A 62,629-nucleotide genomic window follows, 5' to 3' on the forward strand; every position below is an offset into this window, starting at 1 on the left:
TAACATTAATTAGCAACTGTACAGCTGATCTGAAGAATTCGATCAAATTGATGGACACAACTATGAAATCAATCTATTGCTTTTTTCATCCATACAATAAACTGCACTGCCATCAGGTCCTAGGTCTATGATTGGATCACATGTATAATCATAATTGTCTTTTACATCCTTATAAGGCATTACAAATACAATGTGTAATCCTTGCATAAAAGATCTTAACCAATATCTTACTGTTTACCTTGTATTGTTTATTAGCTTTTCCTATACAGTATGGGCTCTATCATAAAACTGATTATTTACAACTTTAAGACAGAAAAACATACACGTGAGTAGTTTCAAATGGTCTGTTAATCAAATGTTGCCACCACAAAAGACGAAGCATGGTGGGTACGGACTATACAATGTATTCTTCACTCTACAAGAACTACAGCTTGCATTTTTGATATAGAGAATTTCAAGGAGGCAAAATGGTATTGATGTATTTCTTGCAGATTGGTCAGAACACCGTCTAAAAATAGACACCAAAATATCAAACAAACATTTGCAAGGAATTAGCCAAAATGTAACCTTTGCCTCAATGAAAGTTCCACTAAACCAGATGAAGCTTAAAATGCCCATACCATGCATCCTCCAAAGTGGTGATGTACAACGGAAGCAAAGCTGGGAACACAGTATTTTGTACACTTTAGGCAGTAAATAACTGCAGTCATGTTTCTTGTTTCCAGCAATGGCGTTTTTTTCTTAAAAGTAAGCCCCAGTCATTTATTTAAAACATTTTTATAAAGTCTATTCTACATTAATTAGTTTTCTCATCCTGTGGCATCCATAACACGGCATGTTTACTTTGGCAAATAGGTTCTATTGAAAATAATGACAGTAACCACCAAGTGTACAGTTTTCAAATCTGGAATCGGTACAAGATACAGCCACAGATACTAATTAGTATTATACATGTATATTTTATGGATTACAAAATGTGCTGTGTATAAGTCCTTTAAAAATTTGATATTCCTGGCTAGATGCTTGCACCTTGGTGACACAAAAATATATATCGTAACATATTTGCAATGGAAAACACATTGCCACCTTAACGATACAAATATCTTTATGGTATGGTAATCAACGAAGTCACACATTTGTTGTTGTTCAATGAAACCAAATGAAAATTGTACACTTGTTGATCTGTAGAGCTATGTAATGGATGCCACATTGTTGTTTTGCAATTATTACTGTACACAATTTCACAACCCTGCACATGTTATATATGTACATGATACAGATATACATGTACATGTAGCATAAAACTTGGGGCCTACTATTATACACCTTTGTCTTCTTTGTAACTCTGCATTATTATATCAATGCCTCACCCACTTGCTCCCTCAAACAAAATGTCTACTGCTTTGCCAACGGAATGTTATATTTTCACTAAAAATTTGGACAAAAACAGTTTTTTAATGCTGGCATTGGCAACCAGTTGGCTTGTTTCATCCATACAAATTTGGTATCAATACAATTTTACAACACATAATTTTGTTCATGTTTTGTATTGTTTTTGCCTGTATTAAGGATCAACCATTTCACCGAGGAATGAGCTGGATGCAACCATTTATCAATAGAGGGAGGAGCAAGTAGGTGAAGCTACTTGGACACATCAAACACAGCATTAAGCTTTCAAACAGTCATGCCTTGGGCATCCTTGGACATAACACAAATATTTCAGAAAAAAAAGTACAAAAAAGTTCTTTGTCACTCTGACAATACTGTTAGCTAACATTGTGATTCAAAGCAAAAGACAGTAGCTTTACAATGCAGCATAGTGAAGCTACATCCCTTGTCTTTGAAAATACAGGATCACAAAAAAGTGAACGTTTACACGTATACATCACTGTCCCTTTAAGTCACTTTCGCATAATAATGGTTAGGTCATCTCTACATCACGTGCCCGCACAGGTTCTTTTTGAGCAATAGCAATTGCAAACATACAGACTCACTGTATTTATACACTTTACACAAGGAAACCTTCAGCTCTTTTAACCATTATTGCTAAATAAATATCTTCACTGGAAGAAAACAAAAATAAGAATCACTAAAAAGTAGACTTAATACCATCCACTGAGCAATTGATCTTGATTTTGTTTTTTCAAAATATTTTCCTTAAAAATAGTTGTACAGACTGTATTAAACTATAAAAATTAATTAAGTTCTAAAATCTGTGTACTGTTTCTTGAATGATGGTAAGACACAGTTGTTGCATTATATTATTTGAACAATAATAGAGCCTTTTGTTATATAAACATTAACACATCTATCCAGAACTTAAGGGAGAACATCTACGTCTGCATACTGTGGGACATATTTACAGTCAATAAATTTTGCAAACAATATTTAAATGTTACTATTAATTCCTTATTATTGTTATTGCTTAATGTTGTCATAATTTGGGTTTTTTGTGTGTAAAATTCCTTTCAATGCATTATTGACGTAATATTATTAAAAACTAAACAAACATTTAGCATGTATACCCTGTCAGTTCTTTGGTCCAAGAAATTGCTGATAAGAAACTTACAGCAATAACAAAACATAGCAAGTACCACAATTTGCTAATTATAGCTGAGCTGTATTAAAGAATTCAAAGAGTATGGTATCAGAGTTGTATTTGTACATTTAAATACACTGATTGAGTCAATTTGTTGTAATTTTTAAGTTGATCATACACCATCCTTTCAATTTCTGGTATTTCACTCCTATTTATTCATTTTAATGTTTGGTAGTATTGAATAACTACTAATTGTGATGTGGATATTCCTTTTCTTTTCACCTTTTAAGCATCACAAACTAATAAAAAATAAATAAATAAAACTAAAGCTACGTGTACAGACCTGTTAACAAAAATTAAAAAAATACCAGTTCAGTAGTGAATTTTACGATAAAAGCAAAACTTTCCAAATAAAAATGGATCTAACAAGTAACAACAAATATGATAAATTGTGAGATGGCAGCTGAGCATCAGAAATGTCACAACATGGTTATTTAAATCATATGCATGAACACAGGTGTTATAATAAAGGCCTGCTTAAGAACTCTTTAAACCACCTTATCAGCCAAACTACAAATCATCGGCTCAACATTGCTTTTACCGCAATCATTGACTTAAAATTGGTACCTGCAAGACTGGTGGGTACTTCAAAACCATATTTGCCTGATAGTGAAGTTGTTCTCTGACTGGTGTGCAGGTGGGTGTTTAGGAGCGACCCTTGTAAATAGGCAGAAGTGAAACAAAACCTGTCATGTAGAGCAGTTACATTCGAATGCTAAATATTGTAGAGCTAAAATGAAGATTATTTGTCCGGATAACTGAAATATCCGTTTAACAGAGGTCCAGATATGTGAGGTTGGTCTGTATATGAATACCAGTTTAAAGTCGCCCATTCCAAACAGAAAACAAAAAAATCTTAACTTGTTGCTTCGGCATATAAAAGGACAGCACCTTTACTTGTTGCAAACATTAGACTGCATGTGGTCTACTAAATAAATAAATAAATAATACAAACTTGAATACCGACAGCTTACTTATACAAACCTTGATTAAGACGTTTTAAATATGAAGCACAGAATCGGTTATTATTATGACAGAATGTTGAATTCTTCAAGATATAATTCCTATATGTGTGTGATTGTCTTACTGAATATATCAATTTACAAAGCTATATAATAGGAATTAATGGATGAACTTGATTGACACATGGAAAGCTTTATGCAAAACTTATATCAAATTGTGAGCATTAAACAGTCTCTAATAAATGCTGCCTAAACTGTAGCTTCTGCAATACATACCATTTCTCAGTAGCTAATTGCTAAGTTATACCATGATTAGAGTGAGTTGTTAGAAAACAAAAAGACAGCACTTGATATTGAACTGTAATTCAGAAGTCTATTTAGAGCTCTTACTGAAATGTCATTACACAGGAAAGTGTCAGGAATTTACCAGCGAAGTGTTACAAGTAACCATTTATCAGTGTCAATCAGATCACGCTTTTCATCCCTGAACCATTGTCAAAATGTACGCTGCAAAAGTCTACTGCATGTACCATCTTTCCAAAGAGTGTGTGATCCAGTTACCATGGAGTTACGTAACCACTTTGCTGGCATTGACAATTTTGTTTTTCATGGCATGCATTAATCCTTGGTGATTACCCAATCCATAGTTAACACACAGGCAGGTGTCCTTGCAGGAGCATTCCTGGCTCTGTTCTGTGTCCAGAATTTCAGTAAGAACCCTTTATCATTCGCACTGCTTCTAACAAATTGAGTACATTAATTCCATCTGATAAGATGACTCTTACATTCAAAGCTTTGAGCTTGGTTTGGCCTATCACTTTCTTGGTTCAATACATACAACAACCTCCAGCAAATGCCCTCCCAGCAAACACATAACGTTTTACAGAAAACGTTTAAATTTCAGGTTATTATAAAGGGCATAAAATGTTTAATAACATTCAAAACCATGGTTGAAAACTTGCTGCAAAACATACTAACATAATGTAATTAAAGAGTAGACAAAATATTTTGAAAAAAATGTTTGCCAAAAAATGTTTTGACATCATTTTAAAAATGTTCTTGTTGTGTTTTTTCATATAAAATGTTTCATGACCTTTATATAACCTCACATTTAATGTTACTAAAACGTTTTGACCAAAGCAAAACATGTTTATAACGTTTTAAAAACATTTTTGTGTTTACTGGGGACTTACATTCAAAGCTTTGAGCTTGGCTTGGCCTGTCACTTTCTTGGTTTAATACATACAACTACTTCCAGCAAATAATGCCCTCTTACACACAAAAGCATGAAATCAATACATCTCCATTCCCGATTTAGCTTTGCTCAATAAAAGTTTATCAAAAATAACTCGTGTAAAATCTTTAAGCAAAATTCTTTGTTAAAAAACAACCACAGTGCTTTCTTTACAACTATTATAGAAGATCATTACCATGGTAGAGCCACAAGGCTTCCAAGTTTTCACAACAATAAACAACACTTCAGTTATTGTTTAGGTCATCTTTAGATATAATCCTTTCGTTTTAACAGAATGTAAAAAGTTGAAGTGAGAAAATGGCGTTCAAAGACACAGGTTATTATTACGCATTCATTCTAAATCATGATTTTTTTGTTTGGATACAGGGTAAACACAAAAACTACTGTTAAAAGTAGGATTAATTAAATATGTTCTACTTTGTCATTTAGAACTTCTTGTGGTTGGTATTAAATTACACTATACACTCGCCTGTGCACATAACACCAAAATATTGGGGAACTTACGCATACTTGTTCTGGCCTCGACATGCATACCATGAAAGATATTCTACCTCTTTTTTTTTTTTGGAAAAAAACCCAAAACAACAACAACAACACTCATTTATATCTCACATACACATTTTTTATGTCACAATTTTTTTCCATTTTTTTTTTCATAGTTTTGGCATTTATGTATAAATTGTGTTGTTATTGTGTGTAAATGTGTGTATGTGGTGATTGTTAATTTTTTTTAAAATTGTTTGTGTTATTTTAAAACCAGAAGCGATGCTTTGCTTACGGTTCGTAGTTTATTCTCTCTATTCTGGATTTACAAGCTAGGTACATTACTTTAATTTTTTTTCTCCTCTCTCAGCCTACACTTTTTGCCAACCTTGGTGCTGGCTGAGCCGGAAACAGTTTTGCTAACACACACCAGCCTGTTAGCTAGCTCTCTTTCTCTCATTGATCACCTACTATACATACAGATAACAGATATTGGATGTCTGCTTTTACACAGACACTATGGGATTGATTGCAAGATGATCAACATCAAATGCATTGCTTTTTTCCTTCATTCTTTTAGTTAAAAAAACAAACAAAGACTCATTTGGTACTGGAGTCACTCTACCGTTGCTTAATGTCAGATTATCATCATGAGATAGATATTGGATGGCTTGGACACCTTCAAATGAAAGAAATACTAATAGAAAATACCTTGATTTTTTGCTATCTAGGCGAATGGTTGTCGAAGCATCACCAATATCAAACCATGAGACTACTATTCTACTGATTATAAGAAAATACAACTGTAATATGTTTATTATATGAGAATGCAAAATTCTGCTGATTCAGCATACTGAATGTATAAGACAGTTGTATTTTCAAAAAATATGTGTGTTCTCTCACAGTTACCATAGTCATTGCAAATACATGTTTAGACATAAAATGATGTCCGTCTAGAGTTTCATCCCATTTACAAACATATCGAATATCAGCTATCAGAGGTAAATTTTCATCAGCAGCACAGACCTTACCAGTGAGGAGCGTAGGGATTTGGGTTATAGGATCTGTGCGGTTGTTGGGCTGCTGCTGCTTGCTGTTGCTGTTGTGCTACTACTGCTGCTTGTTGTTGCTGCCACCCGGGCTGCTGGTAGTATGCAGCTTGGGCTGCTGCTGCTGCTGCAGCTGCATGAGGAGATGTACTCATGAGACCGGCTGATGTAGAGATTGTGGGCTGAAAGGCAAATCAACAATTTTTAATTCAGTACAACCTGGGCATCTTGATTTGTCACAAAACATTTGAGTCAACATGGTGAACATGACACAAATGAATGCGACTCAGTGTTGCACTTTGTGTGCATATGTGTATTTGTTAGAGGGGACATGTCATGCCGTATTTCGGAAGTGATGCTACTTATTATTAAATGTTGCATCACTTCCGATGCCCTCTGATACCACATGCTATGTGTGCTTACATTATTGCACGATAACTGTTAGAATATTCAATGTGTAAGATTTTAATGTAAGAATTATTTTGTTTATAACCACTTATGAATATGATAGCATAAGAGGAACACCAGTTAATTCATTAATCCCATCGATCATGTTGTAAAACGGATAGACGCTAATGAAGGAATCTAGGAATTAATTACAAAGGAAATGTAACTGAGCAGTGTGACAGCAGTATTAACTAGTGTCTGACCGACCAGATTGGTAGTTTCCAAATCGGGCCGATTATTAGCTTATCGGTGGTGATCGGCATCAGCCGATTTTTCTTTCATCTGCCGATGTAATGCACCAATCACCCAGTATCATGAAAGTAATTGTTGAAGCTTTATTCATTTATTGGTAAATGAAAACTAGACTAGTTCAATCAAGAGAAATTTAGGGAAAGAACATGCTTTGTAGGCTATAAACCTATTATCATACCGTGATTCAACTTACACAGCGAGTCAACATTTTTCATTGTGTGATTTGTGTCATGGGCAAAGTATAAAACATGTGCTTTTGCGAGCTACGTGCCGTGTGCAAAACTCATGGATGGGGTGATCGATTGATTCGATGGACTTGGACATCAGGGGGAAAAGGAAAACTGAACTTAAAATAATCTTGGTCAAATTAAGTATTTTAAATGAATACAGGAGTTTTTAATCAGGCCTCAAAATAAGCCAGAATTTCTGAGGGCCATTTGGGCCCTTGACCTTAAATGTTTGAGGGCCCTAACAAATTTTTATGGGCCCGAATTTGGGTCACTGATACTGCAGTAAGCTTACTACCGTAAGTGATAAAAATTGCCACAAATTTTGCGGGCCATTTGGGCCCACCGGAAGTATCTTTTGCGGGCCCTCACTGATTTTTGGGGGCCGAGGGCCCTTGGGCTCCCCTTATTTCGAGGCCTGTTTTTAATGCTCAATGGTGATACTTATTTGCGTACTAGTACCCTTCCAACATACGGGTGAAATTTAGTAACTGTCCATTCAGCCATTGTTTACAATTGGGGAATTGGTAATTGCTGATCGGATTTGCCGATCAAAGAGGGAATTAATCGGCTTGACCTGATCAGTCAGACACTAGTATTAACTGAAGATTCCAGAGCATCTTTGGGTATTATGTGCAAACTTGAGACAAGACTCTTAGCTATCAACCAGCGTAAGAGTCTTATCTGGACAGTTTATGTACTTGTATGGGTATTTATGACTGTGTATTCAATGCACACTCATAAAAGCATTGTATTTGTCCTTGAATATCATCACCTGCTGCAATAATTGCCCAAGTCAGTTTTTGTAATTTTGAGAAATAAGTACAAAATATGGTTCAAACATGCATCAGTTACATTGTATGTAACCACTAAATTGATTCTGATTAATCTCTGTTTTTTGTCTTATTACATTATTTGTTCTTGAGCAAAGATTGGTGAATAAATATGTTTAAATGCATGCTTGAATCATATTTTGTACTTTGTTCTCAAAATTACAAAAAATGATGTATGCAATTATTGTAGCGGGCTGATGATATGTCATTGACCTTAAAGGTGGGTATGACTGATGTTGTATGCTTGTGTCATGTTGACACCTGATGTGTATAGAATGGGCAATTCAAATTATTGATAAAACAGTAAACAAATGTGACAGGCATTGAAGCTGAATGTCCAGATGATTTTCCTGTGAGAAGTTGACATGTTGTACTAATTAGAGAAGATGATGATTTAGGTGGAATGCATGAAGTAGCCAGATGTCTGATGAAGTGAGAAGAAGAAATAAAGAAAACTGTAACAGCAGTCACAATGTCAGTCATCCGATTTGTGAAAGTTTAATCATGTATGTGATCAACATCAGAGTTTCTGCAGTTAAAATGCCTGATGGAAACAAGTTTTAAAACTGGGGATGCAAATCAGATATTCTCACAAGTATTCAATAACTCTTAATGACCTTTGACCTGAAAACATGTATTTATTATACTGTTTTTACAATACCATTTATTACAATACTATTTACTATGCATCCCTGTTGATAAAGTGTCAACTTTCTTCCCCTGAAATACTCTACACACAATGACCCAAGTGACCCTGAATGACCTTTGACCTCTATTCTGGTTAAAACCAAGTGCACAAGGATGTAAGAAGCTGTTGAAATAAAAAAAAAAAACTGAAAAGGTGTGAGTGAAGTGAGCACATCAAACTCTAGCCTTGGGCCCTTTTTTTTAAACAGATGTGACGGATCGTGGAATAGGCTGTTGACACATACGATACTGTCACCGCGATCCACTATGAAATAGAATGAAAATGTCCTGACTGATTTGCTACAAAATGGATTGTACCACCAGGGGCGTAGCCAGCTTTAGTCGGGGAGGGGAGACAAAATAAAAATTTTGGGGAGCAAAGACAAAAATTTTTTTTGTTGCATCATTTTGACACGGCATTATCGTTGAGCTATAATACATATACCATTTTTTGGCGACTGCACATGTAAGTCTTTGAGTTCCCAAAAAAGGGCTTTATTAGGCAATGATTGGGGTGGATTCTGTTGTTAAGAAACAGCCTCTTTTCCCCTTTTCTTTTTCTTCCCAATTTTCTTTTTCATTTGTTGTCAGAGGGGCACTTTTCTTTTTTTATCAGGGAGGCACCCATGATTTGATTGATGGACAGATGCAATTCGCCAATGGTGAATCCAAAGATTGGTGGGAGGGGGCACCAGCCCTGGCAAGTCTTGCAAAATCAGCCTATTCAGCCCCGATAAGTCAAATCCTGGATCCACCCCTGTTCAGAGATAGATGGACATACAGACTATGATACCATAAGGTCTCAACAATTAAAATCGGAGACCTAAATATTAGTATGAATCAATCAAGTTGAGCGGTTGCCATCTGTAGTAGATATCACCTGCCCAGGTCTTGTAGCTATTGAGGTAGCTCCTTACTTACCTTTCGTATACCTTGTGCTTGTGGGTGTCCATGCAATGCTGGACTTACCCTTGTATCTGTGACATAGACAGTCCTTGGAACCCCTTGCATCATCATGGGTGTCATCATACCTGCTTGTTGTGCTTGCTGCACTGCAGCAGCCTGTTGGTAACTTAAAGAAGTAGGAACAGCAGTCTGCAATGATCAAACAAAAACGATTATTGACATTTAAAGTATGCAAAATATGACCAGGAAAGCCCCAAAATTGACAGTTGATGTGTCTATAGTGGGGGAAAATGATACCTTTGGCCACAGAAATACTACTCCTGTCATCAGTAACATAATCCTCACATTTGGGGTTTGTGGTCAACATTTCACACATTGTTAACAGCTTCACCAGAGGAAGCTATCATGAGAGAATTGAATGCCCTTTTTCATTAAGAAATTGCACTATACAGTAAACAAATACAATCATTTGTACCACAAAACATTAGTGTCGGCATCATCATGGTTTCCAATTGAGCACTAACTAGGCAGAAGTGCGGAGAGGCTACTTTTTCTCCACGCATAGTAACTTCCTGGCAGCCTGTCAAAATCACCATGAATCAGGCTTTACCTGATGCCATAGTCAGGGATTGGCAGCCAGAGATCTACTTTGTCTGGGGTTCTTATGACCTAAAACATTACATGAATTTTGTACCCATCCCAATTAGGCCTAATTTACATAGCCTGTGCTAATTAGTTTTGTGATTTGATTCCTTTGATGTTCCAAATAGTCACACATTTAAACTGATGGGACAAAACATTTGCAGACTTCTAAATTTGCTGTTTTGAAGTTTACCATGAAAAGCATGACATTAAACACTTAACGTTGAGAGTACTGGATAATGACGATTACTTACCTGACTGTACCCGGTATAGGGAGACTGTGAACTGGCACTAGACAACGCTGCAGAATATGGGTAACTAGAACTCGAGTGGTATGTTGCTGTAAACAATGACAAAGTAAATGCAACAGTTGTAAGAATGTAGCTTTGACAAACACCAAATGTAATAGATAAAAAAGAGTCAAATGAGACAAATGGACTACTCTTGTGATGTTATATAACAAAATGTCTTATAACAAAAGACAAGCAGGTTGATTATTAAAGGTGGGTGTTCAGATATTTATTTATTTATAACATTCGGCCTAAGCCAGGCTAAACCCAATAGTGCTCAGAGGCTACTAAATTCAAGGGATGCCTCCAGATATGATGGGACAGTGATATGGGAAGAGGTCCGAGGAGGAGGAAAACCGGAGCACCCGGAGAAAAACCTGCGAGGACGAGCATGGATCGGCAACCAAACTCACATGTGGCACCGCGGGGAATTGAACCCGGGCCACAGTGGTGAGAAGCGAGTGAGAAGACCAATACACTAACCCGCCCTCCCAGATTTATTCATATTTGGTGTTGAGGCCTGTATGAAAGAAAAAATCTTCAGGCTTAACATTTCACTGGGATATAGAAAAATATGAGCTTTCTTCTAATGCCCAAATCATCAATTTAATATGATAAGTGTTGGAGGGGGGGGGGGATAAGCTGTTGATCTGGTTACACATCTTAAAATCCCCAACAGACATAAATAGGATTTGTATGATTGAACTTACGTGCTCCATATCCATAAGCTGCTGCTGCTGCTGCATTTTGTTGATACACGCTTGGGCTGAAGCCAATGGTAGGAGGTGTCCCTCTTGGACTGGTAGCATTGCTAGCATAGGCTGCCGCTAAATTTACAATAGGATTGAATAATAATAATAATAATAATAATGAGAGATTTAATATAGCGCCCAACGCAAATAGCCTCTGGGCGCTTTACAAAACATAAAACCTATGGAACAAAAAATTTAAAAACAATATATAGCCTAACTTAAACATACTATTACACATACACAATATTGCAAGAAAATGACCGGGAAAATGAATATAATGTAACTGGTTATTCACTTTATCTATCTTATCAATACATCAACTTCTTAGAGCACAAAAAGTCGAACTTGGAAGTAGCAGACCATTTTTAGGTAGGTGAACCCTTTTCTGTATTAAAAATAGCGAACATTTTATTCCCATTAGATTTACATGTTAGTGATAGTGAACCTTAGAGATAGCAAAACCTTAGAGATAGCGGTCCTCAGGCATAGCGGACCGTCGCTACCCGAGTACATTTGTACTGTGTTACATACCTTGACTCGCCGTCATTGCACTAGAATAGCCCTGCTCCCCTGTTGGAGCTGTTCCGGCTGGATAACCTGGAAGTGAGTTTGTTGGGTAGGATGGATTCATTGGGCCGCCTGAAAAGAGACAAGGCAGAACATGTACATAAAAAGGAGGAACTACATGTATGTATCACATGACTAACATGACCGCCCGCTGTAGTAGCTACAACCCTGGAATCACACCAAACACATCCCTCTTTCTCACTGTCTCTTGATTTGAGTGGAGGGCTGAAATGACTGTTTAGTGTGGTATTCTCAAAAGCGAGTGGTGGGATGTAGCTACAACCCTGGAATCACACCAAACACATTCACTCCGGATCCCTCTCACTCACTGTCTCTTGAATCTCTTCCCGTTTCCCCTCTCGTTCACCAAACATAAAGTACTTGTGCACTGTTGCCAGTTACTGATAATAAGCACCAATTTGGAAGGAAGATTTTTACATTTCTTTATCAGTACCGTACAACCAAATGATACTGAACGAAATTCATACTATAGTATTCAGCAAGGTCCCTCAGCACTGACCTTCCGACCTTCCACCCTTCCCGATTATGGTGTAAAAAGAACTGAGCTACACAGTTTGTGCAGCGAATGAGGTGCTGATGATGTGATTGAATTAGCCAATCCGAACCCCACTTCTGTGTTGATGCTATACACAAAACCAAATCAGAAGACTGCAGAAGGACCTTGCTGAATACCATAGCCTCATTTAATTTGAACACAGGGACAACTTAACATGCCAGACACTCCACAGCTTCCAAAGATCAGTTGCATGCATGGCAATCTCTCCTTTCTTCATCAAAAACAGAGTATTTTTTTGAATTCTCTAAATCTAAACAAACGTAACTTTTTTAGCATCCAGGGAAATCATTTTCAGAATATTTAATTAAACACAGGTTTGTTATTGTCACATCATATGTAAAAAGGGAAATATACATAGAGTCATTAGTAGCAATCAAACACTACTGTATTTGCTATTTTGCACTTCTAAAATTGCCATCACAATTGCAGCCATTAACAATATGGTCCTAGTGCATTAAAAACCAAATTTGGCATACAGTATGTTTTGCTACATTTGCTAATCATTTTGTTTGTCATTTAAGATCTGAATCAACCAATAACCAACAAAATTTACTTCACTTCAACACTGGCACAGTACTCTAATGAAATGAGTTCTGCTGTTCAATGAGATAGCATTTTCCTTTTATATTCAATGAACTACATTATATATGCAGTTGACTACCAGTACCATGGTACTAGGAATTGCTATTATATTTGCCACAATCAGCTCTATGTAAATTTCCCTAGCATTCTAACACCATGTTAGTGAGACAATAAAATACTTGCACATAATTCAATGATCATCAACATGTACATGTACAATCATCTACATGTACTAATTTCACATTGCTGAAACAGGGCATGTTTTTCGAGGACAATCCCTGATTGGTGAATTCTCTACCAAGATGTCATGTGGAATGTAAAATGGCAAATTTGAAAATTATATAAAATGTATATTTTAAGCTAGTGACCAGAGATACCACTTGGTGTTGTCAAAATGTCCTGAAAAATATGGAAAAATCCTGAAAATGCACCTTTTCTTATTCTTTTGCACAGGAAGGGTAGAGCAAAAATTTCCTGAAACCGGTAAATTGTCTTTAAATTTCCTGAAATCAGGAAATTTCCTGAAAAGTGGCTTCTCTGAGCTACAATGTAGAAGTCTAATACTACTAGTAATTGAAAAAGGCCAGCATTACAGTCCAGCTGGACCCTGGGTTGAACTTAAGCTGTTATATATGGTGAGGAAGAGGTGTTCAAACATGCATTCATAAGACTACAAGACTATAGCCAAAATAACAAATTCTCGATCATGAGAGGGTGTACCTTCTGCGTCAGCGTCCTGCTTGACCTTGCCTAGCAGCGACCGTGTGATTGGTCAATTCTCAAAAGCTGTGTTTGCGCCCGTAGCGCGCCGGTCTTTGCGTAAAATACGCTCGGCGCAACTAACTGTGCGTACCCAAGTTGGCTCTCATGATCGAGAATTAAATATTTTGGCTATAGTACTAGTGGATCATGGAAGTGCCCTCGGTGTAGCTGCTGTCAAGTTTGGGCTTGGATTATTACGATGTATACTTTTGGATGATCAGCAAAAAGACATTGTATGTTGCTTCATACTTTCATATGATCTGCTGCTGGGGTTGAAACAATCATGAAGAACTTTCAAGGTTACCTGCCTGTGGAGACTACCAGTGGATTTAATGAAGTCAAGGGCACCCACGGCTATCTGATGAGTACCAAGTTTGGGGCTTGAGACTACTAAGACCAAATGATGAGTAATTAGTGAGTATGGGACATTCACACTTAGATTGGGCCCTGGCACTTACAGGCTGGTCAGGAGGGCCCACGAAAAACTAAGCTTTTGTAAAACACCTATCTTACAAAACAAGATATCTGTGTGCAGATACATTTATGAACCTGAGTTTCATATGAATTTGGCATGTTTTTAAAACATTAGGGTCTAGAGGTGCATGTATTTTCATTCAATGGTTCACTAATCAGGGTTCCTCTCTTTACAAAATGCCCTAGGAAACAACTATAATACTAAAGGTGTTTATATACCGGTAAATGACACCACCAGGTTGGTATGCTATGCATGCCTAGGCCTATTAAAGTCTACCTCGTGTCACCGGCACTAGCTTTGAAGTTCAGCGTGTTCTGCGTTAGCTTAGAGTTTACTTAGTGCATGTACATACTTTTACACACGCGATCAACTTGCCGCATATGTACACGCAAGAAACCACGCTAAGCCAACGCAGCACATGCTGAACTTAAAAGCTAGTGCTGGTGACTCTGGGTAGATGTACAGACTATAGATTTGAATTTTTATAACAACTTTTTGGGAAGATCTTTACAAATTTGGGACATGAAATTTTGAAAAATTATGTTTTCTCATTATCTAACAAAAGAATATAGTACTGCATGATTGTACATATTAATATACTAGTAGTAAGCTAAATTTCTTAATTGATCACAGTTTTGTGTTGTGTATTGAGCGTATACAAGTGTGAATGCACAATTGATAAACAATCATGGTGATTGGTTATCATTATATCAACAATTATGACAAGATGTTCGACCCATTGGTCATCAATCAAGCACAGAGAAGGGACCTGTAGAGACTTTGCCTCTTCCAGTACTCGATGATCACCACCGTGTACCCGGAAGTCTATTACGAATTAGGAAATTTATTTTATGTATACTGTACGTTGATGATCAGTGAATTAATGAAGCCCACAAAATAAAATGTTTTTGTTGATGAAGAGGATGATAGATGTATGACCATGATTACCTGGTACAGCTGCTGGATGGGGTATGGGCAGCATGGGAGGGGATTGTCCCAGGCCATACATTTTATTACCTGTTACAAAAGAAAAACAAGAATAATACACACAAAACATGTCTAATGAAACTTTCATGAATTGTGAAAAGTTTTATGTCTGATCCAATATTTTCAAACATTCAATCTGTGTGTGGTCTAATGATTTTCCAATGTTGTATTATACATTGTATACCTCTGAAGTTGTGTATATTTTTTAACATCTACAGCCTATTTTAATGACTTACAATGTAGCCAGCCATCAGTGTAGACTGTGATTTACATGGCCACATTTTTTTCTATTGTATTTCTATTTCAACTCGACTTGAGTACTCGACCCACAAGTCTCACAAAAAAAAAAAAAGACAAAATGTTGCTTTGACATCATCAACTGATATGCATACAATGTAATTTGATTTGCACAGTCAAACAGATCCATTCAAGAACTTGACGATCATTATGAACATTATGATAGTCCAGAGATCACTTGGAAGTACTGCTACATATGTATAATGAAAGACCACCTTAGCTATGGTTAAAATTGCTATTTTATCAAACTTTCTCAACAAGGTTAAACTTGTTTTCAAACAAGCTTTAGGCCAATGGAACTCGATTATTAGTTTCCGATTAGATGTTTGAAAAAAAGGACGAGGTCGCTATTTCATTATTCATTATTCGGTCTCTTTTCATATCCATTATGTCAACAAAATCAGTGATTTTATGAACAGCTTTCTCCAAATTTAGGTACCCCACCAGTACCAAAGTATATATTGTTGATGAAAGACCATTTCAAAACAGGTATTAATGCTTAAATCATCATTACAGACATTTTGAATTTGTTTTTATTAAAATGAAAAGAAATTTGCAATTTTTGTAATCACTAGAAACATGATGAGGTAATCCGTAAATTTCCATTATTTACCACATCCTCTGCCCCTGCAACAAAGAAAAACTGCTGATTATGATCAGCAGGGGATGTCAGACATTTTGAGAGTTTCAATTTTGTTTATTTCCATCTCAATTTTCAGATAATTGACTTTTTTATAAAAATAATGAAAGTTTTAGTCAAATTGAAAAGGTGATGCGAGGCGGTCAATAGGAAACTAACAATCAAGTTCCATTAGCCTTATTTTGTTCCAAAATTCATGTTTTTATAGCTTTTTTTGACATAAAAGAGCTTGGTGCAAAACCGGTGATACCAACTCCAAACATTTACGGCAGCAAATGCATTTGCAAGTGCGTTTGACATCTTTTTACTGCGTGGTGCAATTCTGCATTTATTCAAGATGGCGAATTTTTCAAAAAACCCGATGTACCGTACCGTAATGTATTTTTCTGAGAAAATTTCTATATTTCTCAAAATTTCTGCAATTTTTCACTCATATGATCATCTTTTCATGCGACGAAAGTGATGCTAATTTGAAGGTATGTTTCTTTGCTTTTACGATTATTTTAAAATTATTTTTCCAGACAAAAACTCCCTAGAAAAAAAATGGTCATTCAAAAAGTTGTTTTGATCTTGTTTTTTTACAAAGTATTGCCTCCAACGGACGAGGTTCAAAACACACCAAGGATCAAAGGATGATACAAGAGGATACCTAGAATATATAAAAATAGAAATATTCGAGCCAGGTATACAACTTGGTGTGGGGAACAAGACAAAGACAAGATAAAAACTAATGCAATATGTAAACCAGAATGGTGTATACTGTTACTGCACAAGTAAAAATCCAAAACCACAGGGATAGTATACAAAGTTAAGGTGGTACTACACCCCTGGCCAATTTTGTGCCTATTTTTGGATTTTTCTCAAAAATTATAGCGCATTGGTGACCAGTGTTCGAATTTAGGAAAAATAAATGGTTGTCCCACGGACAACCAGATTACAATTTCTGGTTGTCTGTCGAAGTTTTTGGTTGTCCGTAGGCCTACAAATGTGACTTTTGGCTAGATTTATGGTTGTCCGGCGGACAACCGAATCAATATTTTTGGTTGTCCGGCGACTTTTTAGTTGTCCCGGACGGCGGACAACCAAAATTTCGAGCGCTGTTGGTGACAAGTAAGATATGTATATTATAGGGGCAAGGACTACAACTACTGCACTGAAAATTTTATTTCAGCACAGACAACAAATGTGGAGTTACAGTCAAAAATGAGGGAAAACCAATATTTGATCAATAAATCAATAACTACTTGTCTTGAGTCACTGAAATTCCAGTGCAGTAACTGGATTCCTTGCCCCTATAATATACATAACTTTTATTACCAGTGTTTCATTATTTTTTGAGAAAAATGCAAAAATAGTCACAAATTTATCAAGGGGTGTAGTTCCACCTTAACAAAAATACAACCTGTTTGTTTTTTACCCCATAATTTCCCTCATTTATAGTAGCCCTGTCAGGGTTCCCGTTAAGGGTTTTAAAATGTGCGTCATGTGTGACGCAAGTTTGCTGACAAGATTGAAAAAACTTGGGTCCAGACAGATTTTGTGCGTCCATCTGAAATTCCCGATCAATCATAGCGGGAACGCAACGGCAACCCCTCGTTGCTAACACACGTACCCCGGGTCTACCTCATCAAATGTTGATTGTTAAAATAAAATTTTCGCCGTGATATTCCACCTCCAGTCGCAATGATAATTTTCTCAGTTCTGCATCAGTTTTTGTCCGAAACATGGTCAGAAACAGCTGCAAAAACATCATAAAGTCTGTCAATCTTTAGCAAATTTTGTACTTTTACTTCCGGGTTTTACTTTTACTTGATCCATGTGTTGTTGATGCTATAAAAGCTAAAACACGCGCTGCCACAAATAATACAAAAAAAGGGTATCATTTGGATTTTGTCTTTAAAATTGCTTTTATTCATCGTAACAATAATACTAATAAATGAAACGTAGATTATTTATGAAAAAATAAACTTAAAATATTAAAAACTGAATATTGTCAGGTTGTGATAAATAACTAAATAAACATTAACCATGCGTCGTCAGTTCAGCATGCTTTGTAAACAAACAATTGCATCAATTGGGACTTTCCTCATCAAACAGCGATCGCATGACGGAAAGCATGCAAAAAGTGCACGAGTTCCTGACGTTGCATTTACAAATATTGCAGAATTTACTTCAATTCTTAGCAGGTTGGTCAAAATTTTGGGGCTTTTATTACCGTAAAAATAAAACAATTTGTTATTTTTATCATCAATTAATGATTAAATTTCGAAGTTTTGTCTGCGTCCACATGCATGTGACATGGACGCAAAATACTTGATTAGCCATGTGAACTTGCGTCCAAATTTGTAAAATACGCGTCTGGACGCAATGACGCACACTAACGGGAAGCCTGAGCCCTGCCCTCCTTGAATGCTCCTTCCAATACATTTATGCATTAAACCTTGACTCCAAAGTGTTTGGCAACTTTTTAACCATGATGTAAAACCTTGAATGATGCAAAAGTAAAAATTTAGTCCATATAGGCCTATAGCGAGGGTGGTCAAACTCAAAAGTCAGGATCGCCATAAAAAAGACTATAAGGCCCTTCACAATTGATTCTTAGTTTCCCGTTTCATAGTTGAAAACAAGGGATGAGGCGACTTTTAATTATTAATTATTAATTATCTATTATTTTCTTTATTTTAAAACAAGTGGTGCAACCTACATCAACCTGTTTTGACAAGGAACATGCATTTAATTATTTTACAATTACAACTTTGTTTGATTTTATATAAGTAATGGTACAGTTATGTTCTTTGTTTATTCATCATTATAGTTGATATGATCAAAGTCAGAAAGTAGCAATATGCAAGTCATTAAAAGTAACTTTAAAAGAGAAAATCCAAAATATAAATAAAATAATTAAATATTTTGCAATTCTCTACTTTGGGCCGCAGGCGGAAACAGTGTTAGAAATATGCCTCAAAAGTTACAGGCCAGCGGGCTTGATCTTAAAAAGTTACCCGGCCAGCCGGGCCGGCAACTAGATGCCAGTCAGAAAAGTTACCGGCCAGGCCAAAAAGTTACAGGCCAATGGCGGCTGACCGGCCCTATTTCGAACGCTGGCGGGAAACAGGAAACTAAGAATCAATTGTAAAGGGCCTAAATAATCAAATTAAGTAATTCTTGGCCAAACTGAAACATGCGCGTTGCGTCCATGTAGTGTACTACGACTAAGCGTGTACGCAGTGTAAAGGGCGTGTATACTTTCTTCTGTACCGCGCTATATTCGTGTGTGTGTTTATCGCGGAGCCACTAAGCGTTCACAGTGTTCCAGTTTGGCCAAGAATTACTTAATTATTTTGATTTTGAGTCCGAAATTCTGACAACTTTAAAGTAGAAAATACTGCACAGGTCGGCAACCAATCACGACTCGAACTAGTCTTTTTTAACATCTGTCTTTCATATTATATGCCATCATCGCATCACCGGCTCATACCAACTGGAACTACCAGCCCAGCCCCACTTGCGACTTGTCATGCTTGTCTTGTGACTTGTTCAGTTGTGTACCTCTGCTGGCTCTGTATTTTCAATTTGGACTTTGTAAAATAAAAACGTGTCTCGATTCTTATCTGTGTAGTTTTTAAAATCTTTAACATGTATACTTTAAAGCAAAATAACCACTTGAATCACAAAGTTATCCCCTCAAAACCAGAACAGTTCACATTTCCCTTGTATGTCGTCAATTAAATATCTTTTGTTGACACCGACATCCTATACACATGAATGCTGAATTCATCTACTCCCAAATCCAAGGAATAGCCCTTCCATTGTAATCAATTTGTGATCAAACTCGAACAGCAATCAAGCCCATATTGGACCTGCTATGACATGGATAACTAAACCTTACGATGCTAAAGGTGATTTACTTACCCAATTGACAAAACCAATTATATAATAAATTTATTAAATCTTCGGTTCTGTCAAAATCCGCAGTGTCTCCCTGATTAGTACATAACCTCGTTCGAGATATTTTAACGTCGTATTATTTGAAAATATACAATTATCTTAAATAAAGGCAATAAATTGATACAAAACGAAATTTTTTTATGCTTTTGGTTTTTTTATCATTCATAATATTGTTTTTAAATTACAAAAAAGTATACATTAATCGCAAATTTAATCAAAATTACGTCAGATCCATGCGCAAACAACGATGCGCAGAAGAAAGTAAATAAACTTCGTCGTCACTCGTAAGTTGTGCCCTGAAATAACAGGAAAATAGGTTCTGAAATAATTTTCACTTTTTTACAAGTTTTGTGCAAATGTTATTTGAATATAGTTAAAGCATGTTGTGTATTCTTATTGGTATGATATTGAAGTATAGATACGATACATCGATTAAATTACCGTAAATTTTGTTTTCGGGTGCCAAATTATGCACCCCAACACATGATTATGATGATAGACAGTCACAAAACTAACATGACATGACAAGGGATAAACAAAGCCGGTTACGCAATTGGATCTAAACTGTCATGGTTCTAACTTAGCTTAATAAAAGTACGATGTAGGTATGCAGTGGCTTACCGTGGCCGCCCCTTCCCCGGGCCCGGGGGCTGAAGAAAATCCAATTTTGCTGCCCCTTCCTCAAGTCACACAACAGCCTGAAAAGGTTGCCCCAATTTTTTACGGTCGTTTAAAAAAGTAAAGCCGCCCCTCTTTTTGCCGCCCCTTCGTCTTCCCGCCGCCCCTTGATTTGGCGCCCCTGCTTTGACCCGGGGCTGGCGCCCCTAAAGCCCCCAAAAAAAATACATGTACACGCATGGCCATGGTATGCAGCCCAGGCCCAGGTGAATTCAAATTTGCCATCAAACTCTATCATTTTATAATTATATATCAAATTAAGGCCCTTGTGTAAAGAAAGATAAAACTGAAAACCTTTTTGTCATAGCACTTTCCGTAGCAAAGTTACATCTTGTCAAAGATTGACTTTCATCAAAAAAGATTCTGTTGGCAAAATCCCCAAAACTGCATTTCGGGGTGTTTCTAGATCTTAGTCTTATTATGATAGCAGCTTTTTTTAATGGAACTGCTATCAAAATCCCTCTAAAATTCCATGTGCGATTGTCTCATCACCATAAAAAAATCATATATTTGGGTCAAGTGAAGTATAGAAAACATATTTATGTAGGTTTCCTTGACCTACTTGTTCTTTTAAATTTCTATGTAAAATATATATTGTGTTCTAGGCGAATATGGTTGATTAACAAATGTGTTAATTAAGGTTTGCCTGGCATTACCTATGATGCTATGCCTTACTTGAGAGAATTCTAGCTTCGAATTTGCACACGATAGTTTTACGCATTCGATGCTAGAGTGCGTTGCTATCATTTTTCGGTCGGACAGCGGTGCAATGTTTTGCACCAAGGAGGTTATTTATTCTGTTAATGTTGAAATTGAAGTTTTTTCGATGAGTCAACTGTATCTTTTGAGCAAGATTTGCCTACTTTGGAAAGTCTAAAATTTTGCCGAAGTATAATTTTAGCAACATTTTTGATGCGATCGCCTGTCATGATCGGCTGTGTTTACTTCTGAACTTCCATTGCTTTACACAGTGTCATGCTTCAGCGAATCAGACTAGATTTTGAATGATAACAAAGCACTCTAGCATCGAAGGTGTAATCGTGTGCAAATTCAAAGACTAGAGTTCTTGAGTAATTCTAAAGTAAATGAAAGCATTCAAATTTTCGATGCTAGACTACAAAAAATGTACATGTTGCTATCATTTTTCGGTCGGACATCATTGACATTTTTTGCAACGGATGTTGTTTATTCTGTTAATGTTGAAATTTGGATGAAAGTTATTTTGATGAGTCAACTGTATCTTTTTGAGTAAAAAGTATTTGAGTATTTTGAGTAAACAGTCTAAAATTTTGTTGAAGTGCAATTTTAGCACTGATCACGATCACCGTTCGTGATCAGCTGTGTTTAATTTCCGTTGCTTTACATGGTGTCATGCTTCAGCGAATCGGACTAGATTTTGAATGCAAAGGTCTCTAGCCTCGAATGTGAAGCTATCGGTGAGCAAATTTGTGGCTGAACTTCTCAAGCAAGTCAGTGGGAATTAAATTTTGGATTTATGGGCTCCCTGCAGGGTCGTATGCATGGGTAACACTGATTTGCTCTGGCGATTTACCAGGAGAATCTAGGTTCTTTTAAGAAATTAAAATTCATCCTGAATCTGAACCCCTGGCACAAACCAAATGATGAGTTGATGATTAATGAAGCAAGCCCTCTACATGTAAATTATGTATTTATAAAATTAGTACTAGGGGTGTGCACCGGGCAGGGTATTTCCTGACCGGGTAATGTAATCTCGGGCAGGTACCTGTGAGCCAGTCCGAAAATCCCTGGCTTAATTAGTACAGGGGTCAAAAAAGGGTGATGTTTCGGATTCCTTTTTTCGTTTGACCGTGGCAACTTTTTTCTTAATTTCAGGAATCAAATGTTCATTTGCTTAAGGGGTACTACACCCCTGGCCAATTTTGTGCCTATTTTTGCATTTTTCTCAAAAATTATAGCGCATTGGTGACAAGTAAGATATATGATAGGGGCAAGGACTACAACTACTGCACTGAAAATTCAGCAACTCAAGGCAAGTAGTTATTGATTTATTGATCAAATATTGGTTTTCCCTCATTTTTGACTGTACATTGTAACTCCACAACTGTTGTCTGTGCTGAAATACAATTTCCAGTGCAGTAGTGGTAGTCTTTGTCCCTATATTATACATATCTTACTTGTCACCAATGCTCTATAATTTTTTGAGAAAAATGCAAAAATAGGCACAAAATTGGGCAGGGGTGTAGTACCCCCTTAATGAAAGATGAGGAATAGCTTGTGCTGCTGGCTACAGATAAGTTTAGTGCCCACTTTCCGCCCCCAGATGCTAGCATGTTACTGTCTTGTGGGAAAGCTCTCTCACAACCATCACAACAGTATAGTATTCGTACAACTAAAATTGTGCCGATATTGGATTTGTATTTCAGATTTGATTTTGTACATGAACAAGTGAGAACAATTATAAGGAGTGCCTTCAACATCATGACTACGAGTGCTGAAAGCGGTTGGAGTGTATGGGGTCATGAAATCAGGATGGCTTCACAGACAAAGTAAGTACCGGTATCAAGAATTACTAGGCACTAGCGGGACACCGGGCTTCACGCATGTCCCGCTAGATGAGTAAATGGAAGCGTTCACTAAAACAGTAATTACCGGTACTGAACAGGTAGAATCATTGAAAAGGTAAATTTTATTTATCTAAACCTGCCCCTCCTTAGGCCTATATTTCCTTTTTAGCTTACCTTATTTTTGCTTCCTTCCTTCCTCCCGTACCCTTACGATATTTATAGTCCCGTTATCCCATATCCCGTATTATATACCTCATACAGTGTTCGAAATAAGCACTTATCCTCTTGTCCTCTTGTCCAAAAATCACTGGGGACAACCATATTGAGTTATGTACTTATTCCCTGGACAACCACTATATTGTACCTCCAAAAGTATGACACATTTTGGGGACAACCTAGAATGTATTGAGGACAAGCAGAATTTATGCTTTAGTTATCCTCGGGATAACCTCCATATTTTCCTTATTTCGGACACTGACCTCATAGATTCCTGTCATTTGATTGGTTAAAATTAAATGAGAAACATGCGGTTGTGGACTTAACACAGTTTGGAAATAAGCTCTTCATTTTATACTGTTAAATTTGCCAAAATGATATATCTCCTTTAGAAAACATTAAAATATGTTATTAAAACATAAGTTGTGTGTGTATACTTTGTTCTTTTGGTTTTCCTTAAAAAATAGATGGTAGTCAACTGACCAACCTTTTCTTTTCAAGCCAAGTGAGGCCAAACATATATTTTTTTAGCCTTAAACTATGATGATGATGGTGATGATGATGACAATGATTGGAACAACAATGTCCTTGTAATATTGTGCTACTGGATCAGATGCTCTTAATTCAAAGCTTGCAGAAGAAAAAAGTAACATATATTGTATCTTGTGTATGTTTCTTTTCTTGTTTATCACAGGTGATTTCCTGCGTCGCTGGAAGCGTAGTTTCTGTGTACTACACAATGATGGCAGATTTATTTATTACACCAATGAGTCACAAAGAGAAGTTGAGGGAACTCTTAATTTATTCAATTTATATTCAATAAAGGTAAAGAAATGCCTGTTCTTTGTTTTGTTTAATGTTATTGATATAATTACATATAAATAAGAACCAATTGGATTTGATGAGACTTAACATGATATGGAAAGCTATTTTGTCATTTTTTGATGTTTTTTATAATAAAAAGATCCAGTCAAATATTCATGTTTCCCAGATTTTGACATTTTTTGACATTCTGAACGATAGACACACTTGCCCTTGAATAAATGTTGAATAAATACTGTTTTACATGGTTTTTACACGAGCATATCTAGCTGATAATTTTGTTTTGTCTCTGGGTTCCCTCAGGAAGCCCTTATTTGTAAGACTAATCTTCTCAATAAATTTCATTATTATGTCTTCAGAATCTTGCATTCTATACCTTTGTACATAACCTGGCTGTCCGATAAATTTGTGTATCGGTGTCCGATAAATTTGTGTATCGGTCTGTAACCTCTTCATAGAGTGCATAGTTCATATACTTTATATGCAAAAGTCACCATGTATGACAGCGTTCAAGCTTTGACTTGCGTTTGGCGGACAGAATGGTGGAAACTTAAAGTGAAAGATATCCTACTTAAAGGAACATTTTCTAGGGTGAAATTTTGTGTAGAAACTGAATCTGACATAAAAAATGCATAATTATCAACTTGAAAAATTTCCCCATAGCACTGTACAGCCAAATATTTCTTCCTGAAGTCCCCAAATTGGAGAAAAAAAAAAAAAAAAAAAAATAAGTCCTTCAAAATGGGGATACTCAGGGCTAAACAAAAACATGTTGCTCTAGAGGGAGGCATTGGTAAGGGCAACATGTCTTTTGTTTAGCCTCAAACCTCCCAATTTTGAAGGAATTTTTTTTGCAAAATCTGTGACTTTTTTCACGCCCTCAAAATCCTTAGGGGTGGGGGTAGCATTTTGCAAGTTATTTTATATTCTGTAGATCTAGCTTACTTGTTTGTTATATCACCATTTCGCTAATGAAATACTGAGCAAATAAACACTTAAAGCATCCCTATAGCTCATACCATTGTGGAGATATGGCGTTTTCAAATTGAAAATGATCACGAATATTGTATATTTTCTAAATCAATTGTCACCCGAACCCTCAAGTTTCTACCCTGCTACAAAAATAAAGAAATATATGGATCCCATTCAATGCTTTTAATTGTACCCTTGTTACACAATTAGAATAGAAAATTAGGCACTATTTGATAGTTTTCATGTTCATATACTCACAGGAAATCTGCAAGTCAAAATTTTGTCACCCCAAAATGGCCATTTTCGCCAAAATCGAACAAAAATGATTTTTCTCAAAATCTATAAAAGATAGGGAGTTTTAAGTGCCAAAATCTGAAACTAGATGACATTTTACCCTTGAAACATATAATCATTCAAGAATTTTGGTTCTTTTCACCCCTAAATACTTTTTTCACACGTGTGTCCGTAAGCGTAAGTCAAATCTTGAAGCTGTCGTATGTCTCTTTTGGTGTGTTTTATTTGACCAAATATCACATTTTCCGCAAAAAAAAACAAAAACATTTTTGACCAAAGATAACATTTTTGACCAAAAATCACATTTTTGACCATAAATCACGTTTTTGACCAAAAATCATATTTTTGAGCAGAAATCACATTTTTAATTTTTAACAAAATTACATTTTCTACTAAAACTAATTTTTTTGCTAAAAATCATGTTTTTGACCAAAAAAAGATTCTGAAGACATATGAGCAAGGTTTTTAAGTCAAGTCAACACATACATAAATGACAGCCAGTGAAAAAATTTCACTGACTATCCAGGATTTAAACCTGAGACCTTCGGATCACCGAAGCTTCTTGGATGAGAAGATGATAGAGGGCGGGTATTGAACTGAAGGCCTATAGATAATAACATCACTGCTCTTCTCCATCTGACTTATTAGCTCAGTTGGTAGAGCATCGGTCCGTGATCCGAAGGTCCCAGGTTCAATTCCTGAATAGTCAGTGAAATTTTTTCACTGGCTGTCATTTATGTATGTGTTGACTTGACTTAAAAACCTTGCTCATATTTAATTTACCACATAGATTAAACTTTATTTCTCCGATTCTGAAGACATAATAATGATAAAATTGGACGGATACTTTCGCATGATACCTGAATTTATCGATCTCGCTAGAGTTTTCAAATATCACGCTAGACTTTGTCTCGCCTGATATTTGAAAACTCTAGCTCGACCGATAAATTCAGGTATCATGCTCAATCCGTCCAATTTTATATCAATATTAGTTCAGACATGATATGAAGTTTTTAACCATTGGTCTTTGTTGTTCAGTTTTATTTGTGATCTGTATGTCAAACCATGTTTGTATCATCATTTGTGTGTACATTTCAATAGGTTGGTCATGAGGTACCAGAAACACCACCAAGCAATCATTCAACAGAGAGCCTATTTCAAGTGAAGACACCAGAAAACATTATTGTCTTCTGTGCCGACTCACGTGATGATGCAGAAGCATGGAAAGTATCCATGTTTGAAGCTAAACAAGCTAATGTGAGTAAATTTACTAATCTTGTAGTAACACATACATAAGAAAGAATTAACAGTTTAACCAACCCAAAGTGTTACAATTAAACATGACAACAAATAAACACAATTCCCGACCGGCACACAACCCAACTTGAAAAAAAAGCAAGGGAATGTGCCGGCATGGGAATCGAACCCACGACCTTCCGAACTCTAGACGGACGCCTTATCCATTAGGCTACCAGCTCCCACTGATAAGCGGTGGTTAAAGCTGGGTCTAATGTTATAGCAGTCATGGTATACAATACACACAAACAAATATTACGCAAGTACACAAGTGAAGGAGATCATTACTGATGCTTAATCGTTTCCCCAGTATAATTATAAGTAAAGTAGGTAATGGGGATACGATCCTGCACAAGAACAAATAAACACAATGGGGAGCGATTGCTCGCTACAAGAGGAAACTGAATATATTTAATAAGAAAGAATTAACAGTTTAACCAACCCAAAGTGTTACAATTAAACATGACAACAAATAAACACAATTCCCGACAAATAAACACAATTCCCCATTGTGTTTATTTGTTCTTGTGCAGGATGCGTATCCCCATTACCTACTTTACTAACACATACATGTAAAATCTTCATTGGGAATTTAAAATAAATAACTCAAAAGGTTTTCTTATCAACAAACAATGTAACAAAATTACCATCACTGGATCATCTGACAAGGATTGCCCAAACATCTCAGGACAATAGAGTCAGTGGAATGTGCAAAAGTGGGGGAAATGCTGCACCGAGTTAGGGGAAGGGGTAAACATTACTTGGCTACCAATTACTTAATCAAAATTTTTGAGCAGTCTGGGGAATCCGGGCAAAGATGTAATTTGACAAATGCATTCATTATCATCACACTATTGACATTGCAAAAGACAGGGGCGTAGTTACTGTTTGATGAGGAATTGGACTCGACCAGTGGCCCAGTTTATTGTTGTCTTCTATGTTCTGGCAATGTTAGCAGTCTGCTTATGGTATAAGTTCTTTGATCAGTTTTGGCCCTGATGTGGCTGTGAGCCCAGAATGTCAGTGCACATTTCATTGGATGCAGCTTAAAACAGTAGCGTTTGCTCACCGCTAACGTACACCAACTTAAAGACACTGCATAGATGCTCGAGCAAAACAGCTGCCTCAAAAAATGTACTTAATAGCCTTAGGTAAGATTTTGAAAAACTGGTATTGAATACTGTGCCTGTGATGTTAATATTTGATATCATATAACAGACCCAGCCAAGGACAGCGCCATATACAGCAAGTTACAGCAATGCTCCACCTGTCTACTCGGATGCTCCACCTCCGTACGCTGCTGCTGTTGGTCATCAGACAGTAACAACCACAACAACGTATCCCAATGGGCGACGAGTAGTGGTTCGTCGGAATGGAACCACTCCACACAATGGGGTGTATCCCATGCAGACAGCAGCATATAGTTACCCTGGACAGACTGTTTATACAACGTATGGAGCACCTACAGCTGCTGGGGCTGTGCCTGGACAAAGTGAGTAGCAATATTAACCCCATAGCGCTAATGCCTTAAGTTACAGTGCAGCGGTTTATATTTACAAAATGACTTTTTTTTTTCCAATACCTTTATTTTCATGAAATGTTCATATTTCCATAAATGGGTAAAAGGCTTTTTTCTTTTAAAGTAACTTCCAAAAGTGCTTATTTTTACCATACCAAAAAATTGGGAATTTTCAAGTTTATACACCTCTGTTACAGTGCCCCTGATTGGTTAATTACATATTCTTTAGTTCACCTCAAATTTGGTAGTGACGTTAATGCCTTTTCGCGGTTGCGCTACAAGCGTGCTGACAAGCCGCCCTTGTACGTGTGCATGTACACTCTGCGAGATTGACTTTATGTGCACTAATTGATACTGCGCCCAGCGAAATGCGCACCTACATCACTACCGAACTTGAAGCGAACCGCTGTATAGTCGTGAGTAACCAATCAAAATAATAATGCTTTTAAATCTGGTAGCCATTTCTAGCTTAATTCCCTTAAGCCCTACTGACTCTTCTTACCATATCTCTGATTGGCTCAATACATCGATTTAGCCCTCTTTGTAACCAATCAAACTACAATGTAGTTATTAGAGGCTGTGATAGTTCGGCTTGTAGTACCCATGTGGTCAATAAAAAAGCCACAGTTTTTACAGCGTGACACATTCATGTATGTGCAATGTGCCGGGACATTTAATAGGACCAAAATTCTGCCGTGTTTGTCACACTGATGGGGACAATATTGTACTTACTCAGCATTTGCATGGTAAACTGCCTTTTAGTATGAGCATGTTTAAGCAATGAAAAAAAAACACAATTTTATTCTTTGTGTCTTTATAAACTGCTAAGATCTCTATGCATGATAGTAATGGCAAACCTTGATTATGCATTTTCTCTCTAAAATGCCATTAATTCAATGCATAATACAGGTTCTTCATTATTTGTTGCCATGCATGATAACAATTCAATATTTGGAGTTTGTAAGCATGCACATATGCTTGATAAACACATTGGTTTGTGGGCAAAAAGAGCTTTGCATTTAAATTAATTTTCTTGCTGTATGTGTTTCTTTTCTGGTTATACTTGCATATAGAGTATGTGTTGCACAGGAATGTTATGTGCCTCTATACGCCGTAGAAGTGACGTCATAATCGGATTATCTATCATAGCAATAGATAAATACAATTTTTGAATAGATCGCCCTGCACTACAAGCAGATTACTCTAATCACCTGTGTATGTCAGCAAACAGATTAAAAACAATACCGCTCTTTTCAAAGATACTTATCTTACAGGTGCAAGTGATCAACCTTTCTTTGACATCTATGGTTCAATGCATCGGTACCATGTGAATGTTGTAGTGAAGGGCGATATAGATAATTGTATTAATCTATTGCGTAACTACATCACTTCTACGGCGTATAATCCTAGAAACCAATCTGTTATGTTGGTATTATACATTATGAATCTCAAAAAATGTTACAATACAAAGAAAATTATTAAATCTATATAAGGGCTTTGTTTACCCGCCTCCTATGTTAGTAGGGAGCAGAATAGTTACCTAACACAATGGCTTATTATTCCATCCAATTTAAGCATCGACATCCAAAGATTATGTGACCTGATATCATGAAATGAGTGTAAAGTCGCAAGTTAGTAGTTTTAAGACGATATGGCTATTTTGTTGGTGGTCTTTGTTTCACATGCACATGTTCAAGCCAATAGTATGTCTGTATGTCCTCTGAATGGGGCCACAATGGGTCATTTGCGAAGGACATACTACTGGCTTGTACAGGTGCGCGATAAACAAAGAACATCAATTCAGCAGCCAGTCTTGAAACTACCAACTTGCGACTTTACACTGAATTTGTGACAGCAGGTCACATATGGTGATTTATATAAAGTAGAGAAAATCCTAGTGGGTCCATGGCATGGTGTAATACAGCTTGAATTACATGTCATGTGGCATGATGTATAGAAATAAGGCCAGGTGAATTTTGGCATGTCCCATTAAGGTGGTACTTCACTCCCTGATAAATTTGTGACTATTTTTGCATTTTTCTCAAAAAATAATAACACACTGGTAACAAAAGTTATGTATATTATAGGGGCAAGGAATCCAGTTACTACACTGGAATTTTAGTGACTCTAGTGACTCTTGTGACAAGCAGTATGTTATTTATAATAAGAAAAGAGGTACATGTACCGCTAGAATGTACCTCATTTCTTAAAACATATATAATGAGCCAGTTGTCTTGAATCACTGAAGTAATTGGATTCCTTGCCCCTGTGTAGTTATTTTTTGAGAAAAATACAAAATTAGTCACAAAATTTATCAGGGGTGTAGCACCACCTTAAATTGACTGTCACTATAAAACAAAAGCTCTAAATCACACCGAAAAAAGACATGTTTGACATCATGCTACACCCCCTAATGAACAAATATTTTTTGATATCCCATTGTAGTCGGAAAAAGATTCAAAATTGTAACATGTTTTCAGATGACTCATTGATTCTATGCACAATACTAATTTGCTTTATTTTCTGCGACTAATCTGGTTGTGGGTGTGAGACACAAATGATGCATTTTTGGTTCAGTGTCAGTGGTGATTCTCTGCTGAAATTGTCAGATCCTGCTTCAAGATTTGTCCCTGTGACCATTTGCTGCAAATAATTTTGGCACAGTAGAAAACGCTGCCACAAAATAGTCAGTTGGTGTGTCACAACAGCAAAAGGCATGCAAAACGTCACAATTCTATAAAACTGGAAATTTTAGTGCAGGTATTTTTTGTGCTTTGCCATTTTTGACCAGTTTTACTTGTTTTTAACTCTGCAATTCTAAGCTTGCTGACATCAATCTTTACACAAAAAGGAATGTATTTGCACATATCTATTTTCGCAGTAGCTGCTTTGAATGCAAATGTCATAATAGAGGCCGTCAGCCTTTCGCCATCTTGTAGGCACAAATGATCTGTGTGTTCATGCGTCGGACACTACGCGCAGGGCGCAGCTTGCCACGCAGCTGTTATCGCGCACCAACGCGGTGATTTTGCTGTTCACGCATGGAGATCGAACGACCATCACAGCGTGTACCCACAAGATGGCGGCATATGACGTCACGCTGACGGCCTCTATTGTGATCTCACTGAATTAAATGCCAAGATATCATGATGTGTCATATTTCTTTTGCTTATTTTTGCACGATCATTTTTCTGGTTTTAACACGTCCTTTGCTTTTGAATTGTTTGTGTGTGTGTGTACATAGACTATCAAGTGACACAGACCTACTACTACAACTGATCCTGATTATTATGATCTTCAGCTGTAAGTTCTCTTCTCTTTCACATAGTTTAAAATACATGACCAGATTCCTTATGGGGCCACCTGCACAGGTACACTGTTGCCAAGGTACTTGGTTGGTACTGTGCAGTGCCAGGGTAGTATGTATGTATGCAGTAGCAGCATTGGTACTGTGTAGGTACTCTGTGTGTACCAGCCCGGTACCTTGGCGATGGTGTACCTGTGCAGGCAGTTTACTTCTGGGACTGTTAAACATAAAAAATATCAAGTTTTAATCATTTGCCGTAAAATGTATATTATACCGCAAATTAAAAAAAAATTATTGGATATCAGAAGGACATTCTTCGTATTCAGAATGCAATTTGATATGTCTGATGTGCTCTTATGTCCCACAAAAATTACTGTCCAAACGTTCATACCTCATCCCTTAAGTTGCAAGTCAAACAAAAATCAGCAAAAAGATGGATGCAGTCAGGCCAATTTGGGCAAGCTGACAATGTTTATAACCTATTGGATTGTATTTCTTTATGGATTATAGACAAACATCCTGTAGAGTGTCTATAGTGTATGTATGTGCATGACAGCATGGCATTTTATTTCTGATTCTATTTCTGATACTTTTAAGGATGGGTAACTGTGGGCAAAAGCATGACAGGTATATAGACTATATTGATATGTCTTATTTGTCACACTCTCTCTTACTCTCTCTCATTCACCCAACTCATTAATTCATACAGGTTTTTTATATCAAGTAACGCTACCAACCTTTACATCATACTAAATACCTGCAAAAGTGTCTCTGTATTGTATAATTTGAAAGAGTGTATTATAACATTGCCCTACTAATTTATGTGAATGTTTTTGTTAATTTGTGCAGATCACCAAACCATAATCTATCAGCAACAGCATCGAGACAACACCGGTGATGCGGTTTTAGGTGTAGCTGCTGGGGCAGCAATAGGTAGCATGATGATGATGCCATTACTCTTCTGGTGATTTACAGTATTGTCTAAACAAATTTTTAAGTCATTCCAAGGTTTATTTATTTATTTACTGTATTCTGCCTAATTAACACCCTTCACTATTAAGTGCCCCTACACAAGTTTTGAATGGCAACTCTCTAAGTGCCCTCTTTTCAGTGCACCTGTATAAACCTGTATGGTTTGATTTTATGATTTTAATAAGTGCCCCTGAAAATTACTGACATAAGCACCCAAGGTGGTAATTAAGTCAAATATAGTAATTCTTTATATTGGATGGCTCTTTTAATACATAGGTACTGGTCTCCCAAGAAGTCCAGAGTTGAAGTGTCTTTGTAAATTGAAGTAATAAGTAAATTGGAGTAATAAGGTTTGAAGTGGGAAACTAACTTTTATGTGAAATATTATTGACCATTTTCCTGAAATCTTTTGCAAAAGAAATCCAATTCATATCATTATATTGTCCATGTGTACCTACCCTCCACTATTTGATCATGTACATTAATGATTTTATTAAGATATAGGTTTGGTTTCTCTTCAAAGGATTTTGAGAAATGGTTGACTGATCCTACTGTAAAGATGGTTTCAAGGTGGATCTCAACGTTAATGTGCACTGGCTGCCCTGGGTAAAAATTAAAATTTGTTCAAATATGATTTTCATAACTAAGTAATTGTGATTTTCATGAAAAATGATGAAAATTACTAGGATCATCAATGTAGGATTACAACCCTGCCAGGGGGCTTGCAAGTTTTACCTTTTCTGTTTTTAAGCTGCCTTTCTAATTTGCAGGTTTCAGATAGAGATGGTAATACATTGTTAAAAATAATTCAATTTCCAAGGGATTTATAGCATATTCTACATTTATACCAATCACTACAGCATGAGATACAAGCCCTTGATATCATCACTTAGTGCTTGGAATCAACTGTTACATACTATGTTTCTATATAAAAGAAATGTGTCATTGTAAGTTTGAGTGTACCATATTTATACATACACAGAATTCTTAAGCAGGTCATTGTTGAAAGGTGAAGAGGTAATTATTGTATAATATCAATATGAGAAAGGGCTTGACCTCATAGATTGCATGTAGCCCAATTTGCCAGTAAGCATTTGTTATCATCACAAGCGCAGTCCATCAGTGTTGCCAGTCTTCATGAAATTTCCTGATTTCAGGAAATTTTACTCGGATGATCTTGTACAAATGTACAGGCAAAGTACATTTTTCAGGAAATTTGTTGCCATTTCAGGATTTTTTTACAACACTGATTGGCTCTGGTCCATGGTTTTTATTATCTGTTCCAGCTTCGATGACACCTGTCACTTTCAAGGAGGTATTAGCATAATTTGATGAGACAGGTGCCCTGTTCAATTTTTAACCAATCAAGCCTGTAGTTGTAGTGTTTACACTACTCCGTTGATCAAGTAACAGCAGGAGTGTAAACATAACACGGACTGAAGACGATGCATGGCATGTGATGGTGTTGCAAGCTGGAAAGGTTAGCTTATGTCAAAATGACAGATTCGACAAATAATTTGTAGAAAAGCTTTACATTCCAAGTACTTTACTTTTTGTAACTATTATAACTATTTATTTCTAAATGTGCTTCATCAATTCTATAACGTTCTTGGTAAATATTTAAATGTCCTTTGTTGGTTTTTAATATTCCTTCCATGGTAAAAAAAGAATTATGTGACTATATATGTATTATATTAATTATGCTTTATCATACACTGCAGGTGTAACAGAAATGTTAATATATTATATATTTATTTAAAAAATGTAATTGTGGTATTCAACCAAATTAGTGCCCTCCATATGATTATCGACATAAACTTTTCTAACTTAACCAATTTAAGTGACCCATATGCACTTTTTAAGTCTGCAGGGGTAGGAAAGAGGCAATATTAAGTACCATAAGTAAAAAATGCCATATTTTGGCACTTATTTCTGGCAAGCAGTATCAGTTTGAGATGGCCATCTGGCATCGGCACTGTATAGGTACATGAGATCACATGATTGTAATTCATAGTATTTGTGTTGAGCAGCAACATAGACTGAAACTCTGTCACATTGACATTAGCTAGCATTTCCAGCTTGCCACAACATCCAGGTTCTTTCATTCAGCATAGTGTTTACACTCCTCCGGTGGTAAAATGACAGCAGATTGGGTGGTCATGTGACTGGAGGAGTTTAAACACAAAGCGAAATGAAGACGATGTGATGGTGTCATAAGCTGGAAAGGTTAGCTAATGTCAAAATGACAGAGTTGAATATCAGTCTACATGCTGCTAACACATTGTATAATACATAATTATGTGTATATGCTTATAACTTATTAATGTAAGCAGACTCTTAACCAGGGTGCTCAATGTATCCCCCCCCCCCCCCTTTGACAAAAAGGTCTACTTTTCACAGCAAAATGTTAAAATGTACCCAAATGTCTAAATTACAAAAAAAAAAATTGAAGGGACCACTTTTTCCATTTTTAGGGGTTAAGCCCACTTTATGGATGTAATTGGTTTGGGAAAAAGGTCTTTTTGCAAATTCTGCCCCCTCCCCACCTAAAATCCTGGCTATGCCACTAGCTATGGGGCTGAATGTAAGTGATTTATACTATAGTCTAAATTCTTGCCTTCTAATGTAATTGCATTGAAAATATAAAATTTACAGTCAATGTGAGTACAAATCTTAGGAATCCAATGTAAATAGGGCTCTGTGGTAAAAACCAATGGATTAATCATGAAGAGGTAATTAGGTAATATCCCATGACGAATATAACTAAAGCGATACAAAGCAATGCACAGCCCTATAGAGGCCGTCAGCGTGACGTCATATGCCGCCATCTTGTGGGTACACGCTGTGATGGTCGTTCGATCTCCATGCGTGAACAGCAAAATCACAGCGTTAAATGCGTGATAACAGCTGCGTGGCAAGCTGCGCCCTGCGCGTAGTGTCCGATGCATGAACACGCAGATCATTAGTACCCACAAGATGGCGAAAAGCTGACGGCCTCTATTGTTATCATGTATCGATCGAATTCTGAGGTCTTCCACAAAAGCTTCCAACACGAAACTGTCTCACTTTTGTGTCCTAATTCATGAAAAAGTAGTTAAATTTAAATTATTTTGATTACTTGATTTCAAAGAATGTAACTAGCACTGCAGCTGTATACTGTAAACAACTTTCTGACCCTAATGTATTGAACCCGGAAGTGAAGCCGTGTAATTGATTACAATATCTGTGGGAGACCTGGATTTCTGCACAAGGTATGAATAAATGGGGCTTCCTATCTCTTAAGTTATATTCATCTCAGGTAATAACAAATTAAGAATATGGGGAGTGTCAACCTAAGGTCATTATAATGCAAAATCTTAAAAATAAATTGTGTGCAATTTTTTAAAACCTAAGATTTTGGCATATTTGTAATGTTAAGGTGGTACGAAAGGCAAAATCAAGTTGCTCTGATTGAGATTAAAATTGACTTGTTGCAGAGAGATATGCAAAATAATCTTAATTCCAAAATTTGAGCCAAATCGGACAAACGGTTTTTGAGATATTGCTGTTGAAAGATTCTTTGTATTCTATTGTTTTTGCCAATATATTGATGAAGTTAATGAGGAAAATTGGCAAAATGTGCTCATTAATATTAATTTTTGCCAATATTTTCCCAATATTTTATGAATAAACCTTCATACTACTTTTACCTTTAAGAATTTTGACCTGACACTTTGCCAATATGTCTCTATGACCTAAACCTTTAACATGTGATTTTCCCGCCCATCTAATTTGCATATTTGCATAATTAATTAGCCTTAAGTATAATGCTAATTAATTATGCAAATATGCAAATTAGATGGGCGGGAAAATCACATGTTAATGTTTTAGGCCATAGAAACACATTGGCAAAGTTTCATGTCAAAATCATATAAAATAAAAGTTAAGTAGTATGAAGGTTTATTCATAAGATATTGGTATAATATTGGCAAACATGAATATTCATGAGCACATTATGCCAATTTTCTTCATTAACTTCATCAATATATTGGCAAAAACAATAGAATACAAAGAAACTAAAAACATGTATATCTTGACAACCGTATGTCCGATTTCCTTCAAACAAAAACTATTTTGCTCAATGTATTTAGCTTAACTTATTCAATCTATTCAAATGGTTCTAAATTCAGTTTCTGTTTTCCAGAAACATCGTTTCGAACCCCCTTAAGTGTTCCAACAATACATGTAATTGGAATTGGCCAAATTGGTTGTATCTAGCAGAATATGACTGCAGATCCGTCGGATTACGCTTTTCAATGGGAAATGAACTTTGCTGCTTGGATGATGTCACAATGAGGTTAGCATTTATTCTGTATTGAAAAGCGTGTTCCGACGGATCTGCACTTTGCCGGCCTCCTAGGGGGCCTAAATATTTTACAAAAATGATAATTAATCAGAAAAGATGATTAAATTATACTACTTTAAATAATTGATTACATCTTGCATAACGTTGATGTTAATATACATCACATGTACAAACCAAAGTATATTGTTTTCTATCAAATTATTAAAGAATCAAATTCTATTATTGTTCAAATTTTTTAATTCTGTACTAATCATGGAATTGATTTAATAGTAAAATCAAATTAAACCAAGATAACATGTATTTAACAAAAGTGTACAAATACACCTTTATTGCCAGACGATGGTGGACTACATTATTCAATGTGGCAACAGCCAAAAGCGTAAACAAAACAGACAATATGGCGGCAACACTGCCTGCACGATGGGCGCTTAATTATTTTTCCCGGAGCCAAGATCCGTTTTAGCTCTATTGGCGGGTGGCCCCATTACAGAAAAAACAAGCACAAAATATATTTCCCAGTGCAATATATACATTTTCACATGAAAATAAATAATTTTAAATTCAAAGAAAAAAGAAGAAGAAAAATTTTTAATCACCGCCGGGGAAGAGAATCGATCTCGGGACATTATGCGTGGGAGGCGAGCTAAGTAACCACTACACTACGTATTCTCATTGACAAACGTAGGGGAAATTTTCAGTATATATCGTAACATATAAATGCGTTATTCATACAAAAAACTCAAAAAACAGTACTTACAATGAGGTTCACTGGCGAACCTCAAGCGGATTTAGACTGATAAAATAGTGCTTAATAACATACGTACAGTTTTGGAATAATTTGAGACATTTTTGTGTTTACGTGTAAAACCAATGACAACGTCAAAATTGAGCCAATCTTGGCCGGCCCCCCCTGTTTATTGCTGTGTTATGTATTTCTTTTGTCAAACTGAGCAGCCACAACAACAAAAGATGTAAGATAATAGTGGACATAATCTATTTCAATCTGGTATTGCATGTGATGGATCAGTTGATACTCCACCCCTAATAACCCCTGATCATCAATAGCTTACAGTGAGAGCGCCATCTAGAAATAAGTAGCTACATCTACCTTTTTTTCAGTAGTCGCAGCTTCAGGCAATTGATTGGATCTCTACATGTCCCAAAGGGAAACCATTAACTGCAACACATCCCAAAAAGTAATTACCCCCTCTTTATTACGAGAATAACTCAAAATATATGCATCCAATTTTAAAACTGAAATAGCAAAAAGAAACCAATTTTCGTTATGTGAATTTTTTGATACATTTGTCTGGGTAGCTCAAAATTTGTGATGCTGACAGCTCGAATGAAAAAAGATGCAGAATCGGAAGTTGCACTAAAAAGTTACTGAAATCAGTGTACCATTACATGCTCTACATGACCCGTGGTGACCAGTGACGAACAGACACTCGAGCAACAAAAGCAACATTTTCAATGGGTTTAAGTGAAACTTTACATCTGCATCTTTTGTATTCAGATGGTCACCATGGCAACATATTTTGGCCTATTAAGACAAATGAGGCATCAAAATTTGCAAAACAACCGACTTCTATTTCAGTTTTACAATTGGATGCATAGAATAGATTTTGAGTTATTGCCTCATAATGGGGGGGGGGGGTATTGCTTTTGGGGATGTGTCAATTATATTTAAACAAACTATCACCTGACTTTACCTCCATAAACTTAACTTTATAACTCAGCCTTATAAAAAGAGAAAATATCTTGTCTTCAATAAAAAAATTCTTTCATATTTTATTTTATTGATGCACACATGATCGCGTTTGGTGGGAATTATATTTAGGCATGTATTTGAAAATGTACAATTTTTGAAAGGAAATGCTGAAAGAATTCAACTGAATCAAAATGTAGCCTTGTTGAATTTGAGGAAGCATGTGTGACGTGTCATGTCAAAAGGAGACACTTTTGGGCAGGTTATCAATTTTGAGGTTTTTACAAATCTTAGATATAGAGATATTTTGCTCCACAACGCCGTTTTCCCCAATGAAATCGGACATTCGTAAGGGAAGATATTGAGTTTGTAAGTTAATGGTATTATAAAATTGGAAATTGAGATATCGGCCTTTAAAAAATATTATTGACAATGTTGAGAGTAGGAATTACCTTGAAAAATGTCTCAAAAATACAAGATGCCAGTTATATTCGGGGCTGAAACTATCAGACAATATTTTTAACATTAATAACATCACAAATTCGCAACAAACCCAAATTGTGAAAAAATCACCCGGGCAGATTTTTGGCTATTTCTCCATTTACGATCCTGCCCAAAAGTGTCTCTTTTTGACATGACACGTCACATTTGACCATAGCATTTAGTGTTACAATGCCCCAAATTTTGAATGTTGATAATACGTCATGCCATTGTATGATGCATGCCAAGTGACGTAAAATCAGAGGAAATGATGCTATTTATCTGTTCATTGGGGAAGTATGTATTACCTAAATGGACAGTCATTATCTGAGTTATGCAGCTAAATGAGCTCTGAAATGTGTGGGGAGAATAAAGTGTCCATGTGCTTGAAATTTTATACATTAATATTAAAGCCATATTGTAACATTTCCATAACAAATAGGCCTAGATTAATAGTATTTCTTTTCCATAAAATGTTTTAAAAAGCCTTTATTGTCAGATAGTCCCCTTAAATTTTGAGCTGAACAACTGAGGTAAAGCAAAAGTAATTGGAATTTACTACCAGTGCCAATGTGTGTCAGTCGGTCGTGCTATGGTAGATGTGTCTATGACTGTCCCTGCACACCATGTACGGACGGTTATCAACATCGTGTACTTGTTTGACTAATATTGCCATCATAATAATTAAACAACGGTTCCTGCGTTTTATTCAAAATCAGATTTTAACAAAACTACAGCCCCATGCACCTACAGCACCTAGTCCGACGAGTAGGACCTTTTTTTTCTAAGTTACCAGACTAGGCCCTATACTCATTTCACACTATATGTTACAGCACAAAGCTGCTCTATGAGTTGGCTTAAAGCCATATTGTAACATTTGCTAAAGAGGACAACCTCTACATTTTTCAAATTTCTGTTTTTACATGAATATGTGCTTTATTACATGAATATACCCTGCAAAAATCAAGACTCTAGGTCCTGTTAGTCCGACGAGTAGGACCTGTTTTTTTTCTTAGTTACCAACAATACTCCGACTCTGATCGCTCAAGAAAGATTAACCACAAAAATCCACTAACCGCCCCTCCTGGGCGGCGCGGTCACTGGACTTTCGCGATTCGTCTTTCTTGCGCCATATGAGATAGTTCTCTGAACCACAAATAATTGTTTAGCATACAATACGTCTCATTTATCTGGCTATCATGACATTTCATATCCTTGGTTAAATCAGATGTTCAACAATGATAATGATAGCAACGTGAACCAAAAGATAAATTATGTCATGAATAAATGATGCCCGGGGAAATGATGTTTTAATATCACATGTGAGTCTATATTCCAATTTGATAATCAAGATAACATGACATTATGTCAGTTTAATTTGGGAAACAACCTGCTAGGCTCTGCTATTACATGCGAGTGCAGTATAAGGATTGTCTTTCTGTTCCTCAGTGGTTTATTCAGTAGAAGCAGCTAGGAATTATATTTCGCTATTGAAATTGTAGTTACAGAACACAAGCTTGTAATACCTACATGCGCGGCAAACCCCATTCATTCCCCCACATCACAACCCCACACACACTGTTGAAACCACTCAGCATGCATTTGAGCTCACAGTGCATAGAAGTTATAGAACACATTTTTTCTATAGGCCTTTAATTCAGTTACCCCTTCTAACAGGCACCGGGGGGCAATCTGTGACATGTTAATAAAATTCAGCTCTTTAGCTCAAATTTGAAAAAAGAAATTGAATCTCCTAGCTCCACAGCTTATATTATAATTTGCCCCAAGTTCATATCCGGGAATCATATACCAAATGTGTAGAACTTTCAGTTCAAAAGATGTTGTTTTGCCCCAAAATCAGTTCTTAATAGTGGTTAGGCACTCTGCACTGGACACCTGCCAAAATTAATGCTGAAGCCCTATTCAGTGATTTGCTCATCCAGGATCAGAAAAATCATTAAAATTCAGATTTTGGCACCTTTGTTTATATAGTGTCGATGTAACATATAGCCTGCTAGTGGTTTGTGTATTAAAGACAAAATGAGACATTTTACATGAAATTGTAGTCTCTACTTAGAGAAAGTAGCTACATGTATTTGAATGGGGCTTTGCTCCAGGGCTTCAACTTTGTCAACAATATACAGCTCGGCTTTATCCCAGGGTAACAATAACAATGACTTAATATCCTTAGGCAATTTATAAACCATTTTAATTTGTTTAGGCCTACACTTTTGCTTGGATCACTTTGGGCCTTTAATACCAGCCCCTGGGCCTTCGATCTAGCTTTATCTTAGTAATATATTTGCCAGTGCCACCCAGCCCCCCCAGCCCAGTGACCACTTGAAGCTTATTAAAAAAGTTCTTTAAATTGCAGACTAACCATAATGGGTTTTTAGACCCCATTTTGTTCGAGCCTGGTCTCCACACGGAGCGACCGTTTAAACAAACAAACAAACATCACACCGTTTAAACAAACAAACAAACAAACATTAAAGTTTCCATTGGGCGCCCCATTCCTTTTTTAAAGGATTTTTTTAATTAATTCGGTGTTCAATTTATAGCAGAGCATGAACCCCTATTGCTAAAATGGATCAATCCAGCAGGGACAAATGATTTGCGTAAAAGATACCGGGAAAAGATACTGGGTGAGGTTTTTTTGGGGAAATAGCAATGGAAGATTTTGCCCATCTCCCGGAAATTGTAAGGCATTTTTTTAAAGGGAGATTTTGCAGAATGCCTTGGCTTGAGATTCCATAGCATCAAGCAATTATTGTACTTGGATATTATCAAAAACACCCCAGAAAAACAGTAGCTTGACAAAATAAAGTTTTTTTTGGCCCACCAGGAATAGGCCTAGGCCTAGGCCTACTTGTTAAGGGGGATGTCATTTTCTTCCCTGGTTTTCTTCATCTCATTCAGAAGGGGCCAAGGCCAGGGGCGGTCATGAATCAAGTTCAAGTTTTTTATGATCCCTATCTCAGGTCGAAAATTTTTATGACCGTTCACAAACACTTGGAAGGGGGGGGGGGCCTGATGGAAAAAAAATTCATTGCAAAAAATTTTGGGGCCCCCCTAATACAGACCTCAAAAATTTCAGGCCCCCCCCCCCTTTTTGACATGAAAAATTATGGGTCAACCCCATAGAAAGGCATATAAAGTTAATTTTTCCAGGAAAATTTGTGGTCATTTTTTCAGGGTCCACCCCCCTTAGGAGGGTCAAAATTTTTCAGGGCCCCCCTTTTTGCATCAGGCTACCCTAACAAGTGTTTGTGAACGGTCTCTAAGGAAGGGGTTTTATTTTTTTAACACAATTATATATAGGCCTATATATATTTATAAAAAAAAGAGGGCCCTCAAAAGGGGGGGGGGGCACGGGCCCGGTGTGTCCATGCTGAGACTATAATTGAGGTTATAGTCTCAGGTCCCATCCCACCGGTCAGGTCCATGCCTGGATCTGCGACTGGCGCAGCAGGCCCCGCTTTGACAATCTGCAAATCTGAGACGAATGGACGAAGAATCGAGCACGAAGTTGCATTTCGCGGAAATTTACAAAGTGTAAATTCATTGTCATAACGCGGAATTTGACTGCCTGAAATCATTTGTCCCTGGTCATAGGTCGCATGCTTGTGTGTTGACGTGGAGCTTTGCATCATTTCAATACGGTGCATGCAGAGCACAACAGAGCCGCATGTTTTGTTATTTTATAGCTGCGCATTGTCTCGATCATCAGCAAGAAAAGGAAGTGGTGGTTAGTCCTCGCTGGAAATTAAATTTAGATCAATATTTGGGGAAAAGGCTGTGACTAAGCTGTCTATTATAAATTGGTGGCCTGGTGGGAAAAGCAGTTGGGAAGTTCCGATTACCGTTCAACTTGTGAACACTTTGAATTCGAAACGAGGAAGGAAAAATAGTAAAAATATCAGAACATTGGATTGAAGTTGAACAGCAGAAAAAGACTACAACATCCAGATTGTAAGGTAGGTACTGATGATAAACATGTATTATTGTGTAAATGAATGATCATACATGTACCACTTGTATTGTACTTTTAATCAATATTATTGATGATAAATGCATGTAATGCCAGTATTTTCGTTTTAAGTTTGTGGCACTGTAAATAATAATTAGGCCTTTTGTGTATTTTTTTCCCAGTCAGTGACGCCGAATTGGTCAAGATGGGAGATGACACAGTCACACTGACACTCGCAGTGTCATGACTGTAAATAAAACATGAAAATGTCCCATGTTTACAATTTATTTTTAATTGGACTTTTATATTATAAAAAAAAAGACACCACACAAAATTGCAAAAATTGGCTGTGCAAAATAAACTACGGTGACTACTAATAATTATAGTCTATCTACATCATTCATCAGTGTTCATGTACATGTATTATTTATGTTAATGTACCGTATTCATTCCAATAAGCGCCCATGCCCCAATAAGCGCCCACCCAGGGTATTTTCAATTTGCTAAAGGGTACCATCAATGTTGAAGTGACAGATAGACGTTGATACAGTGAAATAGCTGGAGGACTACAAGTCTTGTTTAAACTTGAAATACGGTACATTTTCTACATCAGAAAAGCTACTAGAACGTCTCAGGACCCTTTTTAACATACCAGGTACATTAATTCGTCTAACACCCCTTACGAAACATATTGGGTAAACCAGGTAAAAAATAAGCGCCCACCCAAAATGAATGTATTAAGCACCCTGGGCGCTTATTGGAATGAATACAGTACCTCCAGTCCACTGCACCAGCTTTGAAGTTCAGCGTGTTCTTAGCGCATATACAGGCAAGAAACAACACTATTAAAGCCAACGTAGCACATTCTGAACTTCACAAAGTATAGTGCCACGGAGGTATTTATTGAAGACCGAATTAAATTAGCTTGCGTATGACATCTTGTCAACCAGACCAAATATGCTGTACTGCGCAGCCGCAGGTCAGAAACCAATCAAGCTGCCCCTTTTTAATTTGGTCTTCAATTATTGATATTGCAGTAGAAATTTCAAGAATGAACACAGCTTCCCGGGGGGTTCACTGACATACTACATTTGTACATTGTAAAGTGGTACCCATGATGCCTGTCACACAGCATCTCAAAATTCGATCCTAAATGGCGTATTCAGACTGTGAGAGGTTGTCTTGGTCCCAGCCGGTTTGTGTTACTCCTTCATTAAAACGAACCGTCTGGCGACAACCTGTGGAATGACGATTACTGATTGGTTTATAATGAATTTCCAAATTTAAAGTGTTTTCACTTGTAATGTGACACTAATAAACATACATGTAGGCCCCCACCATGCCACTATTTGTAGAAACTGCAAACGCAAAATAATACACTAGCCTCGGCCACTACTGAGGCGCCAATCGTCTGATATCGCCTTTTATGTCAGCGACTCGCAGCGCGGTTGCTTACTCACATACGTTGTGTGGATTTATATAACCGCATAGCTGTCCATCAACCACTGCATGCGTTGAAGCCCAGTGCTGATTGACAGCCAATTTTCATCTCAACATTTTATGATGACTGATGATTGGTCAATTAGAAAAGACATACAGTATGTACTATTCTAAAGGTTGTCACCAGACAATTTGTTTAGTGACAAGGGAGCACAAATCGGCTGGGACCGAGACTAATTCAGGGTACCAAATTTGACCCCTTATTGGCGGAAGATATTAGAAATTTTAAATTAAACATGTTAAAACTGACACCTAAATGGCGTAATATGTAATGACTAGTTTCTTCATGTATGATTAGGCCTACAAATAAAGAGGATACGCTGAGACTGTACAAAGTGTACATGATTTTCTTTGTTTTGGTCTATTACTTCTGTATGCCTGAGTAGGTCTGCCATCTCTAACCATCTAGCCCTCGAAATAACCCACGGCACCCACCAGGGTTAGCGGTGACCTGCCGAGGCCAGGGGTCCCAATTGGCAAATAAAGGGGTCCAGGCATCTAATTCTACACAGACGCACAAAATTAAGGGGTCCAAATCACGGGGACCTGTCAAATCAAGGAGTCCTGGACCCTAAGACCCCTTAAAACACTACCCCTGGCACCCACAACATAATGCCGTGGGTGCACTGCCATAATGCCCTCAAAATATGTCTTCGCTTAAAGAAATTGCCTTGGTGCCTTTCTCAAATTTTCAACAGTTGCCATGATCAGAGGTAGCGCTAAGTTGCTTTTTGGGGTCCCGGACCCACCAAAATAGAGTTCGGACCCCCTGTTTTTAAATTTTCTGCAAGTTCAGGGGTCCCTGCAGACCCCCAGTTTTTCAATCCAGCGCTATTGCGGCATACTATTTATGCTGCATTTGTGCAACTCGAACTCACCAAACTCTACTCCGGACCCTCTACTTTTTAGTTTTTGGCAAGTTCGGGGGTCCCTGCGGACACTGGAGTGTTTAGTTCTAGCGCTACCCCTGGCCATGATGCCCTCTTGAATTGTTACAAACTGCCATGCTGCCTTGCCTTTTCAGTGAAAATCCAAGGCAATTATCAACTTGTGGGTGAATTTGTGGTCCAACCGTGATTGTACATTTAAACACACAGGGCGTCCCAGAAAAAATTACTTGGTGAATGAATTTGGACATTTATATAGTCAATTGTTGGCTTATTATTTACATGTAGGTATCCACTTGTATCATTATTGACCCCACATTTTTGTAAATTTTATATGTGTTTTGTGTCCTTATCTGTTAATCACCATAATTACCACTTCACCACATACATTGTACACCCAAACTGCAAAATCTGCAAATGCCTAGGCTGTATAAGGCTACCATTTGGCTAAGTGTGTCAAAGAGATATTGACCCATATAATTTTGTGGCTTGGCACCAGCTATTGTTGCCAGATGTTCAGACTTCAAACCAGGCCCATAGCCAGGATTTAGTTGGGGGGGCAGTGGCGTAGCTAGGATTTTGGAAATGGGGAGGGGGGCACAAGCCGCACAACAGTTCTGTAAATGTATCAACAGAAATATTTTTTGCTGACAGATGTTGTAACTTTTAGTGGTTGCCCCAATATTTTTGGATGGTTTGAAAAACTGAAGAGCAAAAAAAAAAAAAAAAAAAGGATCAGGTGCTAGCAACTGAAAAAGAACTAATTTTATGTACAATTCAATTGGTTTCACAGTATTTAAACATTTTTATACAATTTTCCATTTATTCTGTCACCAACCATAAATCTATCCACCAATGTGCATTAGCAAAGTAAAATATTAGACCATTGATCAACCAAATAAAATTTTTTAAAGAGGATATTTTGTATTGATACCGTATTGTTAGCAACAGATACAGTTGTAGCCCTTGTTTGTTACCTTGGAATAGCCACTCTTTCACAATATTCATCTACAAAAAGTAAAAACAAAAGGAAGTGAAGATAACGTGAGTGGTCTCATGATTTCCTCTACAATGCTGTTTACCTCAAGTACAATTTTAGCTTGATCTGTTTGCTGGTCGATTCAATTTTGTACACTAACCCATACAGGAGGCAGGACCAGACACCATACATGAAAGTCAAACAGCTGACACAATTCCTACTCTGAAGTTGGATAGAAATTATTGATTTTTGCAACCCTGTTATTTTTCTCCTTGCTGGATCTATTTACTGAATGTTAAATTATTGATGGTGCATTGTAAACCCTGTGAGTCACTGTGTAGTGTACACACCTTCTGAACAGAGTAACAGAACTGTAAATAATGATTTTTTCCTGCTTTTTTGCATGAATGAATAATCCTTTTTAAGTGTTAGAAGATGTAGACAGTATATACTAATACCGTACTTTTAATATTTATTTCTGGGCAGAGTACATTGGAAGGTAAACTACATACATGTATACATTATTTATATACCGTACTTTAAATTTCTAGGGTCTGATCTGAATTTTTGTCTTGTCTTTTGCACAGTATCACACATGAGAATGCAAGATGGATTGGCAGATAAACGAAACCGACTTGAAGTATGTGGACAAATTAGGATCAGGAAGCTGTGGCGATGTACATCACGTCATCTGGACAAACAAAGATGGCACCCAACTTGACGCAGCTGCCAAGAAATTTAAGAAATCATCCAAGAAGAAAGACATCAAAGCACAAACAAAAGAGCTGAACTTGTTACGAAAGCTCAAGCATCCCAATATTGTAGAATTCTTCTGTGCAGTCCTAAGCCCTGTTACCATCATTGTAACTGAACTTGCCCAAAATGGTTCATTGTTTGAGTACCTGAAAGAGCATGCAAGTTTGCCGATCAGTCAGGTTTACGAGTGGGCTTTGCAAGCATCACATGCCATCAAATACATCCATGACAGAGATGTTCTTCACAGGGATATCAAATCCGGAAACTTTGTGATAGGTAAAGATAATGTGTTGAAACTGTGTGACTTTGGTATAGCCAAGAATGTGGTGAAGACAGTGTGTACAGACTTTGAACTTGGGACCATTCCGTGGATGGCGCCAGAGGCTTTTGTGGAGTTGAAGCTCACAAAAGCCTCAGATGTGTATTCCTTGAGCATCGTCATCTGGGAAATGCTCTCCTGTAAGATTCCCTATGCTAACCGGGGGTTTGCCAACATCATCTGGTCAGTTCAGATTCATAAGCTTCGTCCAGGTATTCCAGAGTCATGTCCTCTTGCTCTCAGGCACCTTCTGGAGCAGTGTTGGAATGAGGAAGCCAACAGACGACCAAAGGCTGCTGATGTGGTCTGTGCTCTCAAAAATATGCAACAAGGGTTCAAAAGTAAGTATGTGTCCCATGTATATAATTTGGAAAGAACAAAAGAGGAAAAGCAAAATGAATAAATTGCAGGAAGGAAAGAAAGAAAAATATAGAATGGAGAATGAAGGAAATGTAGAAAAAGCAAGTGAATAAAGAAAGAAAGAAAGAAAGAAAGGTAAAAAAAGAAGAAATTCAGATAGTAAGCAAAAATGGAAACAAAGTCTAGAAATGCGTCTAAAGAGAAGAAGAAAATAAATTTCTGAATCTATACATTGTTAAGAGCTCTTAAAAGGCCTTGCTTGGACACAGCAGTTATTTTAAAGCTAAAATAAAACCTCGGCCATTTTCCTGTTTCATGATGTGGGTGTCAGTGCCACATGGTATGGATAATTAGAATTGCTTGGTTAATTATTGTAGAGCACTAGCAGGTAAAATGTTTTGCAGCTGCTCTTATTTGTTATGGATACTTAATTTTGAAAATTAAAGCATGCAGCCTACAGACAAAGAGCTGTCCTCGATTATTTGCAATTTGTCAAGCATCTGACGCAGGTTATTTATTGTGCATGCTAGGCAGCCTGGTGACGTGAGGTTTATATTTAATGATTAGAGGTACAATGTACAGTTTACAGTGTTTCTATTTTTGCTGCAAAATGATATAAGATGTCAAAATCAATACAGTTTGCATAAATTTGATAAAGATTCTGTTGGTTGTATTGTCATTTAAAAAAATACTCTTAAGTGACATATTTCCCACAATGATAAAAAATATGTGGGGGGAGAGAAAATAATCAATCTTGAACAGGTTGATTTCTCTAAATGTCCATCCCCAAATTCAGTAATATGTTGCCAGGAACTCAAGCTGGTGATGATGAACAAACAATGACAGTATATGTACATGAGTACAATACAATACAATACAATACAATACAATTATTAGTCAATGCAATGAACTCTTTCAGAACTGTTCTAAAATCACTCTATCAGTCTATCATTATAAATGCTTGTAACATTTATTATAACTAGTAAATCTGTATCTGCATGACTTTGAAAAAGAACAGCATATGTTCAAAAACTCAGGCATGGTATTAATGCTCCTTCCAATTCACCATAGATATATAATATTAGAAATCAATTATTTATGGTTCTTTAACATAATACATGTATCTCTGCTTCTTTCCACTTGATTAGGTTCACCAGACTCCCAGAGACTGTGCCCGTCAAATGAACCATGTAATCCTGTGACCGGATCACTCAAGGATTCAGCAATCACCAAACCAGATGCACCAGCCCAGCAAGCTGTAGAACATAAGATGACAAAACCAGCCAGCTTGAAGGTCACCAAAGGGACTGGTAGGTTAAAACAGAGAAGATGAGAAAAGAGGAGATCGCTCGAACATATAATCTGATTACCCACAGTTAACCTCTATTCACTTTTCTTTGTTTGGGGTACTTAAAACACCACTTGAAACTTCCTTTGTGGTAATCTGTTCATCCGCCACACGCTCGTCTGATTTGGTAGTTCTCTCCAGTGGAGAAAATATTCCACACACGGAAGTACATCGTTAAAGTCCCAATTTTGCAGTCAAATCATGCTTTTTAAAAAATAAAAAAAAATACTAACCAGGGTGACCATGATTTTTAAACGAGTGAAGAAGCATTATATATATTGCAACTCCCATTAAAAAAATCAAAAAAATTGTTAAGTTATGGAAAGTCAAGCATAATTAATTTTCCAGTCAAATTAATATAAGGTCAAAGGAAAAGAAATTTAAATGATAACTATTTGAATATTTGCGGCAGTTTACGGAAACATAAAACCAGTGTAATCAGTAATTCAAACTCGTGTCAGTTTCTCCATATACTCCGTTTTGTGTCCAAACGTGTCCAAAAATGCTATTTGGATCCAAAATACGGGTCTTTTTCACAGGGATCTCGGGTCAAACTTAGCAGCCAGTCATGCCAAACAATACAGAAATTATATTTCGCGGTCAACTGACGTAACAAATTGATATCCGGGCATGCGTCGTTAGAGCTAGACAGTCGTGACTCGCAAAGCCACTTATCGTATTAGTTGATCAATCGGATTAGATCATTGTTTCCATCAATAGGCGGATGCACACATTATTTATTTGATGTGGGCAGCGAGCGACCTCCTCTTTTATCATCTTCTCTGGTTAAAATAAGCAAGTAAAAGGACAGGTGGCAAACAAATCTGTATCCCATCTCAATAATTTCCTATCGCTACTTGTATGGACCACAATGGCCTCATCCCAATGACATAGTTCAATAACCTCAATTAAACAATCATAGTGCAAAATTTGACCTCAAGTTGCAGAGTATGAGTTTTAATACCCAAATTTTTAAAGGTCATTCAATGAATGTACAAATGTATTGGGGTTACAGAACTGCCCTGATAGATGAGCATGTTGTGAATCCTGTGTATGGAAACCTGATTGGTGATATACACCCCTAGATATTCCACACAATCTTCCCACTTCAGTCAGATGTGAATCTCAACTCCAAAGACTGGTATAGGTTTCTACATAAAATGGGCCATTGATGTATTTTATTAGCTTAAATGTATGCCAACCATATTAATGCCAACCAATGGCATAATGTACCATTGCAATCCCACATGCTCACCTTAAAAGTAAATTAAACATTAGTATAGATGGTTGGAATGAAGACTGAAAATTCCTCATTTCATCTGCAAATGACAAAATTTGCTGGAATTGTGTACTGGTTAACTTACTTATGATTACTGCACATTCTGTACATAATCAGTTATTTACAATGTAGGAGTACAGTAGTGTAGTATGTTACTACACTACTGTATTAACTCAAAAATTAAACAGAATATACAGAACATAGATAGGCCTACTCCAGACAGGGTCTAATTCTGCATAAAACCGGGCAACTTTATTTCTATAGATCTGCTGCGCATTCAAATTGCATTGTATTGCATCATAATTTCATTTGTGTCTATGCTAATTATGTTTACACAACATGAACTCACGTGTTTTAAAGCAAATTACCGATAATAGGTGATCAAAAGCGATCGGAATGTTACAAAAGTACAGATCGCATTCAGCTTACTTCATATGAGATGATCTTTGGAAAAATACGGCATAATTTGTCTTGGTGTTTGCGGAATGCCATGCAGTAAAATATTAATACGCTATGCGGCAATTCATGATTGACAACTAACAATCGGCGTGTCCTTCAGATCCTCCACTGTCAATTTCTTATCCACTCACTAATCCTCACAAAAGCTTTGTGTTGATTACGTAATGTGTGGAGGCAAATTGCAATAAGTACAATGAAATAATGAGTAGGGCGGACTCCGAGGCGGGTTTCTTCTTCATCTTAGGTAACAGTATTGTTCTCCAAAAAAACCCGGAAGCTTGTCGTTTGGAGCTCTAGCTGAAATACAGCAAGATAATGTAAGATAGTAAATGTAAACCTGTATTTTAGCTAGAGTATCTCGAGCTAGCCTACTCTTGATATTTAAAACAATTTTGTGAGCTCTTGACATCAATTTTAGATAAATGATAAATGATAGCTGTTCCTATTACATGTAGTAGTCTTTCCATTTGATCTGTGTGAATTCATCAAATCCCATTTATCCTGGTATGGCTCATTAAACCACAGGTCTATTTGTTACTTGCTACAAAAGACTTGGCAGAGAAACAAGTTTAGTAATTTGTGGGTTGAACTTGGTAATTTCAAATTGTACTGAGGCTGAACTTTTGGTATATGTGTAACAATAAATTGAATAGCCTTTTCATGTACATGTACCAGGTGAAACCATTGCATAAATTGAACCTTTTGGGTAGTATTGCGAAATATGTCATTGAGTTTGTATCTAATAGACTGATGGAATTTGATTTTTCTTTGTCCTATTTTATTTGTATGCAGGAAGTCACAAGTCAGATGTTGTCACAGTGCCAATATACAGTCCACCTAGATTCCAGTCCAACTACTACTACAAGCATCCGCCAAAAGACTTTATCATCAGCTTCACCGATCCATCAATGTCACCAATACAAAAGGTGGCGGTGAGCGGCAGACCGACACATATTGTCGTTAGTCCTAACCAAGTTAGCCATGAAAGAGGTGAGGGTTTTTGTTTGTTAAAGGAAAGGAACTTGAAGAAACTTAACTTTGAAAAGGTTGGATCTACAATTGTATTTGTATGGTGGGAAATTTTTATAGAAAAATAATTATTTCTTCTTTTTGCCTTTTAACAAATACCCTAACTGATTTGGAAACCAGTTAGGGCATTTTGTTAAAGCAAAAGAAAAAAATTTGGGAGTTACATTTTGAAAAGGTTGGATCTAATTATTATTGTAGGGAATTTTTGCGGTGTGTGATTGAAGAAAGTTGATTTTGAATTCTGAATTTCATGTGAAAAAATTGGTTTTTAGATGTTTTATTCATTTTCGTTTGAGTTTTTCTTTTTTATTAAAGAGGTGTGACCCACTCAATAGCCTCATCTCACATTCTTAGAACTTCAAAACAGATTTTGGTTAGTTGTTATCAAAAGACATCCTAGTAAATTTAACATCTGAGATATATCATTAAGATAGTGTGAACAAAAACATGGTGAATTGTGGTAACCACAAAAGTATGTACTTAATAGGGTATAATTTGTTATACACATTTTTGTTTCACATATAGCAAAACTCCTAGAGCAGTAGCAACTCAAAATTTGGATTGTTTTAATGGTTAGGCCCCACTCCAAGGTGGAAAGCAGAACATAAAAATGACTGTCAGCAAAGAATTACAAAACTGAAAGGCAATTTAAAAAAGAAAAGAAAGAAACAGGAACTATTCTAATAAATTGCATTTTGTATTGTATTACCTGATGAATTAATAAAGCCAAAATTAAAATACAATTTAAAAAGAAAGTAAGAGAGAAATGAACTCTTCTTATTTAAATTGCATTTTGTATTATATTACCAGATGAACTAGTTCATTCTCCAAAATAATTGATTGCAAGAAAGCACGTACAGTGAGCCATGGATGATTGACCCTGTTTACTTTCAAAAATCAAATGATACATTATAGACTAATGTCTGTGACAATCAAAGTTCAGTGATCCATGTATTTGCTATCGAGGCCCACCTATTGGTTTTTGTCTATAAATAGTAGTACATTTGGACTGAATAGTATGAGGCAATAAGTAGGGATTTTTGTTTATTCATACCTTCCTTTTGTTGTTTGTTTCTTTGTTTGTTTGTTGGTTTGTTTCTTTCTTTCCTTCTTTCTTTCCTTTCTTTTTTTCTTTTCTTTCTTTTCTTTCTTTCCTTTCCTTTCCTCCTTTTTTCCTTCTTTCCTCTCCTCAGTTCCGTTTATTCTGTAACTACCAATTTTAGCCTCTCTGCCCTTTGGTAATTATGGATTGTAAGTGTTCTTCAAATCTTGAATTGGCCCCTGATAAGTAACACTGAAGCATTGGTACAGGGGCTACACTAACTATTGACCTCAAAACAAATTTCTTGCCATTGAAACTTTTGAAGTTAAATAGAAAAGGTCCCAAAGTTTCAGCAAGTCATATCCATGTCATACATGTTGGAATAAAAAGATGAGTAATTTATTGTATTAAATTCTTGTATACAAGTTAATCCTAATGTATTATGTGTAGAGGAAGTAGATCCAAAATTGAAACCAAACATTATTCTAAGAAATATCCATAAAAAGTAAAATGACACAATGTGGGTTAAAGTTTATTTCGTTAAATACATCATATAGATTTATTTCTTAAATGGTCTTATTATGGGATCTGTCCATGTCAACCCGTAAAGAGATATTTATTTAAAGTAGTTCATAGTAGGTCCATGCCCATAGACCATAGTTCCTGTATAGTAAAGTCATTTCCAGGCGTGACTGTGTTACCAAACCCTTGATTTGGTAGGCCTGTTTGGCAAATTATTAAAAGGCTACTGCAATTTTAAAGTTTCCCGCAACCCTGGTGTGACCTTCAATTTGATTCATAATGTTTGCAATATAAAGGCCTTTTCTTAACTTTACCCAGACATTTATTATCCCTTGCTGAAGGATATTTTAACAAATGTATTTCCAAATTTCAAATCATATACTTGAAGAGTTGAATTGCCATTAATTAATTAATCAAGTCTGACTTCTTGTGACTTGTGTTAAAAGTTGATTCCCCACATTTAACATCTTTTTTCCCCATCTCTTTGCCTGTGTTTCAGGTCAGCGTTGGCACACAGTGATGCGCTATTTGCAGATCCTCTCCTGTATGGTAGTCTTAGGGCTAGTAGTGTGCTTACTGTTACATTGCAGTACTAACATTCCTCTACCAGGGGATAGTGGAGCTGACTGGATGACATAAAGAAGAGATAGAGAGAGAGAGCAGGTAAGCTGTCTACTAATCTCGTTGATTAAGTCTTGTATCCAAGAGTCAAGATTCTTAAGTGCATAATGGGATGAGTTGCCTTGCAATGTTTCTAGTCTGCACTTGTGGGGAGACTTTGAGGCAACTTGGAATTCTCCATAACAAAGATGTGTGTGTGATTTGCCCCAGTGTACCTGTGTGAAACTTGGGCAGGCAATCCTGGCTGCAAAGGTTTAATTTGTCAAGGGTAGCGCTTCAGCAAAATATTCTTTTGTACAACCTGATTCTTCCCACAGCTATTCTAATATTATGTTTTGTTCTCTGTTCTTGCTTTTTCAGGTAATGGTGATGTACATAGATTGACAGAAAGATGACCTGTGCCTGCTTACCCAGCATCATGATGCTGTCTTCAACCAATGATCGTTAAGAAATGGCATGTGCCTAAAATTTACGCCTTTTTTTGTTTTTGCAACATTTCATTCTTTTCCAACTCGCTACATAGCTTCTTATGTACAAATACTTTTGAAGATTAGGAAGTACAGCTATTTAGAAAGTAACAATTTGTGTAATAAGTAGATTATAACTCCATGCAACTATTGCCATTAGTCGACTTTGTACATGGGTATCGTATAAACTTGAAAATGCCTTTCTACGTCTTTGTGGACATGGAAGAAAAAGACCCTGCTTGAAGTTTTGGAAGAGAAGGACCCATTGAAAAACTTTTTAAACTTATGGAAGAATAAACATCTCTTGAAACATACGGTGTGGGGAAAAAACCCTTTTAGCTCTAGAAAGTGTTTTGAAAGTAATCTTGTTTTCCTGTTTTCATATAAAATGCATGAAACAGGAAACGGCTTCCTGTGTTTCAAGGCTCATTTTTGCTTTCAGTTGTAGGTAGTCGTCCAACATGGTCTTAGTTTGTGCTCATATTGTATGAAATTCCCGTCTCATAGAGTTGAGAACGGGTGTCCAGTTTTCCCTATTGCATAGGTATTAAAAATTGTCCTTTATAGGTAGACTTGGAAGTTTCGATTGGCTGTTACCTAGGCATCTAGTATTACAACACCAAAATAGGTTTTAGATAAAACAGTATCCTTGTTGTATGGAGTTATAATTTGGCTTATATGTAAGTGTTAGAACCCTGGAAAGATATCCTGCTTAGTACATGTATATGAAATGCATAAATGTCCCAGTTTGGTCAAGCAGAAAAAAAACATGTCTTGTATTAGCATGAGTTTTGAGCTTACTTGTTGATGTAGATTTCAGTCTTGTTGGTTTTTTTGCTTCTTATTTTCAAAAAATTACGGTTTTATTTCGTTGTTGTGTCAAATTGCTGAAATCTTGTTTACCAAAGTATATACTTTGCTTTAATATTATTATGTTAAATATTTCGAGCAATTTTTGGTGTTTGCAGTGCTTGGCATTGGCTGTTATTATTTTTAAACTGATATGTGTTCAGTATTTGTACTGGAAGTGGATTTGACATATTGACAAAACCTTTTAAACATGTAAGTTAAGCTAAAACTAGTGAATGAGTCACATCTAGAAAGTATTCCAGTCTTGTGGTGTTACAAATGTGTATTGATGTTAATATAATTATTGAAAGACAAGGGGCTGAATTCTAAAAGACTTGCAAAACTTAAGGGCCTAAGTTTATTCTAGCAAAGAAATAGACCGGGAGAACTTGCGCTCTGCATATCCCCATGTGCATATCACATGGGAAATCTATCATAGTGTAATGTTACTTACAGGGAACTAAATAGTGAACCTCCAGAATGTTGTGATGAAGGCCTGAAATGAAATGATAATCAGCATCTTGATGTGTTACAAAGGTATGTGTATGTTGCACTTAGCTGGCATGGCATTATTGAACAAGTGCATGGAGTGAAACAGGCACTTTAGAGGTACACCATTTGTCCCTCTGAGTTCCAGGAAAACATGGCCGAATGCGAGTTCTCCCTGTGTTATTCATTTGTAAGTCATTCAATGCAACACAAAGTTACATGTAGGATTGGTTTATGGCTTACCATGCAATTAATTAATTGCACATCAATCAGCCGGTATTACATGGCAACTGTATGATCAAAGTAACGTTAAAAGTAATCTGGTAATAGCACTTTATTTTATGTTCATCATTAGCTATAATATCCTAAATGGTCAATACAATGGAGGCATGCTGTGTGCTGTGTATGATACAGGTGTTGTACATAGATTCAATGGCTTCATTACTTGTGCTAAGATTAAGATGACTGAAATAGATGTTGTCTTACCGACCATTGTAAAATCTGTCTTGAAATTGTAATATGTAGCCAAATTAAGTATCATTAAGTGTGCTGTGCATTGTAATCACTGTATATACTATCAATGACAATATACTCACATATATCGGCAAAAAAACACCACTTTTTGCCGGTATGTTTGGGAATATTGTCGTATATCTTGTACTTCCTTAACATTTCCATTTGAGTGTGCCAACATGAAATGTAAAAATTCCGCAATGTATCAATCACACATCACGTTTTCCCAATCGTGACCATCTGTATAAAATAAGAAATCGCTGTACACTTAAGTTAGGACCATAAGAATTAACAGTAGTAATTCTAGTGACCAAACTATGGATTCCATATATGTCACCAGCTATTCTAAGGTAAGCTTGTATTGTAGAAGTATAAACCAAAGTAAGATTGTTTGCAATGTGTAATAAAATTTGTGTTCTTGGTGCTTCACGGCAAAGTGTAATAACGTAAGTTAAAGATGTAACTAAGGATGTATAACCAATATGATTCCAAAATAGTATTTTTATGACCACCAAAGTAATGAAGTATTCTGCAATGTATAGGTGTAAAATATTTAGGGATGCAAGGATAGAAAGTCAAACTTCTTTGTAGTATGTAACTGAAGCAATCTTAAATCCAAACCTTCATCTTTACCCTAATTAGAACATGTGGAGGGTATGCTTGCGTTATGCCCACTATTCAGTGATAACTTAACTTCATTGCTGCAAGTCTATATCTAAGTCCATGTGCTAAATATCAATGGAACCACACCAATATAACGGGAATGGGCAATGAAACCAAAATTTAGAAACGGGTGAGATGTTCTTGTAGCAAATCCAACTTTACCTCCCCTAATTACATTGTGGTTTGAAATTGTGACCTGGTTGTCAATTTCAAGCAAAGACCAGCTGTAACAGTTAGTCTGTTTTTGTGTGCAGGATAACGGCAGAAGTACTTAGAAGTTTCACAGATACATACTACTAAGAAACATAAGAGTAAAAATGCAAAATGCTATATATTCAGGGCTGCCTTTGTATTCGTTGTATACAAATGTTGTTATATTTATGTAATATTGTTGCAACTTTTATAGGGATGAGGACCAAGATGATATAACCCTAATCAATAACACTATTGATACAAGATATAACACAAGGCAGTACTTAGCATGATTGTATTTTGCATCTGTACTCTTAGTATGTTTTACCACAAAGTATTTGTATAGTTATTTAATCAACTCTAACTTAAGTATAAAGTTATTAATTACACTGAAATTTTGACAGAAATAAGTGCAAATTTATGTAAATTAAGTCAGTACTGGATAAAGTAAGATTTAGGAAAATGTAATATGACTTTAACTATTAAGGCAATATTTGTATTCAGTTTGTCACTATGTTAAAATAGGGGGCTCAAGAAAGTACTAGAAACAAGCAAGATTAATTTATTTTTAATGTAAAATGTGAAAATTGAGGCCAGAATTTCAAACATTTTTTTGTTTTAGATATATGCAATGTAAAAATATATACATTTATTGTGTACATAATTATGAAATTCTGAATTAAAGGGAGATATTTTTTTATAATCAATGCAGTCATAATGATAATTTTCAGTTTTTTTAAACATTATTTTGTAAGAAATAAGAACAAGAGAGAATTTAATATAAGGCCCATAAAATATTTGCTTGTCCTCCCTCCCACTCTTTGTTCAAGACAGGGTAGGTCAGTCAGATTTTTTACTTTTTTAATATTAACTTTTTTAATTTCATAGTCAAAACATGTTTACTTAGGCCAAATAGCTTAAAACCTAAATGAGGTGTGATTTGGGATATTTCTCTACTGTGTCGTTTCAAAATCACTTTTAAAATGGTTTATTAGGAGTGTGAAGAAATTGTTTAAAAAACTTTTAAGCGTGTCAAAAATTCCAAAAGAAAGCATAATTTTTTCTAGAATTCTTTTGTGCTTCAGATTTTCAAGATTTGTGTCGCTGGGTAGGAGGACAAGCAAACTATTTTTTTGGCCTAATGGGAATCATGCTAGATTGCTAGTGTTCTTGTTAACTGAACATCTACTCAATTCATCAAAAGAAAATGTCCCAAAGGAGATTCACATTTTTTAAAATACGATTGAGAGATGAATGAATATCTGTTAAGGTGCATCTTATGAATTGTTTTTCTTATTCCAAATTTGGAATATTCCTATAAACAACAGGGTACCACCATTATAGGGTCCATTATTGTATTTTTATAGACCAAAGTAATTGTAATCATATTGTACTATTATTGAATGTCGGTGGCTTGGAGCTCAACTATCTGACAGCCTAGTAATTTATACTCCATTTACTGTGGTACAGCAATTAAGGTGGTTCTGGACCCATTTTGGAAGTGCTCTATTTATGTTTTAAACATATTAATTGAGTAGGGCAGAGAACACTGATCCATATGCCTTTTGTTTGAAGCTAATCGGACATACGGTTTTCATAATACATACATTTTAAATGTCTTTGTATTGTATTGTTTTTATCAATAATCAATACAGTTAATGAGCTAATATGACTTGAAAGTGCTCATTAATATGTAATTTTTGCCAATATTTTGCTAAAATCCAATGCATAAATGTTCATAACATTTTTATTTAACAGAATATTGGTTTCAAACTTGGTCAAAGTGTTCCTAATGACTTCCAGATAATTTATGCATAATTAATGAGCTAGCCGCCCTAATTTGCATAATTAATTAGCATTTATGCAAATTAGCTCATTAATTATGCAAATATGCAAATGAGGGGCGGCTTCACTATATAATACATTAGAACATATTAGAAACACTTTGACCAAGTTTCAGGGCAAAAGTATGCAAAATAAAAGTACCATGAACATTTATGCATTGATTTTTAGCAAAATATTGACAAAAATTACATATTAATGAGCCTTCACAGTCCTTTTAGCTCATTAACTATATTGATTATTGATAAAAACAATAAGATACAAAGAAAATATAATTTGATGTAGTATAGAAACCGTATGTCCGATTTGCTTCAAACAAAAGGCATATTGATCAGTGTACTTTTACCCTACTCAATTAATCTGTTTAAAACATGCTCAAAGCATTTCCTTATTTCTAGAAAATGCATCCAATACCACCTTAAGTAGTGATACCAATCTCAACGCTGTATAATGTAGTACTAGCTAAATTGTAGTACATGTACTGGCAAAGTATCTGAAGTATTGAATTTTAAACTTTTGTGTTAGTTAGTTGAACTCCACACTGACTTAAGTTATTTATGAAAACTCAGTATTGTAAGTTATGTACTTAAAACCTAACTATTTATTAAGTTATTGTTTATTAAATTTATTTTTAGTATGATGTAATCAATGTGGGCAAACTCCTCAATTATACCTTCTGCCCGTCAAATCAATAGGTATTGATATAAATACCAATGGATTTGAAGCTCAAATGCAAATTAACCAAGTACTACATGTATTATGGTACGGGTTTAGAAGACATTTGAAGGAAAACCCATATTCCAGTATGTATGAATTGTGGTGTTATTATGTATAATGTAAGATTTAAGAAACAATGTGCCAAAAGTGCTAAATATCTATGACTAAGTTATCTTTGTTATAATCATTCCAAGTACAAGTTTGTATCATTCCAACTTAAAAATTAAAATTAAGTTATTTGAAGATGATTCGTTACAGAATCGGAAATCTGCTGTTTGCTTTTGAATTCAAATCTAATAAATCTTGATAAATGATCACTGTGGTCTTAATTTGGGGTTAAGAGGGGAGTTACCCCCATCTCTTCCATGAAGTGTATACCATTCCTATAATAGGCACTTTCCCTTATTATTGTTCATTGATATTGATAATATGAGATCTGGTCTCACAAAATGAGCAGAAAGTCACCAGGGAAGAAAAGTAGATAGTTCGTTGAAATGCCAGAAAACAAAAGAATTCTTATATGAAATGTTGATTTTTCAACAAGTGAGAAAGCAAACCTGGCAAGTTATATAAGCTTACGATCTAGAGTTTATGAATCTGGCTATAACTCAAAATTTGCTCTCATTTTGTGGGAACAGGTCTTATGTGATAAGGATGTTCACCACACATGGTAGGAAAGTGCCAATTATAGGAATGGTTTGTAGGTGGCATCAACCCTACTCCTCCAAATGAAATGCCAACACTTTCAATTTAGAATTATAGAGTATTGAATGAAAGAATTAAGTAATTCTAAATTTGCTTATGTCACATATTAAGATTTTATTAGTACATAAATTTAAGTAGCAGTGAGTATTTTCTTAAAAGAAGTTTTCCAGATAATAAGTCGTTATTGTGATGATAATAATAATTATCATAGATGAAGCATTACTCCCAACTTTTGGTGTTTCTTTCATGTAAGACACGCAGCATTAGACCAGTGTTAAGACTTAATTGAGGGATTATACGGAATAAAGCTTACAATCCCTCAATGAAGTTTTCACATTAGGTTTGGTGATTTCTTACTTGAAGGAACAACCCAAACTGGGTTTTGTTGTAATAACATTAATCCATGTACGCAGGGCCATAAAAATCTGACTTTTAAAAGTGTTGTGGCTAGTGTCAAAAATAATTCTCTTGAATTTTAGTCAGTATTTCATAAATTTTGTACTTTGCATGTTGCATCATACATAATTTAGGAGCCACTGTTTTTGAGGTACCTTGTCGCAGATGTTTATGAATGTTCAGTATACTGTACATGACAGACACACACAAATCACTTTTTAAGAAATTGAAAGTAAAATACAGTGTACTTGGAATCCTGGATTTGCTCAGCTTGACTGCCCTGTCGTATAATGGTTTAAACTTCATCAATATACACTAGGTTATAAATTAGACAAATGTAAGACTATTTTCAGTATGTTTTAAGTAAAAGATACTTAAATGAAATAAGAAAGAGTACCCCAAAATAATGTAAACAATTTTATCCAAACGCAGCCACGATGTGTTTAGCTTTGCAAACAAAATAAAACTTCTCTTCAGTCCTCATAAAACAAATTGATACTTTGTGTCATTTTCTGGTAGTTTTGTTTTGTTTTGTTTTTGTTTGTTTTTTATCTACGAGTATATTCACTGTTGACAGGCTTTAAATTGGGATGGATTAACGATTTTTGCATTTTTAGAGAGGGGAATTACTGATATGATGAACCAGATTGGACAGATTAGCCATACATTGATGGTGTTTCCAGTTATATGCACTCCAGTCCAGTATAATGTTTTACATAAATCGTCTAAAAGATCACTACTCTCTGAGCACACTGTCATTGGTAAGAAGACTGGTGATCATGGCAGCTTTTTGATCAAATTCCTTGTCAGCAATAAAGAATCTTCTGGCAAGCTCAGTGGTTCCTTATTAAAGTCAAGGGTAGGTTGGTACATCAGTAAGAAGTACATTTTTAGGTCGGATTGTTCAAAAAGCTAAACTGTGACTCTATAATGGTGCATTATGGGTAATACTGAAGCCGGCGCGGTGTACAGATTAGAGGTTGGGAATGGCCAATTAGTCTGAAAAGGGTTTAAGCTTTTCGGAAATGCTATTTTAGGGTTATAGCATTACAGTTTGGATTAGGATTGGGTTTTGGGATAGGCATGATAATTTTTCTTTGTTTCACAGGAAGAGAACATTTAGATCCTTCACTATCTATGATCAGACCATTATAATTATACAAAAAAGAAGGGAGAGAAAGAAGCAGGAAGGGCCGTTTGTAATTCTGCCCTCTATCGTTCGTGATAAAAGATTTTTAAAAATTAATTATCTGTTCGGAGAAATCATGAACAGAGGGCGTAATTGCACATTTTCACAAGGTACAGCCTGTCTCAAAAAAAATGTGCATGTGAAAAGCGCCCCTTTGGCAAT

The 62,629-nt window shown here is 36.2% G+C and overlaps 3 protein-coding genes and 1 long non-coding RNA gene across 5 annotated transcripts; 3 read left to right on the forward strand and 1 right to left on the reverse strand.

Moving 5' to 3' along the window:
* Positions 1-6,193: 6,193 nt before the first annotated feature.
* On the reverse strand, positions 6,194-20,274 carry LOC140155615 (uncharacterized). Its single transcript, XM_072178528.1, has 7 exons — positions 20,184-20,274; positions 15,296-15,364; positions 11,916-12,023; positions 11,343-11,459; positions 10,597-10,682; positions 9,716-9,889; positions 6,194-6,530 (listed from the first exon to the last, which is right to left on the reverse strand). The coding sequence occupies exons 2-7, from the start codon at positions 15,354-15,356 to the stop codon at positions 6,327-6,329; spliced, it is 750 nt and encodes a 249-aa protein (XP_072034629.1). The 5' UTR covers positions 15,357-15,364; positions 20,184-20,274; the 3' UTR covers positions 6,194-6,326.
* A 181-nt stretch (positions 20,275-20,455) lies between these two features.
* LOC140155616 (pleckstrin homology domain-containing family B member 2-like) lies at positions 20,456-33,415 on the forward strand. 2 transcript variants are annotated; one of them, XM_072178530.1, is made up of 7 exons: positions 20,456-20,503; positions 23,303-23,425; positions 24,354-24,484; positions 26,849-27,004; positions 28,262-28,535; positions 31,807-31,865; positions 32,719-32,836. In XM_072178530.1, exons 2-6 carry the CDS (start codon positions 23,398-23,400, stop codon positions 31,839-31,841), a joined length of 624 nt encoding a protein of 207 aa, XP_072034631.1. In that variant the 5' UTR covers positions 20,456-20,503; positions 23,303-23,397; the 3' UTR covers positions 31,842-31,865; positions 32,719-32,836. The 2 variants fall into 2 exon arrangements, with proteins under 2 accessions (XP_072034631.1, XP_072034630.1); XM_072178529.1 differs by lacking the exon at positions 31,807-31,865 and having other exon boundaries at positions 32,719-33,415.
* Positions 33,416-33,424: 9 nt separating this feature from the next.
* On the forward strand, positions 33,425-37,364 carry LOC140155618 (uncharacterized). The gene is made up of 2 exons (XR_011859408.1): positions 33,425-36,259; positions 37,050-37,364. It is a non-coding gene; the product is annotated as an uncharacterized lncRNA (long non-coding RNA).
* A 5,659-nt stretch (positions 37,365-43,023) lies between these two features.
* Positions 43,024-60,156, forward strand: LOC140155619 (uncharacterized). The gene is made up of 7 exons (XM_072178531.1): positions 43,024-43,351; positions 47,298-48,126; positions 49,294-49,455; positions 52,024-52,221; positions 54,324-54,487; positions 54,806-59,096; positions 59,884-60,156. Exons 2-5 carry the CDS (start codon positions 47,319-47,321, stop codon positions 54,461-54,463), a joined length of 1,308 nt encoding a protein of 435 aa, XP_072034632.1. The 5' UTR covers positions 43,024-43,351; positions 47,298-47,318; the 3' UTR covers positions 54,464-54,487; positions 54,806-59,096; positions 59,884-60,156.
* The last annotated feature ends 2,473 nt before the right edge of the window (positions 60,157-62,629 follow it).

This window comes from Amphiura filiformis, chromosome 6 (genome assembly GCF_039555335.1).
Source record: "Amphiura filiformis chromosome 6, Afil_fr2py, whole genome shotgun sequence".
Taxonomy (NCBI): Eukaryota; Metazoa; Echinodermata; class Ophiuroidea; order Amphilepidida; family Amphiuridae; genus Amphiura; species Amphiura filiformis.

What these genes read in the sequence shown, in the direction of transcription:
- LOC140155615 (XM_072178528.1), bottom strand. Translation starts at nt 15,356, where the DNA reads ATGTATGGCCTGGGACAATCCCCTCCCATGCTGCCCATACCCCATCCA. An exon ending in TGCAATGACGGCGAGTCAAG is followed by an intron (nt 11,460 to 11,915) that starts GTATGTAACACA and finishes TTGTAAATTTAG; the next exon opens with CGGCAGCCTATGCTAGCAAT. An exon ending in CCTATACCGGGTACAGTCAG is followed by an intron (nt 9,890 to 10,596) that starts GTAAGTAATCGT and finishes TGATCATTGCAG; the next exon opens with ACTGCTGTTCCTACTTCTTT.
- LOC140155616 (XM_072178529.1), top strand. Translation starts at nt 23,398, where the DNA reads ATGAAATCAGGATGGCTTCACAGACAAA. An exon ending in AGGATGGCTTCACAGACAAA is followed by an intron (nt 23,426 to 24,353) that starts GTAAGTACCGGT and finishes TGTTTATCACAG; the next exon opens with GTGATTTCCTGCGTCGCTGG. An exon ending in TTGAAGCTAAACAAGCTAAT is followed by an intron (nt 27,005 to 28,261) that starts GTGAGTAAATTT and finishes ATCATATAACAG; the next exon opens with ACCCAGCCAAGGACAGCGCC.
- LOC140155619 (XM_072178531.1), top strand. Translation starts at nt 47,319, where the DNA reads ATGGATTGGCAGATAAACGAAACCGACTTGAAGTATGTGGACAAATTA. An exon ending in TATGCAACAAGGGTTCAAAA is followed by an intron (nt 48,127 to 49,293) that starts GTAAGTATGTGT and finishes CCACTTGATTAG; the next exon opens with GTTCACCAGACTCCCAGAGA. An exon ending in CCAAGTTAGCCATGAAAGAG is followed by an intron (nt 52,222 to 54,323) that starts GTGAGGGTTTTT and finishes CCTGTGTTTCAG; the next exon opens with GTCAGCGTTGGCACACAGTG.